This window comes from Syngnathus scovelli, chromosome 20 (assembly GCF_024217435.2).
Source record: "Syngnathus scovelli strain Florida chromosome 20, RoL_Ssco_1.2, whole genome shotgun sequence".
NCBI lineage: Eukaryota > Metazoa > Chordata > Actinopteri > Syngnathiformes > Syngnathidae > Syngnathus > Syngnathus scovelli.
In genome coordinates, this window is record NC_090866.1 from 4,282,293 (window position 1) to 4,354,381 (window position 72,089).

General features: G+C 37.0%; 2 protein-coding genes and 2 long non-coding RNA genes across 4 annotated transcripts; all 4 read right to left on the reverse strand.

The window, feature by feature from the left end:
- Positions 1-6,768: 6,768 nt before the first annotated feature.
- On the reverse strand, positions 6,769-38,327 carry LOC137839772 (uncharacterized). Its single transcript, XR_011085979.1, has 2 exons — positions 26,469-38,327; positions 6,769-14,989 (listed from the first exon to the last, which is right to left on the reverse strand). It is a non-coding gene; the product is annotated as an uncharacterized lncRNA (long non-coding RNA).
- A 13,569-nt stretch (positions 38,328-51,896) lies between these two features.
- Positions 51,897-61,053, reverse strand: LOC137839775 (uncharacterized). Its single transcript, XR_011085983.1, has 2 exons — positions 53,740-61,053; positions 51,897-53,453 (listed from the first exon to the last, which is right to left on the reverse strand). It is a non-coding gene; the product is annotated as an uncharacterized lncRNA (long non-coding RNA).
- Positions 61,054-65,425: 4,372 nt separating this feature from the next.
- On the reverse strand, positions 65,426-67,682 carry LOC125990662 (arachidonate 12-lipoxygenase, 12R-type-like). The gene is made up of 10 exons (XM_068649335.1): positions 67,532-67,682; positions 67,270-67,386; positions 67,036-67,117; positions 66,854-66,973; positions 66,681-66,784; positions 66,389-66,561; positions 66,178-66,321; positions 65,909-66,112; positions 65,662-65,748; positions 65,426-65,574 (listed from the first exon to the last, which is right to left on the reverse strand). Exons 1-9 carry the CDS (start codon positions 67,680-67,682, stop codon positions 65,725-65,727), a joined length of 1,119 nt encoding a protein of 372 aa, XP_068505436.1. The 3' UTR covers positions 65,426-65,574; positions 65,662-65,724.
- Positions 67,683-70,663: 2,981 nt separating this feature from the next.
- On the reverse strand, positions 70,664-71,512 carry LOC137839774 (polyunsaturated fatty acid lipoxygenase ALOX15B-like). Its single transcript, XM_068649225.1, has 3 exons — positions 71,139-71,512; positions 70,895-70,981; positions 70,664-70,819 (listed from the first exon to the last, which is right to left on the reverse strand). The coding sequence occupies exons 1-3, from the start codon at positions 71,244-71,246 to the stop codon at positions 70,772-70,774; spliced, it is 243 nt and encodes an 80-aa protein (XP_068505326.1). The 5' UTR covers positions 71,247-71,512; the 3' UTR covers positions 70,664-70,771.
- Between the last annotated feature and the right edge of the window lie 577 nt (positions 71,513-72,089).

The window sequence follows — 72,089 nt, forward strand, 5'->3', positions numbered from 1 at the left end:
GTTTTTCACCTCTAATTTCTACATTTTTCGACCGATTCAACCCGTTCCAACTTCCAACTGTTCATCTTTTGCCTACCTATTCCACAACTTCCCACTTACAAAAAAATTCCAAATTTTCAAATTTGAAATTCAACCAAATTCTTCGTAATTTCGTTTTTCTACTCTAATTTCTACATTTTTCAACCGATTCAACCCATTCCAACTTTCAACTGTTCATCTTTTGCCTGCCTATTCCACAACTTCTCACCTATCAAAAATTCCAAAATTTCAAATTTGAAATTCAACCAAATTCTCCAAAATTTCGTTTTTCTACTCTAACTTCTACGTTTTTCAACCGATTCAACCCATTCCAACTTTCAACTGTTCATCTTTTGCCTACCTATTCCACACCTTCCCACTTACCAAAATTTCCAAATTTTCAATTTTGAAATTCAACCAAATTCTACAAAATTTGGTTTTTCTACTCTAATTTCTACATTTTTCAACCGATTCAACCCATTCCAACTTTATTCACTTTGGTCACCTCATCCTTACCATATTCACCCCCTTCACCCCCACTTCCACTATGCTTACAAAATTCAACCCTTGACCCCCACTTCCAGTGTGGCGGCCATCTTGGATTGACCCTGAAGTGCTCCCAATGAACCTAGAATGAACCGGAAGTGGCCCAAATCAAACCGGAAGTGACCTCAGGTAAACAGGAAGTGACCTCAGGTAAACCGGAAGTGACCCCAAATCAAACCGGAAGTGACCTTTTTAAACCGGAAGTGACCTTTTTAAACCGGAAGTGACCCCAAATAAACCGGAAGTGACCTCAGCTGGACCGGAAGTGCCTCTAATCAGACCGGAAGTGACCCAAATAGACCGGAAGTGACCTAAATCAACCCGGAAGTGAACTTATTTCAACATTAACTGCCATAAATAGCTACATTAGGCGCTAACTTTTGCATTTTTTGTCCGATTGAACCCGTTTCAACATTTTAACCCCAAAAGTGAACCTCCTGAAGCTGTTTTTTTACGTTTTGTTCCAAATTTCAAAATATTTTGGTGCAATTGCTTTTTCTTTTAATTCCCATTCATTCTCTATGGGGATTCAACATTTGCTCTCACTTCTACATTTTTTAACCGATTCAACCCGTTCCAACATTCAACTGTTCATCCTTTGCCTGCCTATTCCACAACTTTCCACTTACCAAAAATTCCAAAAATCAAATTTGAAATTCAACCATATTCTCAAAAATTTAGTATTACACTTCTATTTTCCACATTTCTCAAGAAATTCAACTCATTTCAACATCATTCGCCATCATTCCCCAAGAAGTGATTCAAAGTCTTCGCCTTCACACGCAATTTCTCCAGAAATTGCATTTTCTAGTTGTGTGAAGGCGATGGCCTTCACACATATGTTATTCTACACCATTCTCTATTATTATTATTATTGTGTGAAGGCGATGGCCTTCACACATATGTTATTCTACACCATTCTCTATTATTATTGTGTGAAGGCGATGGCCTTCACACATATGTTATTCTACACCATTCTCTATTATTATTATTGTGTGAAGGCGATGGCCTTCACACATATGTTATTCTACACCATTCTCTATTATTATTATTATTGTGTGAAGGCGATGGCCTTCACACATATGTTATTCTACACCATTCTCTATTATTGTGTGAAGGCGATGGCCTTCACACATATGTTATTCTACACCATTCTCTATTATTATTATTATTATTATATTTTATTCTCCACACTTTTTTGTCCCGCTCATTCTTCCACATAGTTCATCCGATTCACTCCGTTCCACTTTTGACGTGTTCCAAATATTCACGAGATGAGCGCTTCCATTTTTCTCGTTCCGAAAATTTTCCGATTTCGCAAAATTCGCGAACTTACGACAAATTTTTCCCCATTCATTCTTAATGGCAGATTCGACATTTCACATTTACATCATTCCACTTTTTTCTACATTGTTCAACCGATTCAACTCATTCCAACTTTCAACTGTTCATCTTTTGCCTACCTATTCCACAACTTCCCACTTACCAAAAATTCCAAATTTGAAATTCAACCAAATTCTCCAAAATTTCGTTTTTCCACTCTAACTTTTACGTTTTTCAACCGATTCAACCCATTCCAACTTTCAACTGTTCATCTTTTTCTAACTATTCCACAACCTCCAACTTATGAAAAATTCCAAATTTTCAAATTTGGAATTCAACCAAATTCTCAAAAATTTTGTTTTTCTACTCTAATTTCTACATTTTTCAACCGATTCAACTCATTCCAACTTTCAACTGTTCATGTTTTGCCTACCTATTCCACAACTTCCCACTTACCAAAAATTCCATATTTGAAATTCAACCAAATTCTCCAACATTTTGTTTTTCTACTCTAATTTCTACATTTTTTAACCGATTCAACTCATTCCAACTTTCAACTGTTCATGTTTTGCCTACCTATTCCACAACTTCCCGTTTACCAAAAATTCCAAATTTGAAATTCAACCAAATTCTCCAAAATTTCGTTTTTCTAATCTAATTTCTACATTGTTCAACCGATTCAACCCATTCCAACTTTCAACTCTTCATCTTTTGCCTACCTATTCCACAACTTCCCACTTACCAAAAATTCCATATTTGAAATTCAACCAAATTCTCCAACATTTTGTTTTTCTACTCTAATTTCTACATTGTTCAACCGATTCAACCCATTCCAACTTTCAACTCTTCATCTTTTGCTTACCTATTCCACAACTTCCCCTTACAAAAAATTCCAAATTTTGAAATTTGAAATTCAATCAAATTCTCCAAAAATGTGTTTTTCTACTCTAATTTTCACATTGTTCAACCGATTCAACCCATTCCAACTTTCAACTCTTCATCTTTTTCCTACCTATTCCCCAAATTTCCACTTGCCATAAATTCCACATTTTAAGATTTTAAACTCAACCAAATTCCCCAAAATTCTGAAATTCCACCAAATTCTCCAAAATTCCGTTTTTCACCTCTATTTTCTACATTTCTCAAGTAATTCAACTCGTTTCAGCATAATTCGCCAGCATTCCCCAAGAAGTGATTCAAAGTCTTCGCCTTCACACGCAATTTCTCCAGAAATTGCATTTTCTAGTTGTGTGAAGGCGATGGCCTTCACACATATGTTATTCTACACCATTCTCTATTATTATTATTATTGTGTGAAGGCGATGGCCTTCACACATATGTTATTCTACACCATTCTCTATTATTATTATTATTATTGTGTGAAGGCGATGGCCTTCACACATATGTTATTCTACACCATTCTCTATTATTATTATTATTATTATTATTATTATTATTATTCTTCTATTTTATTCCCGCCACTTTTTTGTCCCGCTTCTTCTTCCACATAATTCATCCGATTCACTCCGTTCCACTTTTGACGTATTCCAAATATTCACGAGATGAGCGCTTCCATTTTTCTCGTTCCGAAAATTTTCCGATTTCGCAAAATTCGCGAATTTACGACAAATTTTTCCCCATTCATTCTCAATGGCAGATTCGACATTTCACATTTACGTCATTCCCCTTTTACATTCACCTCATTCAGCACATTCAAACCACATTCGGAATGATTCTCGACATTCCCAAAATTCCCAAATTCAAAAATTTCACGTTTTCTCGTTAAAAATTCCGACAAAATTTCACGAAATTTCGTTTTTCACCTCTAATTTCTACATTTTTCGACCGATTCAACCCGTTCAGACTTCCAACTGTTCATCTTTTGCCTACCTATTCCACAACTTCCCACTTACAAAAAAAATCCAAATTTTCAAATTTGAAATTCAACCAAATTCTTCGTAATTTCGTTTTTCTACTCTAACTTCTACATTTTTCAACCGATTCAACCCATTCCAACTTTCAACTGTTCATCTTTTGCCTGCCTATTCCACAACTTCTCACCTACCAAAAATTCCAAAATTTCAAATTTGAAATTCAACCAAATTCTCCAAAATTTCGTTTTTCTACTCTAACTTCTACGTTTTTCAACCGATTCAACCCATTCCAACTTTCAACTGTTCATCTTTTGCCTACCTATTCCACACCTTCCCACTTACCAAAATTTCCAAATTTTCAATTTTGAAATTCAACCAAATTCTACAAAATTTGGTTTTTCTACTCTAATTTCTACATTTTTCAACCGATTCAACCCATTCCAACTTTATTCACTTTGGTCACCTCATCCTTACCATATTCACCCCCTTCACCCCCACTTCCACTATGCTTACACAATTCAACCCTTGACCCCCACTTCCAGTGTGGCGGCCATCTTGGATTGACCCTGAAGTGCTCCCAATGACCCTAGAATGAACCGGAAGTGCCCCAAATCGAACCGGAAGTGACCTTAGGTAAACAGGAAGTGACCTTAGGTAAACCGGAAGTGACCCCAAATCAAACCGGAAGTGACCTTTTTAAACCGGAAGTGACCTTTTTAAACCGGAAGTGACCCCAAATAAACCGGAAGTGACCTCAGCTAGACCGGAAGTGCCTCTAATCAAACCGGAAGTGACCCAAATAGACCGGAAGTGACCCAAATCAACCCGGAAGTGAACTTATTTCAAAATTAACTGCCCTAAATAGCTACATTAGGCGCTAACTTTTGCATTTTTTGTCCGATTGAACCCGTTTCAACATTTTAACCCCAAAAGTGAACCTCCTGAAGCTTTTTTTTACGTTTTGTTCCAAATTTCAAAATATTTTGGCGCAATTGCTTTTTCTTTTGATTCCCATTCATTCTCTATGGGGATTCAACATTTGCTCTCACTTCTACATTTTTTAACTGATTCAACCCGTTCCAACATTCAACTGTTCATCCTTTGCCTGCCTATTCCACAACTTTCCACTTACCAAAATTCTCTACAATTTCGTTTTTCTACTCTTTTTTCCACATTTTTCAACCGATTCAACCCATTCCAACTTTATTCACTTTGTTTACCTTATGCTTACCATATTCACCTCCTTCACCCACACTTCCAGTGTGGCGGCCATCTTGGATTGACCCTGAAGTGCCCCCAATGAACCCCTAAATGTACCGGAAGTGCCCCATATCAAGCCGCAAGTGACCTTAGGTAAACAGGAAGTGACCTTAGGTAAACCGGAAGTGACCCCAAATCAAACCGGAAGTGACCTTTTTAAACCGGAAGTGACCTTTTAAAACCGGAAGTGACCCCAAATAAACCGGAAGTGACCTCAGCTGGACCGGAAGTGCCTCTAACCAAACCGGAAGTGACCCAAATCAAACCGGAAGTGACCTTATTTCAACATTAACTGCCCTAAATAGCTACATTAGTCGCTAACTTTTGCATTTTTTGTCCGATTGAACCCGTTTCAACATTTCAACCCCAAAGGTGAACCTCCTGAAGCTGTTTTTTTTCGTTTTGTTCCAAATTTTACAATATTTTGGCGCAATTATTTTTTCTTTTAATTCCCATTCATTCTCTATGGGGATTCAATATTTGCTCTAACTTCTACATTTTTTAACCAATTCAACCCGTTCCAACATTTGACTGTTCATCTTTTGCCTACCTATTCCACAACCTCCCACTTACCAAAAATTCCAAACTTCAAATTTGAAATTCAACCAAATTCTCCAAAATTTAGTATTACACTTCTATTTTCCACATTTCTCAAGAAATTCAACTCATTTCAACATCATTCGGCATCATTCCCAAAGAAGTGATTCAAAGTCTTCGCCTTCACACGCAATTTCTCCAGAAATTGCATTTTCTAGTTATTATTATTATTCTTCTATTTTATTCCCGCCACTTTTTTGTCCCGCTTCTTCTTCCACATAATTCATCCGATTCACTCCGTTCCACTTTTGACGTATTCCAAATATTCACGAGATGAGCGCTTCCATTTTTCTCGTTCCGAAAATTTTCCGATTTCGCAAAATTCGCGAATTTACGACAAATTTTTCCCCATTCATTCTCAATGGCAGATTCGACATTTCACATTTACGTCATTCCCCTTTTACATTCACCTCATTCAGCACATTCAAACCACATTCGGAATGATTCTCGACATTCCCAAAATTCCCAAATTCAAAAATTTCACGTTTTCTCGTTAAAAATTCCGACAAAATTTCACGAAATTTCGTTTTTCACCTCTAATTTCTACATTTTTCGACCGATTCAACCCGTTCCAACTTCCAACTGTTCATCTTTTGCCTACCTATTCCACAACTTCCCACTTACAAAAAAATTCCAAATTTTCAAATTTGAAATTCAACCAAATTCTTCGTAATTTCGTTTTTCTACTCTAACTTCTACATTTTTCAACCGATTCAACCCATTCCAACTTTCAACTGTTCATCTTTTGCCTGCCTATTCCACAACTTCTCACCTACCAAAAATTCCAAAATTTCAAATTTGAAATTCAACCAAATTCTCCAAAATTTCGTTTTTCTACTCTAACTTCTACGTTTTTCAACCGATTCAACCCATTCCAACTTTCAACTGTTCATCTTTTGCCTACCTATTCCACACCTTCCCACTTACCAAAATTTCCAAATTTTCAATTTTGAAATTCAACCAAATTCTACAAAATTTGGTTTTTCTACTCTAATTTCTACATTTTTCAACCGATTCAACCCATTCCAACTTTATTCACTTTGGTCACCTCATCCTTACCATATTCACCACCTTCACCCCCACTTCCACTATGCTTACAAAATTCAACCCTTGACCCCCACTTCCAGTGTGGCGGCCATCTTGGATTGACCCTGAAGTGCTCCCAATGACCCTAGAATGAACCGGAAGTGCCCCAAATCGAACCGGAAGTGACCTTAGGTAAACAGGAAGTGACCTTAGGTAAACCGGAAGTGACCCCAAATCAAACCGGAAGTGACCTTTTTAAACCGGAAGTGACCTTTTTAAACCGGAAGTGACCCCAAATAAACCGGAAGTGACCTCAGCTAGACCGGAAGTGCCTCTAATCAAACCGGAAGTGACCCAAATAGACCGGAAGTGACCCAAATCAACCCGGAAGTGAACTTATTTCAACATTAACTGCCCTAAATAGCTACATTAGTCACTAACTTTTGCATTTTTTGTCCGATTGAACCCGTTTCAACATTTTAACCCCAAAAGTGAACTTCCTGAAGCTGTTTTTTTTCGTTTTGTTCCAAATTTTAATTATTATTTTTTCTTTTCATTCCCATTCATTCTCTATGGGGATTCAACATTTTCTCTAACTTCTACATTTTTTAAACCAATTCAACCCGTTCCAATATTCAACTGTTCATCTTTTCCCTACCTATTCCACAACCTCCCACTTACCAAAAATTCCAAACTTCAAATTTGAAATTCAACCAAATTCTCCAAAATTTAGTATTACACTTCTATTTTCCACATTTCTCAAGAAATTCAACTCGTTTCAACATCATTCGGCATCATTCCCAAAGAAGTGATTCAAAGTCTTCGCCTTCACACGCAATTTCTCCAGAAATTGCATTTTCTAGTTATTATTATTATTCTTCTATTTTATTCTCCACACTTTTTTGTCCCGCTTCTTCTTCCACATAATTCATCCGATTCACTCCGTTCCACTTTTGACGTATTCCAAATATTCACGAGATGAGCGCTTCCATTTTTCTCGTTCCGAAAATTTTCCGATTTCGCAAAATTCGCGAATTTACGACAAATTTTTCCCCATTCATTCTCAATGGCAGATTCTACATTTCACATTTACGTCATTCCCCTTTTAAATTCACCTCATTCAGCACATTCAAACCACATTCGGAATGATTCTCGACATTCCCAAAATTCCCAAATTCAAAAATTTCACGTTTTCACGTTAAAAATTCCGACAAAATTTCACGAAATTTCGTTTTTCACCTCTAGTTTCTACATTTTTCAACCGATTCAACCCATTCCAATTTTCAACTGTTCATCTTTTGCCTGCCTATTCCACAACTTCTCACCTACCAAAAATTCCAAAATTTCAAATTTGAAATTCAACCAAATTCTCCAAAATTTCGTTTTTCTACTCTAACTTCTACGTTTTTCAACCGATTCAACCCATTCCAACTTTCAACTGTTCATCTTTTGCCTACCTATTCCACACCTTCCCACTTACCAAAATTTCCAAATTTTCAATTTTGAAATTCAACCAAATTCTACAAAATTTGGTTTTTCTACTCTAATTTCTACATTTTTCAACCGATTCAACCCATTCCAACTTTATTCACTTTGGTCACCTCATCCTTACCATATTCACCCCCTTCACCCCCACTTCCACTATGCTTACACAATTCAACCCTTGACCCCCACTTCCAGTGTGGCGGCCATCTTGGATTGACCCTGAAGTGCTCCCAATGACCCTAGAATGAACCGGAAGTGCCCCAAATCGAACCGGAAGTGACCTTAGGTAAACAGGAAGTGACCTTAGGTAAACCGGAAGTGACCTCAAATCAAACCGGAAGTGACCTTTTTAAACCGGAAGTGACCTTTTTAAACCGGAAGTGACCCCAAATAAACCGGAAGTGACCTCAGCTAGACCGGAAGTGCCTCTATTCAAACCGGAAGTGACTCAAATAGACCGGAAGTGACCCAAATCACCCCGGAAGTGACCTTATTTCAACATTAACTGCCCTAAATAGCTACATTAGTCGCTAACTTTTGCATTTTTTGTCCGATTGAACCCATTTCAACATTTTAACTCCAAAAGTGAACCTCCTGAAGCTATTTATTTTCGTTTTGTTCCAAATTTCAAAACATTTTGGCGCAATTGCTTTTTCTTTTAATTCCCATTCATTCTCTATGGAGATTCAACATTTGCTCTCACGTCTACATTTTTTAACCGATTCAACCCGTTCCAACATTCAACTGTTCATTTTGCCTACCTATTCCACAACCTCCCACTTACCACAAATTCCAAACTTCACATTTGAAATTCAACCAAATTCTCCAAAATTTAGTATTACACTTCTATTTTCCACATTTCTCAAGAAATTCAACTCATTTCAACATCATTCGGCATCATTCCCCAAGAAGTGATTCAAAGTCTTCGCCTTCACACGCAATTTCTCCAGAAATTGCATTTTCTAGTTATTATTATTCTTCTATTTTATTCCCGCCACTTTTTTGTCCCGCTTCTTCTTCCACATAATTCATCCGATTCACTCCGTTCCACTTTTGACGTATTCCAAATATTCACGAGATGAGCGCTTCCATTTTTCTCGTTCCGAAAATTTTCCGATTTCGCAAAATTCGCGAATTTACGACAAATTTTTCCCCATTCATTCTCAATGGCAGATTCGACATTTCACATTTAGGTCATTCCCCTTTTAAATTCACCTCATTCAGCACATTCAAACCACATTCGGAATGCTTCTCGACATTCCCAAAATTCCCAAATTCAAAAATTTCACGTTTTCACGTTAAAAATTCCGACAAAATTTCACGAAATTTCATTTTTCACCTCTAATTTCTACATTTTTCGACCGATTCAACCCATTCCAACTTCCAACTGTTCATCTTTTGCCTACCTATTCCACAACTTCCCACTTACAAAAAAATTCCAAATTTTCAAATTTGAAATTCAACCAAATTCTTCGTAATTTCATTGTTCTACTCTAATTTCTACATTTTTCAACCGATTCAACCCATTCCAACTTTCAACTGTTCATCTTTTGCCTGCCTATTCCACAACTTCTCACATACCAAATATTCAAAATTTTCAAATTTGAAATTCAACCAAATTCTACAAAATTTTGTTTTTTTACTCTAACTTCTACGTTTTTCAACCGATTCAACCCATTCCAACTTTCAACTGTTCATCTTTTGCCTGCCTATTCCACAACTTCTCACCTACCAAAAACTCCAAATTTTTAAATTTGAAATTCAACCAAATTCTCCAAAATTTCGTTCTTCTACTCTAACTTCTACATTTTTCAACCGATTCAACTCATTCCAACTTTCAACTGTTCATCTTTTGCCAACCTATTCCACAACTTCCCATTTGCCAAAAATTCCAAATTTGAAATTCAACCAAATTTTTCTAAATTTCGTTTTTCTACTCTAATTTCTACATTTTTCAACCGATTCTACCCATTCCAACTTTCAACTGTTCATCTTTTGCCTACCTATTGCACAACGTCCCACCTACCAAAAATTCCAAATTTGAAATTCAACCAAATTACCCAAAATTTCATTTTTCTACTCTAATTTCTACATTGTTCAACCGATTCAACCCATTCCAACTTTCAACTGTTCATCTTTTGCCTACCTATTCCACAACTTCCCGTTTACCAAAAATTCCAAATTTGAAATTCAACCAAATTTTTCAAAATTTCGTTTTTCTACTCTAATTTCTACATTTTTCAACCAATTCTACCCATTCCAACTTTCAACTGTTCATCTTTTGCCTACCTATTCCACAACTTCCCACTGATCAAAAATTCCAAATTTGAAATTCAAGCAAATTCTCCAAATTTTCGTTTTTCTACTCTAATTTCTACATTTTTCAACTTATTCAACTCATTCCAACTTTCAACTGTTCATCTTTTGCCAACCTATTCCACAACTTCCCATTTGCAAAAAATTCCAAATTTGAAATTTAACCAAATTTTTCTAAATTTCGTCTTTCTACTCTAATTTCTACATTTTTCAACCGATTCTACCCATTCCAACTTTCAACTGTTCATCATTTTTCTACCTATTCCACAACTTTCCACTTACCAAAAATTCCAAACTTTCAAATTTGAAATTCAACCAAATTCTCCAAAATTTAGTATTACACTTCTATTTTCTCAAGAAATTCAACTCATTTCAACATCATTCGGCATCATTCCCCAAGAAGTGATTCAAAGTCTTCGCCTTCACACGCAATTTCTCCAGAAATTGCATTTTCTAGTTATTGTGTGAAGGCGATGGCCTTCACACATATGTTATTCTACACCATTCTCTATTATTATTATTGTGTGAAGGCGATGGCCTTCACACATATGTTATTCTACACCATTCTCTATTATTGTGTGAAGGCGATGGCCTTCACACATATGTTATTCTACACCATTCTCTATTATTATTGTGTGAAGGCGATGGCCTTCACACATATGTTATTCTACACCATTCTCTATTATTGTGTGAAGGCGATGGCCTTCACACATATGTTATTCTACACCATTCTCTATTATTGTGTGAAGGCGATGGCCTTCACACATATGTTATTCTACACCATTCTCTATTATTATTATTATTGTGTGAAGGCGATGGCCTTCACACATATGTTATTCTACACCATTCTCTATTATTATTATTATTATTGTGTGAAGGCGATGGCCTTCACACATATGTTATTCTACACCATTCTCTATTATTATTATTATTATTATTATATTTTATTCTCCACACTTTTTTGTCCCGCTTCTTCTTCCACATAGTTCATCCGATTCACTCCGTTCCACTTTTGACGTGTTCCAAATATTCACGAGATGAGCGCTTCCATTTTTCTCGTTCCGAAAATTTTCCGATTTCGCAAAATTCGCGAACTTACGACAAATTTTTCCCCATTCATTCTTAATGGCAGATTCGACATTTCACATTTACATCATTCCACTTTTTTCTACATTCTTCAACCGATTCAACTCATTCCAACTTTCAACTGTTCATCTTTTGCCTACCTATTCCACAACTTCCCACTTACCAAAAATTCCAAATTTGAAATTCAACCAAATTCTCCAAAATTTCGTTTTTCCACTCTAACTTTTATGTTTTTCAACCGATTCAACCCATTCCAACTTTCAACTGTTCATCTTTTTCTAACTATTCCACAACTTCCAACTTATGAAAAATTCCAATTTTTCAAATTTGGAATTCAACCAAATTCTCAAAAATCTTGTTTTTCTACTCTAATTTCTACATTTTTCAACCGATTCAACTCATTCCAACTTTCAACTGTTCATGTTTTGCCTACCTATTCCACAACTTCCCACTTACCAAAAATTCCATATTTGAAATTCAACCAAATTCTCCAACATTTTGTTTTTCTACTCTAATTTCTACATTTTTTAACCGATTCAACTCATTCCAACTTTCAACTGTTCATGTTTTGCCTACCTATTCCACAACTTCCCGTTTACCAAAAATTCCAAATTTGAAATTCAACCAAATTCTCCAAAATTTCGTTTTTCTAATCTAATTTCTACATTGTTCAACCGATTCAACCCATTCCAACTTTCAACTCTTCATCTTTTGCCTACCTATTCCACAACTTCCGACTTACCAAAAATTCCAAATTTGGAATTCAACCAAATTCTCAAAAATTTTGTTTTTCTACTCTAATTTCTACATCTTTTAACCGATTCAACTCATTCCAACTTTCAACTGTTCATGTTTTGCCTACCTATTCCACAACTTCCCGTTTACCAAAAATTCCAAATTTGAAATTCAACCAAATTCTCAAAAATTTCGTTTTTCTAATCTAATTTCTACATTGTTCAACCGATTCAACCCATTCCAACTTTCAACTCTTCATCTTTTGCCTACCTATTCCACAACTTCCCACTTACCAAAAATTCCATATTTGAAATTCAACCAAATTCTCCAACATTTTGTTTTTCTACTCTAATTTCTACATTGTTCAACCGATTCAACCCATTCCAACTTTCAACTCTTCATCTTTGGCCTACCTATTCCACAACTTCCGACTTACCAAAAATTCCAAATTTGAAATTCAACCAAAATCTCCAAAATTTCGTTTTTCTACTGTAATTTCTACATTGTTCAACCGATTCAACCCATTCCAACTTTCAACTCTTCATCTTTTGCCTACCTATTCCACAATTTCCCACTTACCAAAAATTAAAAATTAAAAATTTGAAATTCAACCAAATTCTCAAACATTTTGTTTTTCTACTCTAATCTTTAAATTGTGCAACCGATTCAATCCATTCCAACTTTCAACTTTTCATCTTTTGCTTACCTATTTCACAACTTCCCACTTACCAAAAATTCCAAATTTGAAATTCAACCAAGTTCTGCAAAATTTCGTTTTTCGACTCTAATTTGTACATTTTTCAACCGATTCAATCCATTCCAACTTTCAACTCTTCATCTTTTGCCTACGTATTACACAACTTCCCACTTACCAAAAATCCCAAATTTGAAATTCAACCAAATTCTCCAAAATTTCGTGCTTCTACTCTCATTTCTACATTTCTCTACCGATCCAACCCATTCCAACTTTCAACTCTTCATCTTTTGCTTACCTATTCCACAACTTCCCCTTACAAAAAATTCAAAATTTTGCAATTTGAAATTCAACCAAATTCTCCAAAAATGTGTTTTTCTACTCTAATTTTCACATTGTTCAACCGATTCAACTCATTCCAACTTTCAACTCTTCATCTTTTTCCTACCTATTCCCCAAATTTCCACTTGCCATAAATTCCACATTTTAAGATTTTAAACTCAACCAAATTCTCCAAAATTCTGAAATTCCACCAAATTCTCCAAAATTCCGTTTTTCACCTCTATTTTCTACATTTCTCAAGTAATTCAACTCGTTTCAGCATAATTCGCCAGCATTCGCCAAGAAGTGATTCAAAGTCTTCGCCTTCACACGCAATTTCTCCAGAAATTGCATTTTCTAGTTATTATTATTATTCTTCTATTTTATTCCCGCCACTTTTTTGTCCCGCTTCTTCTTCCACATAATTCATCCGATTCACTCCGTTCCACTTTTGACGTATTCCAAATATTCACGAGATGGGCGCTTCCATTTTTCTCGTTCCGAAAATTTTCCGATTTCGCAAAATTCGCGAATTTACGACAAATTTTTCCCCATTCATTCTCAATGGCAGATTCGACATTTCACATTTACGTCATTCCCCTTTTAAATTCACCTCATTCAGCACATTCAAACCACATTCGGAATGATTCTCGACATTCCCAAAATTCCCAAATTCAAAAATTTCACGTTTTCTCGTTAAAAATTCCGACAAAATTTCACGAAATTTCGTTTTTCACCTCTAATTTCTACATTTTTCGACCGATTCAACCCGTTCCAACTTCCAACTGTTCATCTTTTGCCTACCTATTCCACAACTTCCCACTTACAAAAAAATTCCAAATTTTCAAATTTGAAATTCAACCAAATTCTTCGTAATTTCGTTTTTCTACTCTAACTTCTACATTTTTCAACCGATTCAACCCATTCCAACTTTCAACTGTTCATCTTTTGCCTGCCTATTCCACAACTTCTCACCTACCAAAAATTCCAAAATTTCAAATTTGAAATTCAACCAAATTCTCCACAATTTCGTTTTTCTACTCTAACTTCTACGTTTTTCAACCGATTCAACCCATTCCAACTTTCAACTGTTCATCTTTTGCCTACCTATTCCACACCTTCCCACTTACCAAAATTTCCAAATTTTCAATTTTGAAATTCAACCAAATTCTACAAAATTTGGTTTTTCTACTCTAATTTCTACATTTTTCAACCGATTCAACCCATTCCAACTTTATTCACTTTGCTCACCTCATCCTTACCATATTCACCACCTTCACCCCCACTTCCACTATGCTTACAAAATTCAACCCTTGACCCCCACTTCCAGTGTGGCGGCCATCTTGGATTGACCCTGAAGTGCTCCCAATGAACCTAGAATGAACCGGAAGTGCCCCAAATCGAACCGGAAGTGACCTTAGGTAAACAGGAAGTGACCTCAGGTAAACCGGAAGTGACCCCAAATCAAACCGGAAGTGACCTTTTTAAACCGGAAGTGACCTTTTTAAACCGGAAGTGACCCCAAATTAACCGGAAGTGACCTCAGCTAGACCGGAAGTGCCTCTAGTCAAACCGGAAGTGACCCAAATAGACCGGAAGTGACCCAAATCAAACCGGAAGTGACCCCAAATGAACCAGAAGTGACCTCAAGTAAACCGGAAGTGACCCCAAATCAAACCGGAAGTGACCTTTTTAAACCGGAAGTGACCTTTTTAAACCGGAAGTGACCCCAAATAAACCGGAAGTGACCTCGGCTAGACCGGAAGTGCCTCTACTCAAACCGGAAGTGACCCAAATAGACCGGAAGTGACCCAAATCACCCCGGAAGTGACCTTATTTCAACATTAACTGCCCTAAATAGCTACATTAGTCGCTAACTTTTGCATTTTTTGTCCGATTAAACCCGTTTCAACATTTTAAAGGGAAAAGGGAACCTCCTTAAGCCGTTTTTTGTCCTTTTGTTCCAAATTTCAAAATATTTTGGCGCAATTGCTTTTTCTTTTAATTCCCAGTCATTCTCTATGGGGATTCAAGATTTGCTCTAACTTCTACATTTTTTAACCGTTTCAACCCGTTCCAACTTTCAACTGTTCATCTTTTGCCTACCTATTCCACAACCTCCTACTTACCAAAAATTCCAAAATTCAAATTTGAAATTCAACCACATTCTCCAAAATTTAGTATTACACTTCTATTTTCCACATTTCTCAAGAAATTCAACTCATTTCAACATCATTCCCCAAGAAGTGATTCAAAGTCTTCGCCTTCACACGCAATTTCTCCAGAAATTGCATTTTCTAGTTGTGTGAAGGCGATGGCCTTCACACATATGTTATTCTACACCATTCTCTATTATTATTATTATTATTATTGTGTGAAGGCGATGGCCTTCACACATATGTTATTCTACACCATTCTCTATTATTATTATTATTATTATTATTATTATTATTATTCTTCTATTTTATTCCCGCCACTTTTTTGTCCCGCTTCTTCTTCCACATAATTCATCCGATTCACTCCGTTCCACTTTTGACGTATTCCAAATATTCACGAGATGAGCGCTTCCATTTTTCTCGTTCCGAAAATTTTCCGATTTCGCAAAATTCGCGAATTTACGACAAATTTTTCCCCATTCATTCTCAATGGCAGATTCGACATTTCACATTTACGTCATTCCCCTTTTACATTCACCTCATTCAGCACATTCAAACCACATTCGGAATGATTCTCGACATTCCCAAAATTCCCAAATTCAAAAATTTCACGTTTTCTCGTTAAAAATTCCGACAAAATTTCACGAAATTTCGTTTTTCACCTCTAATTTCTACATTTTTCGACCGATTCAACCCGTTCAGACTTCCAACTGTTCATCTTTTGCCTACCTATTCCACAACTTCCCACTTACAAAAAAAATCCAAATTTTCAAATTTGAAATTCAACCAAATTCTTCGTAATTTCGTTTTTCTACTCTAACTTCTACATTTTTCAACCGATTCAACCCATTCCAACTTTCAACTGTTCATCTTTTGCCTGCCTATTCCACAACTTCTCACCTACCAAAAATTCCAAAATTTCAAATTTGAAATTCAACCAAATTCTCCAAAATTTCGTTTTTCTACTCTAACTTCTACGTTTTTCAACCGATTCAACCCATTCCAACTTTCAACTGTTCATCTTTTGCCTACCTATTCCACACCTTCCCACTTACCAAAATTTCCAAATTTTCAATTTTGAAATTCAACCAAATTCTACAAAATTTGGTTTTTCTACTCTAATTTCTACATTTTTCAACCGATTCAACCCATTCCAACTTTATTCACTTTGGTCACCTCATCCTTACCATATTCACCCCCTTCACCCCCACTTCCACTATGCTTACACAATTCAACCCTTGACCCCCACTTCCAGTGTGGCGGCCATCTTGGATTGACCCTGAAGTGCTCCCAATGACCCTAGAATGAACCGGAAGTGCCCCAAATCGAACCGGAAGTGACCTTAGGTAAACAGGAAGTGACCTTAGGTAAACCGGAAGTGACCCCAAATCAAACCGGAAGTGACCTTTTTAAACCGGAAGTGACCTTTTTAAACCGGAAGTGACCCCAAATAAACCGGAAGTGACCTCAGCTAGACCGGAAGTGCCTCTAATCAAACCGGAAGTGACCCAAATAGACCGGAAGTGACCCAAATCAACCCGGAAGTGAACTTATTTCAAAATTAACTGCCCTAAATAGCTACATTAGGCGCTAACTTTTGCATTTTTTGTCCGATTGAACCCGTTTCAACATTTTAACCCCAAAAGTGAACCTCCTGAAGCTTTTTTTTACGTTTTGTTCCAAATTTCAAAATATTTTGGCGCAATTGCTTTTTCTTTTGATTCCCATTCATTCTCTATGGGGATTCAACATTTGCTCTCACTTCTACATTTTTTAACTGATTCAACCCGTTCCAACATTCAACTGTTCATCCTTTGCCTGCCTATTCCACAACTTTCCACTTACCAAAATTCTCTACAATTTCGTTTTTCTACTCTTTTTTCCACATTTTTCAACCGATTCAACCCATTCCAACTTTATTCACTTTGTTTACCTTATGCTTACCATATTCACCTCCTTCACCCACACTTCCAGTGTGGCGGCCATCTTGGATTGACCCTGAAGTGCCCCCAATGAACCCCTAAATGTACCGGAAGTGCCCCATATCAAGCCGCAAGTGACCTTAGGTAAACAGGAAGTGACCTTAGGTAAACCGGAAGTGACCCCAAATCAAACCGGAAGTGACCTTTTTAAACCGGAAGTGACCTTTTAAAACCGGAAGTGACCCCAAATAAACCGGAAGTGACCTCAGCTGGACCGGAAGTGCCTCTAACCAAACCGGAAGTGACCCAAATCAAACCGGAAGTGACCTTATTTCAACATTAACTGCCCTAAATAGCTACATTAGTCGCTAACTTTTGCATTTTTTGTCCGATTGAACCCGTTTCAACATTTCAACCCCAAAGGTGAACCTCCTGAAGCTGTTTTTTTTCGTTTTGTTCCAAATTTTACAATATTTTGGCGCAATTATTTTTTCTTTTAATTCCCATTCATTCTCTATGGGGATTCAATATTTGCTCTAACTTCTACATTTTTTAACCAATTCAACCCGTTCCAACATTTGACTGTTCATCTTTTGCCTACCTATTCCACAACCTCCCACTTACCAAAAATTCCAAACTTCAAATTTGAAATTCAACCAAATTCTCCAAAATTTAGTATTACACTTCTATTTTCCACATTTCTCAAGAAATTCAACTCATTTCAACATCATTCGGCATCATTCCCAAAGAAGTGATTCAAAGTCTTCGCCTTCACACGCAATTTCTCCAGAAATTGCATTTTCTAGTTATTATTATTCTTCTATTTTATTCTCCACACTTTTTTGTCCCGCTTCTTCTTCCACATAGTTCATCCGATTCACTCCGTTCCACTTTTGACGTGTTCCAAATATTCACGAGATGAGCGCTTCCATTTTTCTCGTTCCGAAAATTTTCCGATTTCGCAAAATTCGCGAACTTACGACAAATTTTTCCCCATTCATTCTTAATGGCAGATTCGACATTTCACATTTACATCATTCCACTTTTTTCTACATTGTTCAACCGATTCAACTCATTCCAACTTTCAACTGTTCATCTTTTGCCTACCTATTCCACAACTTCCCACTTACCAAAAATTCCAAATTTGAAATTCAACCAAATTCTCCAAAAATTCGTTTTTCCACTCTAACTTTTACGTTTTTCAACCGATTCAACCCATTCCAACTTTCAACTGTTCATCTTTTTCTAACTATTCCACAACTTCCAACTTATGAAAAATTCCAAATTTTCAAATTTGGAATTCAACCAAATTCTCAAAAATTTTGTTTTTCTACTCTAATTTCTACATTTTTCAACCGATTCAACTCATTCCAACTTTCAACTCTTCATATTTTGCCTACCTATTCCACAACTTCCCACTTACCAAAAATTCCATATTTGAAATTCAACCAAATTCTCCAACATTTTGTTTTTCTACTCTAATTTCTACATTGTTCAACCGATTCAACCCATTCCAACTTTCAACTCTTCATCTTTTGCCTACCTATTCCACAACTTCCGATTTACCAAAAATTCCAAATTTGGAATTCAACCAAATTCTCAAAAATTTTGTTTTTCTACTCTAATTTCTACATTTTTTAACCGATTCAACTCATTCCAACTTTCAACTGTTCATGTTTTGCCTACCTATTCCACAACTTCCCGTTTACCAAAAATTCCAAATTTGAAATTCAACCAAATTCTCCAAAATTTCATTTTTCTAATCTAATTTCTACATTGTTCAACCGATTCAACCCATTCCAACTTTCAACTCTTCATCTTTTGCCTACCTATTCCATAACTTCCCACTTACCAAAAATTCCATATTTGAAATTCAACCAAATTCTCCAACATTTTGTTTTTCTACTCTAATTTCTACATTGTTCAACCAATTCAACCCATTCCAACTTTCAACTCTTCATCTTTTGCCTACCTATTCCACAACTTCCCACTTACCAACAATTCCAAATTTGAAATTCAACCAAAATCTCCAAAATTTCGTTTTTCTACTGTAATTTCTACATTGTTCAACCGATTCAACCCATTCCAACTTTCAACTCTTCATCTTTTGCCTACCTATTCCACAACTTCCCACTTACCAAAAATTAAAAATTAAAAATTTGAAATTCAACCAAATTCTCAAACATTTTGTTTTTCTACTCTAATCTTTACATTGTGAAACCGATTCAATCCATTCCAACTTTCAACTTTTCATCTTTTGCTTACCTATTTCACAACTTCCCACTTACCAAAAATTCCAAATTTGAAATTCAACCAAATTCTGCAAAATGTCGTTTTTCGACTCTAATTTGTACATTTTTCAACCGATTCAACCCATTCCAACTTTCAACTCTTCATCTTTTGCCTACGTATTACACAACTTCCCACTTACCAAAAATCCCAAATTTGAAATTCAACCAAATTCTCCAAAATTTCGTTTTTCTACTCTCATTTCTACATTTCTCTACCGATTCAACCCATTCCAACTTTCAACTCTTCATCTTTTGCTTACCTATTCCACAACTTCCCCTTACAACAAATTCCAAATTTTGAAATTTGAAATTCAACCAAATTCTCCAAAAATGTGTTTTTCTACTCTAATTTTCACATTGTTCAACCGATTCAACTCATTCCAACTTTCAACTCTTCATCTTTTTCCTACCTATTCCCCAAATTTCCACTTGCCATAAATTCCACATTTTAAGATTTTAAACTCAACCAAATTCTCCAAAATTCTGAAATTCCACCAAATTCTCCAAAATTCCGTTTTTCACCTCTATTTTCTACATTTCTCAAGTAATTCAACTCGTTTCAGCATAATTCGCCAGCATTCGCCAAGAAGTGATTCAAAGTCTTCGCCTTCACACGCAATTTCTCCAGAAATTGCATTTTCTAGTTATTATTATTATTCTTCTATTTTATTCTCCACACTTTTTTGTCCCGCTTCTTCTTCCACATAGTTCATCCGATTCACTCCGTTCCACTTTTGATGTATTCCAAATATTCACGAGATGAGCGCTTCCATTTTTCTCGTTCCGAAAATTTTCCGATTTCGCAAAATTCGCGAATTTACGACAAATTTTTCCCCATTCATTCTCAATGGCAGATTCGACATTTCACATTTACGTCATTCCCCTTTTAAATTCACCTCATTCAGCACATTCAAACCACATTCGGAATGATTCTCGACATTCCCAAAATTCCCAAATTCAAAAATTTCACGTTTTCACGTTAAAAATTCCGACAAAATTTCACGAAATTTCGTTTTTCACCTCTAATTTCTACATTTTTCGACCGATTCAACCCGTTCCAACTTCCAACTGTTCATCTTTTGCCTACCTATTCCACAACTTCCCACTTACAAAAAAATTCCAAATTTTCAAATTTGAAATTCAACCAAATTCTTCGTAATTTCGTTTTTCTACTCTAATTTCTACATTTTTCAACCGATTCAACCCATTCCAACTTTCAACTGTTCATCTTTTGCCTGCCTATTCCACAACTTCTCACCTATCAAAAATTCCAAAATTTCAAATTTGAAATTCAACCGAATTCTCCAAAATTTCGTTTTTCTACTCTAACTTCTACGTTTTTCAACCGATTCAACCCATTCCAACTTTCAACTGTTCATCTTTTGCCTACCTATTCCACACCTTCCCACTTACCAAAATTTCCAAATTTTCAATTTTGAAATTCAACCAAATTCTACAAAATTTGGTTTTTCTACTCTAATTTCTACATTTTTCAACCGATTCAACCCATTCCAACTTTATTCACTTTGGTCACCTCATCCTTACCATATTCACCCCCTTCACCCCCACTTCCACTATGCTTACAAAATTCAACCCTTGACCCCCACTTCCAGTGTGGCGGCCATCTTGGATTGACCCTGAAGTGCTCCCAATGAACCTAGAATGAACCGGAAGTGGCCCAAATCAAACCGGAAGTGACCTTAGGTAAACAGGAAGTGACCTCAGGTAAACCGGAAGTGACCCCAAATCAAACCGGAAGTGACCTTTTTCAACCGGAAGTGACATTTTTAAACCGGAAGTGACCCCAAATAAACCGGAAGTGACCTCAGCTGGACCGGAAGTGCCTCTAATCAGACCGGAAGTGACCCAAATGGACCGGAAGTGACCCAAATCAACCCGGAAGTGAACTTATTTCAACATTAACTGCCATAAATAGCTACATTAGGCGCTAACTTTTGCATTTTTTGTCCGATTGAACCCGTTTCAACATTTTAACCCCAAAAGTGAACCTCCTGAAGCTGTTTTTTTACGTTTTGTTCCAAATTTCAAAATATTTTGGCGCAATTGCTTTTTCTTTTAATTCCCATTCATTCTCTATGGGGATTCAACATTTGCTCTCACTTCTACATTTTTTAACCGATTCAACCCGTTCCAACATTCAACTGTTCATCCTTTGCCTGCCTATTCCACAACTTTCCACTTACCAAAAATTCCAAAAATCAAATTTGAAATTCAACCATATTCTCAAATATTTAGTATTACACTTCTATTTTCCACATTTCTCAAGAAATTCAACTCATTTCAACATCATTCGGCATCATTCCCCAAGAAGTGATTCAAAGTCTTCGCCTTCACACGCAATTTCTCCAGAAATTGCATTTTCTAGTTATTATTATTATTCTTCTATTTTATTCCCGCCACTTTTTTGTCCCGCTTCTTCTTCCACATAATTCATCCGATTCACTCCGTTCCACTTTTGACGTATTCCAAATATTCACGAGATGAGCGCTTCCATTTTTCTCGTTCCGAAAATTTTCCGATTTCGCAAAATTCGCGAACTTACGACAAATTTTTCCCCATTCATTCTTAATGGCAGATTCGACATTTCACATTTACATCATTCCACTTTTTTCTACATTGTTCAACCGATTCAACTCATTCCAACTTTCAACTGTTCATCTTTTTCCTACCTATTCCACAACTTCCCACTTACCAAAAATTCCAAATTTGAAATTCAACCAAATTCTCCAAAATTTCGTTTTTCCACTCTAACTTTTACGTTTTTCAACCGATTCAACCCATTCCAACTTTCAACTGTTCAACTTTTTCTAACTACTCCACAACTTCCAACTTATGAAAAATTCAAAACTTTCAAATTTGGAATTCAACCAAATTCTCAAAAATTTTGTTTTTCTACTCTAATTTCTACATTTTTCAACCGATTCAACTCATTCCAACTTTCAACTGTTCATGTTTTGCCTACCTATTCCACAACTTCCCGTTTACCAAAAATTCCAAATTTGAAATTCAACCAAATCTTTCTAAATTTCGTTTTTCTACTCTAATTTCTAGATTGTTCAACCGATTCAACTCATTCCAACTTTCAACTGTTCATCTTTTGCCTATCTATTCCACAACTTCCCACTTACCAAAAATTCCATATTTGAAATTCAACCAAATTCTCCAACATTTTGTTTTTCTACTCTAATTTCTACATTGTTCAACCGATTCAACCCGTTCCAACTTTCAACTCTTCATCTTTTGCCTACCTATTCCACAACTTCCGACTTACCAAAAATTCAAAATTTGAAATTCAACCAAATTCTCAAACATTTTGTTTTTCTACTCTAATTTCTACATTGTTCAACCGATTCAACCCGTTCCAACTTTCAACTCTTCATCTTTTGCCTACCTATTCCACAACTTCCCACTTACCAAAAATTCAAAATTTGAAATTCAACCAAATTCTCAAACATTTTGTTTTTCTTCTCTAATCTTTACATTGTGAAACCGATTCAATCCATTCCAACTTTCAACTTTTCAACTTTTGCTTACCTATTTCACAACTTCCCACTTACCAAAAATTCAAAATTTGAAATTCAACCAAATTCTCAAACATTTTGTTTTTCTTCTCTAATCTTTACATTGTGAAACCGATTCAATCCATTCCAACTTTCAACTTTTCAACTTTTGCTTACCTATTTCACAACTTCCCACTTACCAACAATTCCAAATTTGGAATTCAACCAAATTCTCAAAAATTGTGTTTTTCTACTCTAATTTCTACATTTTTTAACCGATTCAACTCATTCCAACTTTCAACTGTTCATGTTTTGCCTACCTATTCCACAACTTCCCGTTTACCAAAAATTCCAAATTTGAAATTCAACCAAATTCTCCAAAATTTCGTTTTTCTAATCTAATTTCTACATTGTTCAACCGATTCAACCCATTCCAACTTTCAACTCTTCATCTTTTGCCTACCTATTCCACAACTTCCCACTTACCAAAAATTCCATACTTGAAATTCAACCAAATTCTCCAACATTTTGTTTTTCTACTCTAATTTCTACATTGTTTGACCGATTCAACCCATTCCAACTTTCAACTCTTCATCTTTTGCCTACCTATTCCACAACTTCCGACTTACCAAAAATTCCAAATTTGAAATTCAACCAAAATCTCCAAAATTTCGTTTTTCTAATCTAATTTCTACATTGTTCAACCGATTCAACCCATTCCAACTTTCAACTCTTCATCTTTTGCCTACCTATTCCACAACTTCCCACTTACCAAAAATTCCATATTTGAAATTCAACCAAATTCTCCAACATTTTGTTTTTCTACTGTAATTTCTACATTGTTCAACCAATTCAACCCATTCCAACTTTCAACTCTTCATCTTTTGCCTACCTATTCCACAACTTCCCACTTACCAAAAATTAAAAATTAAAAATTTGAAATTCAACCAAATTCTCAAACATTTTGTTTTTCTACTCTAATCTTTACATTGTGCAACCGATTCAATCCATTCCAACTTTCAACTTTTCATCTTTTGCTTACCTATTTCACAACTTCCCACTTACCAAAAATTCCAAATTTGAAATTCAACCAAATTCTGCAAAATTTCGTTTTTCGACTCTAATTTGTACATTTTTCAACCGATTCAACCCATTCCAACTTTCAACTCTTCATCTTTTGCCTACGTATTACACAACTTCCCACTTACCAAAAATCCCAAATTTGAAATTCAACCAAATTCTCCAAAATTTCGTTTTTCTACTCTCATTTCTACATTTCTCTACCGATCCAACCCATTCCAACTTTCAACTCTTCATCTTTTGCTTACCTATTCCACAACTTCCCCTTACAAAAAATTCCAAATTTTGAAATTTGAAATTCAACCAAATTCTCCAAAAATGTGTTTTTCTACTCTAATTTTCACATTGTTCAACCGATTCAACTCATTCCAACTTTCAACTCTTCATCTTTTTCCTACCTATTCCCCACATTTCCACTTGCCATAAATTCCACATTTTAAGATTTTAAACTCAACCAAATTCTCCAAAATTCTGAAATTCCACCAAATTCTCCCAAATTCCGTTTTTCACCTCTATTTTCTACATTTCTCAAGTAATTCAACTCGTTTCAGCATAATTCGCCAGCATTCGCCAAGAAGTGATTCAAAGTCTTCGCCTTCACACGCAATTTCTCCAGAAATTGCATTTTCTAGTTATTATTATTATTCTTCTATTTTATTCTCCACACTTTTTTGTCCCGCTTCTTCTTCCACATAGTTCATCCGATTCACTCCGTTCCACTTTTGACGTGTTCCAAATATTCACGAGATGAGCGCTTCCATTTTTCTCGTTCCGAAAATTTTCCGATTTCGCAAAATTCGCGAACTTACGACAAATTTTTCCCCATTCATTCTTAATGGCAGATTCGACATTTCACATTTACATCATTCCACTTTTTTCTACATTGTTCAACCGATTCAACTCATTCCAACTTTCAACTGTTCATCTTTTGCCTACCTATTCCACAACTTCCCACTTACCAAAAATTCCAAATTTGAAATTCAACCAAATTCTCCAAAATTTCGTTTTTCCACTCTAACTTTTACGTTTTTCAACCGATTCAACCCATTCCAACTTTCAACTGTTCATCTTTTTCTAACTATTCCACAACTTCCAACTTATGAAAAATTCCAAATTCCAATTTTCAATTTTGAAATTCAACCAAATTCTACAAAATTTGGTTTTTCTACTCTAATTTCTACATTTTTCAACCGATTCAACCCATTCCAACTTTATTCACTTTGGTCACCTCATCCTTACCATATTCACCACCTTCACCCCCACTTCCACTATGCTTACAAAATTCAACCCTTGACCCCCACTTCCAGTGTGGCGGCCATCTTGGATTGACCCTGAAGTGCTCCCAATGACCCTAGAATGAACCGGAAGTGCCCCAAATCGAACCGGAAGTGACCTTAGGTAAACAGGAAGTGACCTTAGGTAAACCGGAAGTGACCCCAAATCAAACCGGAAGTGACCTTTTTAAACCGGAAGTGACCTTTTTAAACCGGAAGTGACCCCAAATAAACCGGAAGTGACCTCAGCTAGACCGGAAGTGCCTCTAATCAAACCGGAAGTGACCCAAATAGACCGGAAGTGACCCAAATCAACCCGGAAGTGAACTTATTTCAAAATTAACTGCCCTAAATAGCTACATTAGGCGCTAACTTTTGCATTTTTTGTCCGATTGAACCCGTTTCAACATTTTAACCCCAAAAGTGAACCTCCTGAAGCTTTTTTTTTACGTTTTGTTCCAAATTTCAAAATATTTTGGCGCAATTGCTTTTTCTTTTGATTCCCATTCATTCTCTATGGGGATTCAACATTTGCTCTCACTTCTACATTTTTTAACCGATTCAACCCGTTCCAACATTCAACTGTTCATCCTTTGCCTGCCTATTCCACAACTTTCCACTTACCAAAATTCTCTACAATTTCGTTTTTCTACTCTTTTTTCCACATTTTTCAACCGATTCAACCCATTCCAACTTTATTCACTTTGTTTACCTTATGCTTACCATATTCACCTCCTTCACCCACACTTCCAGTGTGGCGGCCATCTTGGATTGACCCTGAAGTGCCCCCAATGAACCCAGAATGTACCGGAAGTGCCCCATATCAAGCCGCAAGTGACCTTAGGTAAACAGGAAGTGACCTTAGGTAAACCGGAAGTGACCCCAAATCAAACCGGAAGTGACCTTTTTAAACCGGAAGTGACCTTTTAAAACCGGAAGTGACCCCAAATAAACCGGAAGTGACCTCAGCTGGACCGGAAGTGCCTCTAATCAAACCGGAAGTGACCCAAATCAAACCGGAAGTGACCTTATTTCAACATTAACTGCCCTAAATAGCTACATTAGTCGCTAACTTTTGCATTTTTTGTCCGATTGAACCCGTTTCAACATTTTAACCCCAAAGGTGAACCTCCTGAAGCTGTTTTTTTTCGTTTTGTTCCAAATTTTACAATATTTTGGCGCAATTATTTTTTCTTTTAATTCCCATTCATTCTCTATGGGGATTCAATATTTGCTCTAACTTCTACATTTTTTAACCAATTCAACCCGTTCCAACATTTGACTGTTCATCTTTTGCCTACCTATTCCACAACCTCCCACTTACCAAAAATTCCAAACTTCAAATTTGAAATTCAACCAAATTCTCCAAAATTTAGTATTACACTTCTATTTTCCACATTTCTCAAGAAATTCAACTCATTTCAACATCATTCGGCATCATTCCCAAAGAAGTGATTCAAAGTCTTCGCCTTCACACGCAATTTCTCCAGAAATTGCATTTTCTAGTTGTGTGAAGGCGATGGCCTTCACACATATGTTATTCTACACCATTCTCTATTATTATTATTATTATTATTCTTCTATTTTATTCTCCACACTTTTTTGTCCCGCTTCTTCTTCCACATAGTTCATCCGATTCACTCCGTTCCACTTTTGATGTATTCCAAATATTCACGAGATGAGCGCTTCCATTTTTCTCGTTCCGAAAATTTTCCGATTTCGCAAAATTCGCGAATTTACGACAAATTTTTCCCCATTCATTCTCAATGGCAGATTCGACATTTCACATTTACGTCATTCCCCTTTTAAATTCACCTCATTCAGCACATTCAAACCACATTCGGAATGATTCTCGACATTCCCAAAATTCCCAAATTCAAAAATTTCACGTTTTCACGTTAAAAATTCCGACAAAATTTCACGAAATTTCGTTTTTCACCTCTAATTTCTACATTTTTCGACCGATTCAACCCGTTCCAACTTCCAACTGTTCATCTTTTGCCTACCTATTCCACAACTTCCCACTTACAAAAAAATTCCAAATTTTCAAATTTGAAATTCAACCAAATTCTTCGTAATTTCGTTTTTCTACTCTAATTTCTACATTTTTCAACCGATTCAACCCATTCCAACTTTCAACTGTTCATCTTTTGCCTGCCTATTCCACAACTTCTCACCTATCAAAAATTCCAAAATTTCAAATTTGAAATTCAACCGAATTCTCCAAAATTTCGTTTTTCTACTCTAACTTCTACGTTTTTCAACCGATTCAACCCATTCCAACTTTCAACTGTTCATCTTTTGCCTACCTATTCCACACCTTCCCACTTACCAAAATTTCCAAATTTTCAATTTTGAAATTCAACCAAATTCTACAAAATTTGGTTTTTCTACTCTAATTTCTACATTTTTCAACCGATTCAACCCATTCCAACTTTATTCACTTTGGTCACCTCATCCTTACCATATTCACCCCCTTCACCCCCACTTACAAAATTCAACCCTTGACCCCCACTTCCAGTGTGGCGGCCATCTTGGATTGACCCTGAAGTGCTCCCAATGAACCTAGAATGAACCGGAAGTGGCCCAAATCAAACCGGAAGTGACCTTAGGTAAACAGGAAGTGACCTCAGGTAAACCGGAAGTGACCCCAAATCAAACCGGAAGTGACCTTTTTAAACCGGAAGTGGCCTTTTTAAACCGGAAGTGACCCCAAATAAACCGGAAGTGACCTCAGCTGGACCGGAAGTGCCTCTAATCAGACCGGAAGTGACCCAAATGGACCGGAAGTGACCCAAATCAACCCGGAAGTGAACTTATTTCAACATTAACTGCCATAAATAGCTACATTAGGCGCTAACTTTTGCATTTTTTGTCCGATTGAACCCGTTTCAACATTTTAACCCCAAAAGTGAACCTCCTGAAGCTGTTTTTTTACGTTTTGTTCCAAATTTCAAAATATTTTGGCGCAATTGCTTTTTCTTTTAATTCCCATTCATTCTCTATGGGGATTCAACATTTGCTCTCACTTCTACATTTTTTAACCGATTCAACCCATTCCAACATTCAACTGTTCATCCTTTGCCTGCCTATTCCACAACTTTCCACTTACCAAAAATTCCAAAAATCAAATTTGAAATTCAACCATATTCTCAAAAATTTTGTATTACACTTCTATTTTCCACATTTCTCAAGAAATTCAACTCATTTCAACATCATTCGGCATCATTCCCCAAGAAGTGATTCAAAGTCTTCGCCTTCACACGCAATTTCTCCAGAAATTGCATTTTCTAGTTATTATTATTATTATATTTTATTCTCCACACTTTTTTGTCCCGCTTCTTCTTCCACATAATTCATCCGATTCACTCCGTTCCACTTTTGACGTGTTCCAAATATTCACGAGATGAGCGCTTCCATTTTTCTCGTTCCGAAAATTTTCCGATTTCGCAAAATTCGCGAACTTACGACAAATTTTTCCCCATTCATTCTTAATGGCAGATTCGACATTTCACATTTACATCATTCCACTTTTTACTACATTGTTCAACCGATTCAACTCATTCCAACTTTCAACTGTTCATCTTTTGCCTACCTATTCCACAACTTCCCACTTACCAAAAATTCCAAATTTGAAATTCAACCAAATTCTCCAAAATTTCGTTTTTCCACTCTAACTTTTACGTTTTTCAACCCATTCCAACTTTCAACTGTTCATCTTTTTCTAACTATTCCACAACTTCCAACTTATGAAAAATTCCAAATTTTCAAATTTGGAATTCAACCAAATTCTCAAAAATTTTGTTTTTCTACTCTAATTTCTACATTTTTCAACCGATTCAACTCATTCCAACTTTCAACTGTTCATGTTTTGCCTACCTATTCCACAACTTCCCGTTTACCAAAAATTCCAAATTTGAAATTCAACCAAATCTTTCTAAATTTCGTTTTTCTACTCTAATTTCTACATTGTTCAACCGATTCAACTCATTCCAACTTTCAACTGTTCATCTTTTGCCTATCTATTCCACAACTTCCCACTTACCAAAAATTCCATATTTGAAATTCAACCAAATTCTTCAACATTTTGTTTTTCTACTCTAATTTCTACATTGTTCAACCGATTCAACCCATTCCAACTTTCAACTCTTCATCTTTTGCCTACCTATTCCACAACTTCCGACTTACCAAAAATTCCAAATTTGAAATTCAACCAAAATCTACAAAATGTCGTTTTTCTACTCTAATTTCTACATTGTTCAACCGATTCAACCCGTTCCAACTTTCAACTCTTCATCTTTTGCCTACCTATTCCACAACTTCCCACTTACCAAAAATTCCAAATTTGAAATTCAACCAAATTCTCAAACATTTGGTTTTTCTTCTCTAATCTTTACATTGTGAAACCGATTCAATCCATTCCAACTTTCAACTTTTCATCTTTTGCTTACCTATTTCAGAACTTCCCACTTACCAAAAATTCCAAATTTGGAATTCAACCAAATTCTCAAAATTTTTGTTTTTCTACTCTAATTTCTACATTTTTTAACCGATTCAACTCATTCCAACTTTCAACTGTTCATGTTTTGCCTACCTATTCCACAACTTCCCGTTTACCAAAAATTCCAAATTTGAAATTCAACCAAATTCTCCAAAATTTCGTTTTTCTAATCTAATTTCTACATTGTTCAACCGATTCAACCCATTCCAACTTTCAACTCTTCATCTTTTGCCTACCTATTCCACAACTTCCCACTTAACAAAAATTCCATATTTGAAATTCAACCAAATTCTCCAACATTTTGTTTTTCTACTCTAATTTCTACATTGTTCAACCGATTCAACCCATTCCAACTTTCAACTCTTCATCTTTTGCCTACCTATTCCACAACTTCCAACTTACCAAAAATTCCAAATTTGAAATTCAACCAAAATCTCCAAAATTTCGTTTTTCTACTGTAATTTCTACATTGTTCAACCGATTCAACCCATTCCAACTTTCAACTCCTCATCTTTTGCCTACCTATTCCACAACTTCCCACTTACCAAATATTAAAAATTAAAAATTTGAAATTCAACCAAATTCTCAAACATTTTGTTTTTCTACTCTAATCTTTACATTGTGCAACCAATTCAATCCATTCCAACTTTCAACTTTTCATCTTTTGCTTACCTATTTCACAACTTCCCACTTACCAAAAATTCCAAATTTGAAATTCAACCAAATTCTGCAAAATTTCGTTTTTCGACTCTAATTTGTACGTTTTTCAACCGATTCAACCCATTCCAACTTTCGACTCTTCATCTTTTGCCTACGTATTACACAACTTCCCACTTACCAAAAATCCCAAATTTGAAATTCAACCAAATTCTCCAAAATTTCGTTTTTCTACTCTAATTTTCACATTGTTCAACCGATTCAACCCATTCCAACTTTCAACTCTTCATCTTTTTCCTACCTATTCCCCAAATTTCCACTTGCCATAAATTCCACATTTTAAGATTTTAAACTCAACCAAATTCTCCAAAATTCTGTAATTCCACCAAATTCTCCAAAATTCCGTTTTTCACCTCTATTTTCGGCATTTCTCAAGTAATTCAACTCGTTTCAGCATAATTCGCCAGCATTCCCCAAGAAGTGATTCAAAGTCTTCGCCTTCACACGCAATTTCTCCAGAAATTGCATTTTCTAGTTATTATTATTATTATATTTTATTCTCCACACTTTTTTGTCCCGCTTCTTCTTCCACATAATTCATCCGATTCACTCCGTTCCACTTTTGACGTATTCCAAATATTCACGAGATGAGCGCTTCCATTTTTCTCGTTCCGAAAATTTTCCGATTTCGCAAAATTCGCGAATTTACGACAAATTTTTCCCCATTCATTCTCAATGGCAGATTCGACATTTCACATTTACGTCATTCCCCTTTTAAATTCACCTCATTCAGCACATTCAAACCACATTCGGAATGATTCTCGACATTCCCAAAATTCCCAAATTCAAAAATTTCACGTTTTCACGTTAAAAATTTCGACAAAATTTCACAAAATTCCGTTTTTCACCTCTAATTTCTACAATTTTTGACCGATTCAACCCATTCCAACTTTCAACTGTTCATCTTTTTCCTACCTATTCCACACCTTCCCACTTACCAAAATTTCCAAATTTTCAATTTTGAAATTCAACCAAATGCTACAAAATTTCGTTTTTCCACTCTAATTTCTACATTTTTCAACCGATTCAACCCATTCCAACTTTATTCACTTTGGTCACCTCATCCTTACCATATTCACCCCTTCACCCCCACTTCCACTATGCTTACACAATTCAACCCTTGACCCCCACTTCCAGTATGGCGGCCATCTTGGATTGACCCTGAAGTGCTCCCAATGAACCTAGAATGAACCGGAAGTGCCCCAAATAAAACCGGAAGTGACCTTAGGTAAACAGGAAGTAACCTCAGGTAAACCGGAAGTGACCCCAAATCAAACCGGAAGTGACCTTTTTAAACCGGAAGTGACCTTTTTAAACCGGAAGTGACCCCAAATAAACCGGAAGTGACCTCAGCTAGACCGGAAGTGCCTCTAATCAGACCGGAAGTGACCCAAATAGACCGTAATGACCCAAATCAACCCGGAAGTGAACTTATTTCAACATTAACTGCCATAAATAGCTACATTAGGCGCTAACTTTTGCATTTTTTGTCCGATTGAACCCGTTTCAACATTTTAACCCCAAAAGCGAACCTCCTGAAGCTGTTTTTTTACGTTTTGTTCCAAATTTCAAAATATTTTGGCGCAATTGCTTTTTCTTTTAATTCCCATTCATTCTCTATGGGGATTCAACATTTGCTCTCACTTCTACATTTTTTAACCGATTCAACCCGTTCCAACATTCAACTGTTCATCCTTTGCCTGCCTATTCCACAACTTTCCACTTACCAAAAATTCTCTACAATTTCGTTTTTCTACTCTTTTTTCCACATTTTTCAACCGATTCAACCCATTCCAACTTTATTCACTTTGTTTACCTTATGCTTACCATATTCACCTCCTTCACCCACACTTCCAGTGTGGCGGCCATCTTGGATTGACCCGGAAGTGCCCCCAATGAACCCAGAATGTACCGGAAGTGCCCCATATCAAACCGCAAGTGACCTTAGGTAAACAGGAAGTGACCTTAGGTAAACCGGAAGTGACCCCAAATCAAACCGGAAGTGACCTTTTTAAACCGGAAGTGACTTTTTTAAACCGGAAGTGACCCCAAATAAACCGGAAGTGACCTCGGCTAGACCGGAAGTGCCTCTACTCAAACCGGAAGTGACCCAAATAGACCGGAAGTGACCCAAATCACCCCGGAAGTGACCTTATTTCAACATTAACTGCCCTAAATAGCTACATTAGTCGCTAACTTTTGCATTTTTTGTCCGATTGAACCCATTTCAACATTTTAACTCCAAAAGTGAACCTCCTGAAGCTATTTATTTTCGTTTTGTTCCAAATTTCAAAATATTTTGGCGCAATTGCTTTTTCTTTTGATTCCCATTCATTCTCTATGGAGATTCAACATTTGCTCTCACGTCTACATTTTTTAACCGATTCAACCCGTTCCAACATTCAACTGTTCATCTTTTGCCTACCTATTCCACAACCTCCCACTTACCACAAATTCCAAACTTCAAATTTGAAATTCAACCATATTCTCAAAAATTTAGTATTACACTTCTATTTTCCACATTTCTCAAGAAATTCAACTCATTTCAACATCATTCGGCATCATTCCCCAAGAAGTGATTCAAAGTCTTCGCCTTCACACGCAATTTCTCCAGAAATTGCATTTTCTAGTTATTATTATTATTATATTTTATTCTCCACACTTTTTTGTCCCGCTTCTTCTTCCACATAATTCATCCGATTCACTCCGTTCCACTTTTGACGTATTCCAAATATTCACGAGATGAGCGCTTCCATTTTTCTCGTTCCGAAAATTTTCCGATTTCGCAAAATTCGCGAATTTACGACAAATTTTTCCCCATTCATTCTCAATGGCAGATTCTACATTTCACATTTACGTCATTCCCCTTTTAAATTCACCTCATTCAGCACATTCAAACCACATTCGGAATGATTCTCGACATTCCCAAAATTCCCAAATTCAAAAATTTCACGTTTTCACGTTAAAAATTCCGACAAAATTTCACGAAATTTCGTTTTTCACCTCTAGTTTCTACATTTTTCAACCGATTCAACCCATTCCAATTTTCAACTGTTCATCTTTTGCCTGCCTATTCCACAACTTCTCACCTACCAAAAATTCCAAAATTTCAAATTTGAAATTCAACCAAATTCTCCAAAATTTCGTTTTTCTACTCTAACTTCTACGTTTTTCAACCGATTCACCCCATTCCAACTTTCAACTGTTCATCTTTTGCCTACCTATTCCACACCTTCCCACTTACCAAAATTTCCAAATTTTCAATTTTGAAATTCAACCAAATTCTACAAAATTTGGTTTTTCTACTCTAATTTCTACATTTTTCAACCGATTCAACCCATTACAACTTTATTCACTTTGGTCACCTCATCCTTACCATATTCACCCCCTTCACCCCCACTTCCACTATGCTTACACAATTCAACCCTTGACCCCCACTTCCAGTGTGGCGGCCATCTTGGATTGACCCTGAAGTGCTCCCAATGACCCTAGAATGAACCGGAAGTGCCCCAAATCGAACCGGAAGTGACCTTGGGTAAACAGGAAGTGACCTTAGGTAAACCGGAAGTGACCCCAAATCAAACCGGAAGTGACCTTTTTAAACCGGAAGTGACCTTTTTAAACTGGAAGTGACCCCAAATAAACCGGAAGTGACCTCAGCTAGACCGGAAGTGCCTCTAATCAAACCGGAAGTGACCCAAATAGACCGGAAGTGACCCAAATCAAACCGGAAGTGACCCCAAATGAACCGTAAGTGACCTCAAGTAAACCGGAAGTGACCCCAAATCCAACCGGAAGTGACCTGTTTAAACCGGAAGTGACCTTTTTAAACCGGAAGTGACCCCAAATAAACCGGAAGTGACCTCAGCTAGACCGGAAGTGCCTCTATTCAAACCGGAAGTGACTCAAATAGACCGGAAGTGACCCAAATCAAACCGGAAGTGACCCCAAATGAACCGGAAGTGACCCCAGGTAAACCGGAAGTGACCCCAAATCAAACCGGAAGTGACCTTTTTAAACCGGAAGTGACCTTTTTAAACTGGAAGTGACCCCAAATAAACCGGAAGTGACCTCAGCTAGACCGGAAGTGCCTCTAATCAAACCGGAAGTGACCCAAATAGACCGGAAGTGACCCAAATCAAACCGGAAGTGACCCCAAATGAACCGGAAGTGACCTCAAGTAAACCGGAAGTGACCCCAAATCAAACCGGAAGTGACCTTTTTAAACCGGAAGTGACCTTCTTAAACCGGAAGTGACCCCAAATAAACCGGAAGTGACCTCAGCTAGACCGGAAGTGCCTCTAATCAAACCGGAAGTGACCCAAATAGACCGGAAGTGACCCAAATCACCCCGGAAGTGACCTTATTTCAACATTAACTGCCCTAAATAGCTACATTAGTCGCTAACTTTTGCATTTTTTGTCCAATTGAACCCATTTCAACATTTTAACTCCAAAAGTGAACCTCCTGAAGCTATTTATTTTCGTTTTGTTCCAAATTTCAAAATATTTTGGCGCAATTGCTTTTTCTTTTAATTCCCATTCATTCTCTATGGAGATTCAACATTTGCTCTCACGTCTACATTTTTTAACCGATTCAACCCGTTCCAACATTCAACTGTTCATCTTTTGCCTACCTATTCCACAACCTCCCACTTACCACAAATTCCAAACTTCAAATTTGAAATTCAACCAAATTCTCCAAAATTTAGTATTACACTTCTATTTTCCACATTTCTCAAGAAATTCAACTCATTTCAACATCATTCGCCATCATTCCCCAAGAAGTGATTCAAAGTCTTCGCCTTCACACGCAATTTCTCCAGAAATTGCATTTTCTAGTTATTGTGTGAAGGCGATGGCCTTCACACATATGTTATTCTACACCATTCTCTATTATTATTATTATTATTATTATTATTATTATATTTTATTCTCCACACTTTTTTGTCCCGCTTCTTCTTCCACATAATTCATCCGATTCACTCCGTTCCACTTTTGACGTATTCCAAATATTCACGAGATGAGCGCTTCCATTTTTCTCGTTCCGAAAATTTTCCGATTTCGCAAAATTCGCGAATTTACGACAAATTTTTCCCCATTCATTCTCAATGGCAGATTCTACATTTCACATTTACGTCATTCCCCTTTTAAATTCACCTCATTCAGCACATTCAAACCACATTCGGAATGATTCTCGACATTCTCAAAATTCCCAAATTCAAAAATTTCACGTTTTCACGTTAAAAATTCCGACAAAATTTCACGAAATTTCGTTTTTCACCTCTAGTTTCTACATTTTTCAACCGATTCAACCCATTCCAATTTTCAACTGTTCATCTTTTGCCTGCCTATTCCACAACTTCTCACCTACCAAAAATTCCAAAATTTCAAATTTGAAATTCAACCAAATTCTCCAAAATTTCGTTTTTCTACTCTAACTTCTACGTTTTTCAACCGATTCAACCCATTCCAACTTTCAACTGTTAGTCTTTTGCCTACCTATTCCACACCTTCCCACTTACCAAAATTTCCAAATTTTCAATTTTGAAATTCAACCAAATTCTACAAAATTTGGTTTTTCTACTCTAATTTCTACATTTTTCAACCGATTCAACCCATTCCAACTTTATTCACTTTGGTCACCTCATCCTTACCATATTCACCCCCTTCACCCCCACTTCCACTATGCTTACACAATTCAACCCTTGACCCCCACTTCCAGTGTGGCGGCCATCTTGGATTGACCCTGAAGTGCTCCCAATGACCCTAGAATGAACCGGAAGTGCCCCGAATCGAACCGGAAGTGACCTTAGGTAAACAGGAAGTGACCTTAGGTAAACCGGAAGTGACCCCAAATCAAACCGGAAGTGACCTTTTTAAACCGGAAGTGACCTTTTTAAACCGGAAGTGACCCCAAATAAACCGGAAGTGACCTCAGCTGGACCGGAAGTGCCTCTAATCAGACCGGAAGTGACCCAAATAGACCGGAAGTGACCCAAATCAACCCGGAAGTGAACTTATTTCAACATTAACTGTCATAAATAGCTACATTAGGCGCTAACTTTTGCATTTTTTGTCCGATTGAACCCGTTTCAACATTTTAACCCCAAAAGTGAACCTCCTGAAGCTGTTTTTTTACGTTTTGTTCCAAATTTCAAAATATTTTGGCGCAATTGCTTTTTCTTTTAATTCCCATTCATTCTCTATGGGGATTCAACATTTGCTCTCACTTCTACATTTTTTAACCGATTCAACCCGTTCCAACATTCAACTGTTCATCCTTTGCCTGCCTATTCCACAACTTTCCACTTACCAAAAATTCCAAAAATCAAATTTGAAATTCAACCATATTCTCAAAAATTTAGTATTACACTTCTATTTTCCACATTTCTCAAGAAATTCAACTCATTTCAACATCATTCGGCATCATTCCCCAAGAAGTGATTCAAAGTCTTCGCCTTCACACGCAATTTCTCCAGAAATTGCATTTTCTAGTTATTATTATTCTTCTATTTTATTCCCGCCACTTTTTTGTCCCGCTTCTTCTTCCACATAATTCATCCGATTCACTCCGTTCCACTTTTGACGTATTCCAAATATTCACGAGATGAGCGCTTCCATTTTTCTCGTTCCGAAAATTTTCCGATTTCGCAAAATTCGCGAATTTACGACAAATTTTTCCCCATTCATTCTCAATGGCAGATTCGACATTTCACATTTACGTCATTCCCCTTTTACATTCACCTCATTCAGCACATTCAAACCACATTCGGAATGATTCTCGACATTCCCAAAATTCCCAAATTCAAAAATTTCACGTTTTCTCGTTAAAAATTCCGACAAAATTTCACGAAATTTCGTTTTTCACCTCTAGTTTCTACATTTTTCAACCGATTCAACCCATTCCAATTTTCAACTTTTCATCTTTTGCCTGCCTATTCCACAACTTCTCACCTACCAAAAATTCCAAAATTTCAAATTTGAAATTCAACCAAATTCTCCAAAATTTCGTTTTTCTACTCTAACTTCTACGTTTTTCAACCGATTCAACCCATTCCAACTTTCAACTGTTCATCTTTTGCCTACCTATTCCACACCTTCCCACTTACCAAAATTTCCAAATTTTCAATTTTGAAATTCAACCAAATTCTACAAAATTTGGTTTTTCTACTCTAATTTCTACATTTTTCAACCGATTCAACCCATTCCAACTTTATTCACTTTGGTCACCTCATCCTTACCATATTCACCCCCTTCACCCCCACTTCCACTATGCTTACACAATTCAACCCTTGACCCCCACTTCCAGTGTGGCGGCCATCTTGGATTGACCCTGAAGTGCTCCCAATGACCCTAGAATGAACCGGAAGTGCCCCAAATCGAACCGGAAGTGACCTTAGGTAAACAGGAAGTGACCTTAGGTAAACCGGAAGTGACCCCAAATCAAACCGGAAGTGACCTTTTTAAACCGGAAGTGACCTTTTTAAACCGGAAGTGACCCCAAATAAACCGGAAGTGACCTCAGCTAGACCGGAAGTGCCTCTAATCAAACCGGAAGTGACCCAAATAGACCGGAAGTGACCCAAATCAACCCGGAAGTGAACTTATTTCAAAATTACCTGCCCTAAATAGCTACATTAGGCGCTAACTTTTGCATTTTTTGTCCGATTGAACCCGTTTCAACATTTTAACCCCAAAAGTGAACCTCCTGAAGCTTTTTTTTACGTTTTGTTCCAAATTTCAAAATATTTTGGCGCAATTGCTTTTTCTTTTGATTCCCATTCATTCTCTATGGGGATTCAACATTTGCTCTCACTTCTACATTTTTTAACCGATTCAACCCGTTCCAACATTCAAATGTTCATCCTTTGCCTGCCTATTCCACAACTTTCCACTTACCAAAATTCTCTACAATTTCGTTTTTCTACTCTTTTTTCCACATTTTTCAACCGACTCAACCCATTCCAACTTTATTCACTTTGTTTACCTTATGCTTACCATATTCACCTCCTTCACCCACACTTCCAGTGTGGCGGCCATCTTGGATTGACCCTGAAGTGCCCCCAATGAACCCAGAATGTACCGGAAGTGCCCCATATCAAGCCGCAAGTGACCTTAGGTAAACAGGAAGTGACCTTAGGTAAACCGGAAGTGACCCCAAATCAAACCGGAAGTGACCTTTTTAAACCGGAAGTGACCTTTTAAAACCGGAAGTGACCCCAAATAAACCGGAAGTGACCTCAGCTGGACCGGAAGTGCCTCTAATCAAACCGGAAGTGACCCAAATCAAACCGGAAGTGACCTTATTTCAACATTAACTGCCCTAAATAGCTACATTAGTCGCTAACTTTTGCATTTTTTGTCCGATTGAACCCGTTTCAACATTTTAACCCCAAAGGTGAACCTCCTGAAGCTGTTTTTTTTCGTTTTCTTCCAAATTTTACAATATTTTGGCGCAATTATTTTTTCTTTTAATTCCCATTCATTCTCTATGGGGATTCAATATTTGCTCTAACTTCTACATTTTTTAACCAATTCAACCCGTTCCAACATTTGACTGTTCATCTTTTGCCTACCTATTCCACAACCTCCCACTTACCAAAAATTCCAAACTTCAAATTTGAAATTCAACCAAATTCTCCAAAATTTAGTATTACACTTCTATTTTCCACATTTCTCAAGAAATTCAACTCATTTCAACATCATTCGGCATCATTCCCAAAGAAGTGATTCAAAGTCTTCGCCTTCACACGCAATTTCTCCAGAAATTGCATTTTCTAGTTATTATTATTATATTTTATTCTCCACACTTTTTTGTCCCGCTTCTTCTTCCACATAATTCATCCGATTCACTCCGTTCCACTTTTGACGTATTCCAAATATTCACGAGATGAGCGCTTCCATTTTTCTCGTTCCGAAAATTTTCCGATTTCGCAAAATTCGCGAATTTACGACAAATTTTTCCCCATTCATTCTCAATGGCAGATTCTACATTTCACATTTACGTCATTCCCCTTTTAAATTCACCTCATTCAGCACATTCAAACCACATTCGGAATGATTCTCGACATTCCCAAAATTCCCAAATTCAAAAATTTCACGTTTTCACGTTAAAAATTCCGACAAAATTTCACGAAATTTCGTTTTTCACCTCTAGTTTCTACATTTTTCAACCGATTCAACCCATTCCAATTTTCAACTGTTCATCTTTTGCCTGCCTATTCCACAACTTCTCACCTACCAAAAATTCCAAAATTTCAAATTTGAAATTCAACCAAATTCTCCAAAATTTCGTTTTTCTACTCTAACTTCTACGTTTTTCAACCGATTCAACCCATTCCAACTTTCAACTGTTCATCTTTTGCCTACCTATTCCACACCTTCCCACTTACCAAAATTTATAAATTTTCAAATTTGAAATTCAACCAAATTCTACAAAATTTGGTTTTTCTACTCTAATTTCTACATTTTTCAACCGATTCAACCCATTCCAACTTTATTCACTTTGGTCACCTCATCCTTACCATATTCACCCCCTTCACCCCCACTTCCACTATGCTTACACAATTCAACCCTTGACCCCCACTTCCAGTGTGGCGGCCATCTTGGATTGACCCTGAAGTGCTCCCAATGAACCTAGAATGAACCGGAAGTGCCCCAAATCGAACCGGAAGTGACCTTAGGTAAACAGGAAGTGACCTCAGGTAAACCGGAAGTGACCCCAAATCAAACCGGAAGTGACCTTTTTAAACCGGAAGTGACCTTTTTAAACCGGAAGTAACCCCAAATAAACCGGAAGTGACCTCAGCTGGACCGGAAGTGCCTCTAATCAAACCGGAAGTGACCCAAATCAAACCGGAAGTGATCTTATTTCAACATTAAGTGCCCTAAATAGCTAAATTTTAGCTAACTTTTGCAATTTTTGTCCGATTAAACCCGTTTAAACATTTTAACCCCAAAATGGAACCTCCTGAAGCCGTTTTTTGTCCTTTTGTTCCAAATTTCAAAATATTTTGGCGCAATTGCTTTTTCTTTTAATTCCCAGTCATTCTCTATGGGGATTCAAGATTTGCTCTAACTTCTACATTTTTTAACCGTTTCAACCCGTTCCAACTTTCAACTGTTCATCTTTTGCCTACCTATTCCACAACCTCCCACTTACCAAAAATTCCAAAATTCAAATTTGAAATTCAACCACGTTCTCCAAAATTTAGTATTACACTTCTATTTTCCACATTTCTCAAGAAATTCAACTCATTTCAACATCATTCGGCATCATTCCCAAAGAAGTGATTCAAAGTCTTCGCCTTCACACGCAATTTCTCCAGAAATTGCATTTTCTAGTTATTATTATTATTATTATATTTTATTCTCCACACTTTTTTGTCCCGCTTCTTCTTCCACATAATTCATCCGATTCACTCCGTTCCACTTTTGATGTATTCCAAATATTCACGAGATGAGCGCTTCCATTTTTCTCGTTCCGAAAATTTTCCGATTTCGCAAAATTCGCGAATTTACGACAAATTTTTCCCCATTCATTCTCAATGGCAGATTCGACAATTCACATATACGTCATTCCCCTTTTAAATTCACCTCATTCAGCACATTCAAACCACATTCGGAATGATTCTCGACATTCCCAAAATTCCCAAATTCAAAAATTTCACGTTTTCACGTTAAAAATTTCGACAAAATTTCACAAAATTCCGTTTTTCACCTCTAATTTCTACATTTTTTGACCGATTCAACCCATTCCAACTTTCAACTGTTCATCTTTTCATTCAGCATCATTCCCCAAGAAGTGATTCAAAGTCTTCGCCTTCACACGCAATTTCTCCAGAAATTGCATTTTCTAGTTGTGTGAAGGCGATGGCCTTCACACATATGTTATTCTACACCATTCTCTATTATTATTAGTGTGAAGGTGAAGACCTTCACACTATTGTTATTGCTGTCCTTTATTATTATTAGTGTGAAGGTGAAGACCTTCACACTATTGTTATTGCTGTCCTTTATTATTATTATTATTATTATTCTACTTATTCCGCTCACTTTTTTGTCCGTTAACTACTTCCACATACTTTAACCGATTCACTCCATTCCACTTTTCACTGATTCCAAATATTCATGACATGGGTGCTTACATTTTTTTCGTTCAAAAAATTTTCCGTTTTCGCAAAATTCACAAAATTCCGGCAAATTCTTCCCCATTCATTCTTAATGGCAGATTCAACATTTCACATTTTTGTTGTTCCAGTTTGAAATTCACTTATTTCAACACATTCAAATCACATTGGGGACATTCCCAAACTTGCCAAATTCAAAAATTTCACGTTTTAACTTTTAAAATTTGCACAAATTTTTGCAAAATTTCACTAAATTTAGTTTTTCACTTCTAATTTCTACATTTTTCCACCGATTCAACCCGTTCCAACTTTCAACTGTTCATCTTTTGCCTACCTATTCCACACCTTCCCACTTAGCAAAATTTCCAAATTTTCAATTTTGAAATTGTCACCAAATTTTCCAAAAATTTAGTTTTTCCCTTCTAATTTCTATATTTTTCGACCGATTCAACCCATTCCAACTTTATTCACTTTGTTCACCTTATGCTTACCATATTCACCCCCTTCACCCCCACTTCCACAATTCAACCCTTGACCCCCACTTCCAGAGTGGCGGCCATCTTGGATTGACCCTGAAGTGCCCCAATGTACGCGGAATGAACTGGAAGTGCCCCAAATCAAACCGGGATTGACCCCAAATGAACCGGAAGTGACCTCAGGTAAACCGGAAGTGACCCCAAATCAAACCGGAAGTGACCCCAAATCAAACCGGAAGTGACCTTTTTTCAACCGGAAGTGACCTTTTTAAACCGGAAGTGACCCCAAATAAACCGGAAGTGACCTCAGCTAGACCGGAAGTGCCTCTAATCAAACCGGAAGTGACCCAAATCAAACCGGAAATGACCATATTTCAACATTAAGTGCCCTAAATACCTACATTTGCGCTAACTTTTGCAAATTTTGCCCGATTAAACCCATTTCAACATTTTAACCCCAAAAGTGAACCTCCTGAAGCCGTTTTTTTCCTTTTGTTCCAAATTTCTGAAACTTTTGGTGCATTTTTTTTTTCTTTTAATTCCCATTCATTCTCTATTAGGATTCAAGATTTGCTCTAACTTCTACATTTTTTAACCGATTCAACTCGTTCCAACTTTCAACTGTTCCTCTTTTGCCTTCCTATTCCACAACTTCCCACTTACCAAAAAATCTCTACAGTTTTGTTTTTCTACTCTAATTTCTACATTTTCAACTTATTCAACTCATTCTACCTTTCAACTGTTCATCATTTTCCTACCTATTCCACAACTTCCCACTTACCCAAAATTCCAAATTTTCAATTTTGAAATTCACACCCAATTTTCCCAAATTTCCTTTTTCCCTTGTAATTTCTACATTTTTCAACCGATTCAACTCTTTTCAACATCATTCTGCAACATTCCCCAAGTAGTTATTCAAACTCTTCACCTTCACACGCAATTTCTTCAGGAATTGCAAATTCTAGTTATTATTATTATTCTACTTATTCCGCTCACTTTTTTGTCCGTTAACTACTTCCACATACTTCAACCGATTCACTCCATTCCACTTTTCACTGATTCCAAATATTCATGACACGGGTGCTTACATTTTTTTCGTTCAAAAAATTTTCCGTTTTCGCAAAATTCACAAAATTCCGGCAAATTCTTCCCCATTCATTCTTAATGGCAGATTCAACATTTCACATTTTTGTTGTTCCAGTTTGAAATTCACTTATTTCAACACATTCAAATCACATTTGGGACATTCCCAAACTTGCCAAATTCACAAATTTCACGTTTTCACTTTTAAAATTTGCACAAAATTTTGCAAAATTTCACTAAATTTAGTTTTTCACTTCTAATTTCTACATTTTTCCACCGATTCAACTCGTTCCCACTTTCAACTGTTCATCTTTTGCCTACCTATTCCACACCTTCCCACTTAGCAAAATTTCCAAATTTTCAATTTTGAAATTCACACCAAATTTTCCAAAAATTTAGTTTTTCCCTTCTAATTTCTATATTTTTCGACCGATTCAACCCATTCCAACTTTATTCACTTTGTTCACCTTATGCTTACCATATTCACCCCCTTCACCCCCACTTCCACAATTCAACCCTTGACCCCCACTTCCAGAGTGGCGGCCATCTTGGATTGACCCTGAAGTGCCCCAATGTACGCGGAATGAACTGGAAGTGCCCCAAATCAAACCGGGATTGACCCCAAATGAACCGGAAGTGACCTCAGGTAAACCGGAAGTGACCCCAAATCAAACCGGAAGTGACCCCAAATCAAACCGGAAGTGACCTTTTTCAACCGGAAGTGACCTTTTTAAACCGGAAGTGACCCCAAATAAACCGGAAGTGACCTGAGCTAGACCGGAAGTGCCTCTAATCAAACCGGAAGTGACCCAAATCAAACCGGAAATGACCATATTTCAACATTAAGTGCCCTAATTACCTACATTTGCGCTAACTTTTGCAAATTTTGCCCGATTAAACCCATTTCAACATTTTAACCCCAAAAGTGAACCTCCTGAAGCCGTTTTTTTCCTTTTGTTCCAAATTTCAGAAACTTTTGGTGCATTTTTTTTTCTTTTAATTCCCATTCATTCTCTATTAGGATTCAAGATTTGCTCTAACTTCTACATTTTTTAACTGATTCAACTCGTTCCAACTTTCAACTGTTCCTCTTTTGCCTTCCTATTCCACAACTTCCCACTTACCAAAAATTCTCTACAATTTTGTTTTTCTACTCTAATTTCTACATTTTCAACTTATTCAACCCATTCCACCTTTCAACTGTTCATCATTTTCCTACCTGTTTCACAACTTCCCACTTACCCAAAATTCCAAATTTTCAATTTTGAAATTCACACCCAATTTTCCCAAATTTCCTTTTTCCCTTGTAATTTCTACATTTTTCAACCGATTCAACTCTTTTCAACATCATTCTGCAGCATTCCCCAAGTATTTATTCAACCTCTTCACCTTCACACGCAATTTCTTCAGGAATTGCAAATTCTAGTTATTATTATTATTCTACTTATTCCGCTCACTTTTTTGTCCGTTAACTACTTCCACATACTTCAACCGATTCACTCCATTCCACTTTTCACTGATTCCAAATATTCATGACACGGGTGCTTACATTTTTTTCGTTCAAAAAATTTTCCGTTTTCGCAAAATTCACAAAATTCCGGCAAATTCTTCCCCATTCATTCTTAATGGCAGATTCAACATTTCACATTTACGTTGCTCCAGTTTGAAATTCACTTAATTCAACACATTCAAATCACATTGGGGACATTCCCAAACTTGCCAAATTAGAAAATTTCACGTTTTCACTTTTAAAATTTGCACAAAATTTTGCAAAATTTCACAAAATTTTGTTTTTCACTTCTAATTTCTACATTTTTCCACCGATTCAACTCGTTCCAACTTTCAACTGTTCATCTTTTGCCTACCTATTCCACACCTTCCCACTTACCAAAATTTCCAAATTTTCAATTTTGAAATTCACACCAAATTTTCCAAAAATTTAGTTTTTCCCTTCTAATTTCTACATTTTTCAACCGATTCAACCCATTCCAACTTTATTCACTTTGTTCACCTTATGCTTACCATATTCACCCCCTTCACCCCCACTTCCACAATTCAACCCTTGACCCCCACTTCCAGAGTGGCGGCCATCTTGGATTGACCCTGAAGTGCCCCAATGAACTCGGAATGAACCGGAAGTGCCCCAAATCAAACCGGAATTGACCCAAAATGAACCGGAAGTGACCTCAGGTAAACCGGAAGTGACCCCAAATCAAACCGGAAGTGACCCCAAATCAAACCGGAAGTGACCTTTTTAAACCGGAAGTGACCCCAAATAAACCGGAAGTGACCTCAGATAGACCGGAAGTGCCTCTAATCAAACCGGAAGTGACCCAAATAGACCGGAAGTGACCCAAATCTAACCGGAAGTGACCATATTTCAACATTAGGTGCCTTAAATACCTACATTTGGGCTAACTTTTACAAAGTTTGGCCGATTAAACCTGTTTCAACATTTTAACCCCAAAAGTGAACCTCCTGAATTCTTTTTTTTCCTTTTGTCCCAAATTTCAAAAAATTTTGGTGCATTTATTTTTCTTTTAATTCCCATTCATTCTCTATTAGGATTCAAGATTTGCTCAAACTTCTACATTTTTTAACCAATTCAACTCGTTCCAACTTTCAACTGTTCATCTTTTGCCTTCCTATTCCACAACTTCCCACTTACCAAAAATTCTCTGCAATTTAGTTTTTCTACTCTAATTTCTACATTTTTCAACTTATTCAAGCCATTCCACCTTTCAACTGTTCATCATTTTCCTACCTATTCCACAACTTCACACTTACCCAAAATTCCAAATTTTCAATTTTGAAATTCACACACAATTTTCCCAAATTTCCTTTTTCCCTTGTAATTTCTACATTTTTCAACCGATTCAAGTCTTTTCAACATCATTCTGCAGCATTTCCCAAGTCTTTATTCAACCTCTTCACCTTCACACGCAATTTCTTCAGGAATTGCAAATTCTAGTTATTGTGTGAAGGCGATGGCCTTCACACATATGTTATTCTACACCATTCTCTATTATTATTATTATTATTATTATTATTGTGTGAAGGCGATGGCCTTCACACATATGTTATTCTACACCATTCTCTATTATTATTATTATTATTATTATTATTATTATATTTTATTCTCCACACTTTTTTGTCCCGCTTCTTCTTCCACATAATTCATCCGATTCACTCCGTTCCACTTTTGACGTGTTCCAAATATTCACGAGATGAGCGCTTCCATTTTTCTCGTTCCGAAAATTTTCCGATTTCGCAAAATTCGCGAACTTACGACAAATTTTTCCCCATTCATTCTTAATGGCAGATTCGACATTTCACATTTACATCATTCCACTTTTTTCTACATTGTTCAACCGATTCAACTCATTCCAACTTTCAACTGTTCATCTTTTGCCTACCTATTCCACAACTTCCCACTTACCAAAAATTCCAAATTTGAAATTCAACCAAATTCTCCAAAATTTCGTTTTTCTAATCTAATTTCTACGTTTTTCAACCGATTCAACCCATTCCAACTTTCAACTGTTCATCTTTTTCTAACTATTCCACAACTTCCAATTTATGAAAAATTCCAAATTTTCAAATTTGGAATTCAACCAAATTCTCAAAAATTTTGTTTTTCTACTCTAATTTCTACATTTTTCAACCGATTCAACTCATTCCAACTTTCAAATGTTCATGTTTTGCCTACCTATTCCACAACTTCCCACTTACCAAAAATTCCATATTTGAAATTCAACCAAATTCTCCAACATGTTGTTTTTCTACTCTAATTTCTACATTTTTTAACCGATTCAACTCATTCCAACTTTCAACTGTTCATGTTTTCCCTACCTATTCCACAACTTCCCGTTTACCAAAAATTCCAAATTTGAAATTCAACCAAATTCTCCAAAATTTCGTTTTTCTAATCTAATTTCTACATTGTTCAACCGATTCAACCCATTCCAACTTTCAACTCTTCATCTTTTGCCTACCTATTCCACAACTTCCCACTTACCAAAAATTCCATATTTGAAATTCAACCAAATTCTCCAACATTTTGTTTTTCTACTCTAATTTCTACATTGTTCAACCGATTCAACCCATTCCAACTTTCAACTCTTCATCTTTTGCCTACCTATTCCACAACTTCCGACTTACCAAAAATTCCAAATTTGGAATTCAACCAAATTCTCAAAAATTTTGTTTTTCTACTCTAATTTCTACATTTTTTAACCGATTCAACTCATTCCAACTTTCAACTGTTCATGTTTTGCCTACCTATTCCACAACTTCCCGTTTACCAAAAATTCCAAATTTGAAATTCAACCAAATTCTCCAAAATTTCGTTTTTCTAATCTAATTTCTACATTGTTCAACCGATTCAACCCATTCCAACTTTCAACTCTTCATCTTTTGCCTACCTATTCCACAACTTCCCACTTACCAAAAATTCCATATTTGAAATTCAACCAAATTCTCCAACATTTTGTTTTTCTACTCTAATTTCTACATTGTTCAACCGATTCAACCCATTCCAACTTTCAACTCTTCATCTTTTGCCTACCTATTCCACAACTTCCGACTTACCAAAAATTCCAAATTTAAAATCCAACCAAAATCTCCAAAATTTCGTTTTTCTACTGTAATTTCTACATTGTTCAACCGATTCAACCCATTCCAACTTTCAACTCTTCATCTTTTGCCTACCTATTCCACAACTTCCCACTTACCAAAAATTAAAAATTAAAAATTTGAAATTCAACCAAATTCTCAAACATTTTGTTTTTCTACTCTAATCTTTACATTGTGCAACCGATTCAATCCATTCCAACTTTCAACTTTTCATCTTTTGCTTACCTATTTCACAACTTCCCACTTACCAAAAATTCCAAATTTGAAATTCAACCAAATTCTGCAAAATTTCGTTTTTCGACTCTACTTTGTACATTTTTCAACCGATTCAACCCATTCCAACATTCAACTGTTCATCTTTTCCCTACCTATTCCACAACCTCCCACTTACCAAAAATTCCAAACTTCAAATTTGAAATTCAACCAAATTCTCTAAAATTTAGTATTACACTTCTATTTTCCACATTTCTCAAGAAATTCAACTCGTTTCAACATCATTCGGCATCATTCCCAAAGAAGTGATTCAAAGTCTTCGCCTTCACACGCAATTTCTCCAGAAATTGCATTTTCTAGTTGTGTGAAGGCGATGGCCTTCACACATATGTTATTCTACACCATTCTCTATTATTATTATTATTATTATTATTCTTCTATTTTATTCTCCACACTTTTTTGTCCCGCTTCTTCTTCCACATAGTTCATCCGATTCACTCCGTTCCACTTTTGATGTATTCCAAATATTCACGAGATGAGCGCTTCCATTTTTCTCGTTCCGAAAATTTTCCGATTTCGCAAAATTCGCGAATTTACGACAAATTTTTCCCCATTCATTCTCAATGGCAGATTCGACATTTCACATTTACGTCATTCCCCTTTTAAATTCACCTCATTCAGCACATTCAAACCACATTCGGAATGATTCTCGACATTCCCAAAATTCCCAAATTCAAAAATTTCACGTTTTCACGTTAAAAATTCCGACAAAATTTCACGAAATTTCGTTTTTCACCTCTAATTTCTACATTTTTCGACCGATTCAACCCGTTCCAACTTCCAACTGTTCATCTTTTGCCTACCTATTCCACAACTTCCCACTTACAAAAAAATTCCAAATTTTCAAATTTGAAATTCAACCAAATTTTTCGTAATTTCGTTTTTCTACTCTAATTTCTACATTTTTCAACCGATTCAACCCATTCCAACTTTCAACTGTTCATCTTTTGCCTGCCTATTCCACAACTTCTCACCTATCAAAAATTCCAAAATTTCAAATTTGAAATTCAACCAAATTCTCCAAAATTTCGTTTTTCTACTCTAACTTCTACGTTTTTCAACCGATTCAACCCATTCCAACTTTCAACTGTTCATCTTTTGCCTACCTATTCCACACCTTCCCACTTACCAAAATTTCCAAATTTTCAATTTTGAAATTCAACCAAATTCTACAAAATTTGGTTTTTCTACTCTAATTTCTACATTTTTCAACCGATTCAACCCATTCCAACTTTATTCACTTTGGTCACCTCATCCTTACCATATTCACCCCCTTCACCCCCACTTCCACTATGCTTACAAAATTCAACCCTTGACCCCCACTTCCAGTGTGGCGGCCATCTTGGATTGACCCTGAAGTGCTCCCAATGAACCTAGAATGAACCGGAAGTGGCCCAAATCAAACCGGAAGTGACCTTAGGTAAACAGGAAGTGACCTCAGGTAAACCGGAAGTGACCCCAAATCAAACCGGAAGTGACCTTTTTAAACCGGAAGTGACCTTTTTAAACCGGAAGTGACCCCAAATAAACCGGAAGTGACCTCAGCTGGACCGGAAGTGCCTCTAATCAGACCGGAAGTGACCCAAATGGACCGGAAGTGACCCAAATCAACCCGGAAGTGAACTTATTTCAACATTAACTGCCATAAATAGCTACATTAGGCGCTAACTTTTGCATTTTTTGTCCGATTGAACCCGTTTCAACATTTTAACCCCAAAAGTGAACCTCCTGAAGCTGTTTTTTTACGTTTTGTTCCAAATTTCAAAATATTTTGGCGCAATTGCTTTTTCTTTTAATTCCCATTCATTCTCAATGGGGATTCAACATTTGCTCTCACTTCTACATTTTTTAACCGATTCAACCCGTTCCAACATTCAACTGTTCATCCTTTGCCTGCCTATTCCACAACTTTCCACTTACCAAAAATTCCAAAAATCAAATTTGAAATTCAACCATATTCTCAAAAATTTAGTATTACACTTCTATTTTCCACATTTCTCAAGAAATTCAACTCATTTCAACATCATTCGGCATCATTCCCCAAGAAGTGATTCAAAGTCTTCGCCTTCACACGCAATTTCTCCAGAAATTGCATTTTCTAGTTATTATTATTCTTCTATTTTATTCCCGCCACTTTTTTGTCCCGCTTCTTCTTCCACATAATTCATCCGATTCACTCCGTTCCACTTTTGACGTATTCCAAATATTCACGAGATGAGCGCTTCCATTTTTCTCGTTCCGAAAATTTTCCGATTTCGCAAAATTCGCGAATTTACGACAAATTTTTCCCCATTCATTCTCAATGGCAGATTCGACATTTCACATTTACGTCATTCCCCTTTTACATTCACCTCATTCAGCACATTCAAACCACATTCGGAATGATTCTCGACATTCCCAAAATTCCCAAATTCAAAAATTTCACGTTTTCTCGTTAAAAATTCCGACAAAATTTCACGTAATTTCGTTTTTCACCTCTAATTTCTACATTTTTCGACCGATTCAACCCGTTCCAACTTCCAACTGTTCATCTTTTGCCTACCTATTCCACAACTTCCCACTTACAAAAAAATTCCAAATTTTCAAATTTGAAATTCAACCAAATTCTTCGTAATTTCGTTTTTCTACTCTAACTTCTACATTTTTCAACCGATTCAACCCATTCCAACTTTCAACTGTTCATCTTTTGCCTGCCTATTCCACAACTTCTCACCTACCAAAAATTCCAAAATTTCAAATTTGAAATTCAACCAAATTCTCCAAAATTTCGTTTTTCTACTCTAACTTCTACGTTTTTCAACCGATTCAACCCATTCCAACTTTCAACTGTTCATCTTTTGCCTACCTATTCCACACCTTCCCACTTACCAAAATTTCCAAATTTTCAATTTTGAAATTCAACCAAATTCTACAAAATTTGGTTTTTCTACTCTAATTTCTACATTTTTCAACCGATTCAACCCATTCCAACTTTATTCACTTTGGTCACCTCATCCTTACCATATTCACCACCTTCACCCCCACTTCCACTATGCTTACAAAATTCAACCCTTGACCCCCACTTCCAGTGTGGCGGCCATCTTGGATTGACCCTGAAGTGCTCCCAATGACCCTAGAATGAACCGGAAATGCCCCAAATCGAACCGGAAGTGACCTTAGGTAAACCGGAAGTGACCCCAAATCAAACCGGAAGTGACCTTTTTAAACCGGAAGTGACCTTTTTAAACCGGAAGTGACCCCAAATAAACCGGAAGTGACCTCAGCTAGACCGGAAGTGCCTCTAATCAAACCGGAAGTGACCCAAATAGACCGGAAGTGACCCAAATCAACCCGGAAGTGAACTTATTTCAACATTAACTGCCCTAAATAGCTACATTAGGCGCTAACTTTTGCATTTTTTGTCCGATTGAACCCGTTTCAACATTTTAACCCCAAAAGTGAACCTCCTGAAGCTTTTTTTTTACGTTTTGTTCCAAATTTCAAAATATTTTGGCGCAATTGCTTTTTCTTTTGATTCCCATTCATTCTCTCTGGGGATTCAACATTTGCTCTCACTTCTACATTTTTTAACCGATTCAACCCGTTCCAACATTCAACTGTTCATCCTTTGCCTGCCTATTCCACAACTTTCCACTTACCAAAATTCTCTACAATTTCGTTTTTCTACTCTTTTTTCCACATTTTTCAACCGATTCAACCCATTCCAACTTTATTCACTTTGTTTACCTTATGCTTACCATATTCACCTCCTTCACCCACACTTCCAGTGTGGCGGCCATCTTGGATTGACCCTGAAGTGCCCCCAATGAACCCAGAATGTACCGGAAGTGCCCCATATCAAGCCGCAAGTGACCTTAGGTAAACAGGAAGTGACCTTAGGTAAACCGGAAGTGACCCCAAATCAAACCGGAAGTGACCTTTTTAAACCGGAAGTGACCTTTTAAAACCGGAAGTGACCCCAAATAAACCGGAAGTGACCTCAGCTGGACCGGAAGTGCCTCTAATCAAACCGGAAGTGACCCAAATCAAACCGGAAGTGACCTTATTTCAACATTAACTGCCCTAAATAGCTACATTAGTCGCTAACTTTTGCATTTTTTGTCCGATTGAACCCGTTTCAACATTTTAACCCCAAAGGTGAACCTCCTGAAGCTGTTTTTTTTCGTTTTGTTCCAAATTTTACAATATTTTGGCGCAATTATTTTTTTTTTAATTCCCATTCATTCTCTATGGGGATTCAATATTTGCTCTAACTTCTACATTTTTTAACCAATTCAACCCGTTCCAACATTTGACTGTTCATCTTTTGCCTACCTATTCCACAACCTCCCACTTACCAAAAATTCCAAACTTCAAATTTGAAATTCAACCAAATTCTCCAAAATTTAGTATTACACTTCTATTTTCCACATTTCTCAAGAAATTCAACTCATTTCAACATCATTCGGCATCATTCCCAAAGAAGTGATTCAAAGTCTTCGCCTTCACACGCAATTTCTCCAGAAATTGCATTTTCTAGTTATTATTATTCTTCTATTTTATTCTCCACACTTTTTTGTCCCGCTTCTTCTTCCACATAGTTCATCCGATTCACTCCGTTCCACTTTTGACGTGTTCCAAATATTCACGAGATGAGCGCTTCCATTTTTCTCGTTCCGAAAATTTTCCGATTTCGCAAAATTCGCGAACTTACGACAAATTTTTCCCCATTCATTCTTAATGGCAGATTCGACATTTCACATTTACATCATTCCACTTTTTTCTACATTGTTCAACCGATTCAACTCATTCCAACTTTCAACTGTTCATCTTTTGCTACCTATTCCACAACTTCCCACTTACCAAAAATTCCAAATTTGAAATTCAACCAAATTCTCCAAAATTTCGTTTTTCCACTCTAACTTTTACGTTTTTCAACCGATTCAACCCATTCCAACTTTCAACTGTTCATCTTTTTCTAACTATTCCACAACTTCCAACTTATGAAAAATTCCAAATTTTCAAATTTGGAATTCAACCAAATTCTCAAAAAATTTGTTTTTCTACTCTAATTTCTACATTTTTTAACCGATTCAACTCATTCCAACTTTCAACTGTTCATGTTTTGCCTACCTATTCCACAACTTCCCACTTACCAAAAATTCCATATTTGAAATTCAACCAAATTCTCCAACATTTTGTTTTTCTTCTCTAATGTCTACATTTTTTAACCGATTCAACTCATTCCAACTTTCAACTGTTCATGTTTTGCCTACCTATTCCACAACTTCACGTTTACCAAAAATTCCAAATTTGAAATTCAACCAAGTTCTCCAAAATTTCGTTTTTCTAATCTAATTTCTACATTGTTCAACCGATTCAACCCATTCCAACTTTCAACTCTTCATCTTTTGCCTACCTATTCCACAACTTCCCGTTTACCAAAAATTCCAAATTTGAAATTCAACCAAATTCTCCAAAATTTCGTTTTTCTAATCTAATTTCTACATTGTTCAACCGATTCAACCCATTCCAACTTTCAACTCTTCATCTTTTGCCTACCTATTCCACAACTTCCCACTTACCAAAAATTCCATATTTGAAATTCAACCAAATTCTCCAACATTTTGTTTTTCTACTCTAATTTCTACATTGTTCAACCGATTCAACCCATTCCAACTTTCAACTCTTCATCTTTTGCCTACCTATTCCACGACTTCCGACTTACCAAAAATTCCAAATTTGGAATTCAACCAAATTCTCAAAAATTTTGTTTTTCTACTCTAATTTCTACATTTTTTAACCGATTCAACTCATTCCAACTTTCAACTGTTCATGTTTTGCCTACCTATTCCACAACTTCCCGTTTACCAAAAATTCCAAATTTGAAATTCAACCAAATTCTCCAAAATTTCGTTTTTCTAATCTAATTTCTACATTGTTCAACCGATTCAACCCATTCCAACTTTCAACTCTTCATCTTTTGCCTACCTATTCCACAACTTCCCACTTACCAAAAATTCCATATTTGAAATTCAACCAAATTCTCCAACATTTTGTTTTTCTACTCTAATTTCTACATTGTTCAACCGATTCAACCCATTCCAACTTTCAACTCTTCATCTTTGGCCTACCTATTCCACAACTTCCGACTTACCAAAAATTCCAAATTTGAAATTCAACCAAAATCTCCAAAATTTCGTTTTTCTACTGTAATTTCTACATTGTTCAACCGATTCAACCCATTCCAACTTTCAACTCTTCATCTTTTGCCTACCTATTCCACAATTTCCCACTTACCAAAAATTAAAAATTTGAAATTCAACCAAATTCTCAAACATTTTGTTTTTCTACTCTAATCTTTACATTGTGCAACCGATTCAATCCATTCCAACTTTCAACTTTTCATCTTTTGCTTACCTATTTCACAACTTCCCACTTACCAAAAATTCCAAATTTGAAATTCAACCAAATTCTGCAAAATTTCGTTTTTCGACTCTAATTTGTACATTTTTCAACCGATTCAACCCATTCCAACTTTCAACTCTTCATCTTTTGCCTACGTATTACACAACTTCCCACTTACCAAAAATCCCAAATTTGAAATTCAACCAAATTCTCCAAAATTTCGTTTTTCTACTCTCATTTCTACATTTCTCTACCGATTCAACCCATTCCAACTTTCAACTCTTCATCTTTTGCTTACCTATTCCACAACTTCCCCTTACAAAAAATTCCAAATTTTGAAATTTGAAATTCAACCAAATTCTCCAAAAATGTGTTTTTCTACTCTAATTTTCACATTGTTCAACCGATTCAACTCATTCCAACTTTCAACTCTTCATCTTTTTCCTACCTATTCCCCAAATTTCCACTTGCCATAAATTCCACATTTTAAGATTTTAAACTCAACCAAATTCTCCAAAATTCTGAAATTCCACCAAATTCTCCAAAATTCCGTTTTTCACTTCTATTTTCTACATTTCTCAAGTAATTCAACTCGTTTCAGCATAATTCGCCAGCATTCGCCAAGAAGTGATTCAAAGTCTTCGCCTTCACACGCAATTTCTCCAGAAATTGCATTTTCTAGTTGTGTGAAGGCGATGGCCTTCACACATATGTTATTCTACACCATTCTCTATTATTGTGTGAAGGCGATGGCCTTCACACATATGTTATTCTACACCATTCTCTATTATTGTGTGAAGGCGATGGCCTTCACACATATGTTATTCTACACCATTCTCTATTATTATTATTATTATTATTGTGTGAAGGCGATGGCCTTCACACATATGTTATTCTACACCATTCTCTATTATTATTATTATTATTGTGTGAAGGCGATGGCCTTCACACATATGTTATTCTACACCATTCTCTATTATTATTATTATTATTATATTTTATTCTCCACACTTTTTTGTCCCGCTTCTTCTTCCACGTAATTCATCCGATTCACTCCGTTCCACTTTTGACGTATTCCAAATATTCACGAGATGAGCGCTTCCATTTTTCTCGTTCCGAAAATTTTCCGATTTCGCAAAATTCGCGAATTTACGACAAATTTTTCCCCATTCATTCTCAATGGCAGATTCTACATTTCACATTTACGTCATTCCCCTTTTAAATTCACCTCATTCAGCACATTCAAACCACATTCGGAATGATTCTCGACATTCCCAAAATTCCCAAATTCAAAAATTTCACGTTTTCACGTTAAAAATTCCGACAAAATTTCACGAAATTTCGTTTTTCACCTCTAGTTTCTACATTTTTCAACCGATTCAACCCATTCCAATTTTCAACTGTTCATCTTTTGCCTGCCTATTCCACAACTTCTCACCTACCAAAAATTCCAAATTTCAAATTTGAAATTCAACCAAATTCTCCAAAATTTCGTTTTTCTACTCTAACGTCTACGTTTTTCAACCGATTCAACCCATTCCAACTTTCAACTGTTCATCTTTTGCCTACCTATTCCACACCTTCCCACTTACCAAAATTTCCAAATTTTCAATTTTGAAATTCAACCAAATTCTACAAAATTTGGTTTTTCTACTCTAATTTCTACATTTTTCAACCGATTCAACCCATTCCAACTTTATTCACTTTGGTCACCTCATCCTTACCATATTCACCCCCTTCACCCCCACTTCCACTATGCTTACACAATTCAACCCTTGACCCCCACTTCCAGTGTGGCGCCATCTTGGATTGACCCTGAAGTGCTCCCAATGACCCTAGAATGAACCGGAAGTGCCCCAAATCGAACCGGAAGTGACCTTAGGTAAACAGGAAGTGACCTTAGGTAAACCGGAAGTGACCCCAAATCAAACCGGAAGTGACCTTTTTAAACCGGAAGTGACCTTTTTAAACCGGAAGTGACCCCAAATAAACCGGAAGTGACCTCAGCTTGACCGGAAGTGCCTCTATTCAAACCGGAAGTGACCCAAATAAACCGGAAGTAACCTTATTTCAAGATTAAGTGCCCTAAATAGCTACATTTTAGCTAACTTTTGCAATTTTTGTCCGATTAAACCCGTTTCAACATTTTAACCGCAAAAGGGAACCTCCTGAAGCCGTTTTTTGTCCTTTTGTTCCAAATTTCAAAATATTTTGGCGCAATTGCTTTTTCTTTTAATTCCCATTCATTCTCTATGGGGATTCAATATTTGCTCTAACTTCTACATTTTTTAAACGTTTCAACCCATTCCAACTTTCAACTGTTCATCTTTTGCCTACCTATTCCACAACCTCCCACTTACCAAAAATTCCAAAATTCAAATTTGAAATTCAACCACATTCTCCACAATTTAGTATTACACTTCTATTTTCCACATTTCTCAAGAAATTCAACTCATTTCAACATCATTCGGCATCATTCCCCAAGAAGTGATTCAAAGTCTTCGCCTTCACACGCAATTTCTCCAGAAATTGCATTTTCTAGTTATTGTGTGAAGGCGATGGCCTTCACACATATGTTATTCTACACCATTCTCTATTATTATTATTATTATTATATTTTATTCTCCACACTTTTTTGTCCCGCTTCTTCTTCCACATAGTTCATCCGATTCACTCCGTTCCACTTTTGACGTGTTCCAAATATTCACGAGATGAGCGCTTCCATTTTTCTCGTTCCGAAAATTTTCCGATTTCGCAAAATTCGCGAACTTACGACAAATTTTTCCCCATTCATTCTTAATGGCAGATTCGACATTTCACATTTACATCATTCCACTTTTTTCTACATTGTTCAACCGATTCAACTCATTCCAACTTTCAACTGTTCATCTTTTGCCTACCTATTCCACAACTTCCCACTTACCAAAAATTCCAAATTTGAAATTCAACCAAATTCTCCAAAATTTCGTTTTTCCACTCTAACTTTTACGTTTTTCAACCGATTCAACCCATTCCAACTTTCAACTGTTCATCTTTTTCTAACTATTCCACAACCTCCAACTTATGAAAAATTCCAAATTTTCAAATTTGGAATTCAACCAAATTCTCAAAAATTTTGTTTTTCTACTCTAATTTCTACATTTTTCAACCGATTCAACTCATTCCAACTTTCAACTGTTCATGTTTTGCCTACCTATTCCACAACTTCCCACTTACCAAAAATTCCATATTTGAAATTCAACCAAATTCTCCAACATTTTGTTTTTCTACTCTAATTTCTACATTTTTTAACCGATTCAACTCATTCCAACTTTCAACTGTTCATGTTTTGCCTACCTATTCCACAACTTCCCGTTTACCAAAAATTCCAAATTTGAAATTCAACCAAATTCTCCAAAATTTCGTTTTTCTAATCTAATTTCTACATTGTTCAACCGATTCAACCCATTCCAACTTTCAACTCTTCATCTTTTGCCTACCTATTCCACAACTTCCCACTTACCAAAAATTCCATATTTGAAATTCAACCAAATTCTCCAACATTTTGTTTTTCTACTCTAATTTCTACATTGTTCAACCGATTCAACCCATTCCAACTTTCAACTCTTCATCTTTTGCCTACCTATTCCACAACTTCCGACTTACCAAAAATTCCAAATTTGGAATTCAACCAAATTCTCAAAAATTTTGTTTTTCTACTCTAATTTCTACATTTTTTAACCGATTCAACTCATTCCAACTTTCAACTGTTCATGTTTTGCCTACCTATTCCACAACTTCCCTTTTACCAAAAATTCCAAATTTGAAATTCAACCAAATTCTCCAAAATTTCGTTTTTCTAATCTAATTTCTACATTGTTCAACCGATTCAACCCATTCCAACTTTCAACTCTTCATCTTTTGCCGACCTATTCCACAACTTCCCACTTACCAAAAATTCCATATTTGAAATTCAACCAAATTCTCCAACATTTTGTTTTTCTACTCTAATTTCTACATTGTTCAACCGATTCAACCCATTCCAACTTTCAACTCTTCATCTTTGGCCTACCTATTCCACAACTTCCGACTTACCAAAAATTCCAAATTTGAAATTCAACCAAAATCTCCAAAATTTCGTTTTTCTACTGTAATTTCTACATTGTTCAACCGATTCAACCCATTCCAACTTTCAACTCTTCATCTTTTGCCTACCTATTCCACAATTTCCCACTTACCAAAAATTAAAAATTAAAAATTTGAAATTCAACCAAATTCTCAAACATTTTGTTTTTCTACTCTAATCTTTACATTGTGCAACCGATTCAATCCATTCCAACTTTCAACTTTTCATCTTTTGCTTACCTATTTCACAACTTCCCACTTACCAAAAATTCCAAATTTGAAATTCAACCAAATTCTGCAAAATTTCGTTTTTCGACTCTAATTTGTACATTTTTCAACCGATTCAACCCATTCAAACTTTCAACTCTTCATCTTTTGCCTACGTATTACACAACTTCCCACTTACCAAAAATCCCAAATTTGAAATTCAACCAAATTCTCCAAAATTTCGTTTTTCTACTCTCATTTCTACATTTCTCTACCGATTCAACCCATTCCAACTTTCAACTCTTCATCTTTTGCTTACCTATTCCACAACTTCCCCTTACAAAAAATTCCAAATTTTGAAATTTGAAATTCAACCAAATTCTCCAAAAATGTGTTTTTCTACTCTAATTTTCACGTTGTTCAACCGATTCAACTCATTCCAACTTTCAACTCTTCATCTTTTTCCTACCTATTCCCCAAATTTCCACTTGCCATAAATTCCACATTTTAAGATTTTAAACTCAACCAAATTCTCCAAAATTCTGAAATTCCACCAAATTCTCCAAAATTCCGTTTTTCACCTCTATTTTCTACATTTCTCAAGTAATTCAACTCGTTTCAGCATAATACGCCAGCATTCGCCAAGAAGTGATTCAAAGTCTTCGCCTTCACACGCAATTTCTCCAGAAATTGCATTTTCTAGTTATTATTATTATTCTTCTATTTTATTCCCGCCACTTTTTTGTCCCGCTTCTTCTTCCACATAATTCATCCGATTCACTCCGTTCCACTTTTGACGTATTCCAAATATTCACGAGATGAGCGCTTCCATTTTTCTCGTTCCGAAAATTTTCCGATTTCGCAAAATTCGCGAATTTACGACAAATTTTTCCCCATTCATTCTCAATGGCAGATTCGACATTTCACATTTACGTCATTCCCCTTTTACATTCACCTCATTCAGCACATTCAAACCACATTCGGAATGATTCTCGACATTCCCAAAATTCCCAAATTCAAAAATTTCACGTTTTCTCGTTAAAAATTCCGACAAAATTTCACGAAATTTCGTTTTTCACCTCTAATTTCTACATTTTTCGACCGATTCAACCCGTTCCAACTTCCAACTGTTCATCTTTTGCCTACCTATTCCACAACTTCCCACTTACAAAAAAATTCCAAATTTTCAAATTTGAAATTCAACCAAATTCTTCGTAATTTCGTTTTTCTACTCTAACTTCTACATTTTTCAACCGATTCAACCCATTCCAACTTTCAACTGTTCATCTTTTGCCTGCCTATTCCACAACTTCTCACCTACCAAAAATTCCAAAATTTCAAATTTGAAATTCAACCAAATTCTCCAAAATTTCGTTTTTCTACTCTAACTTCTACGTTTTTCAACCGATTCAACCCATTCCAACTTTCAACTGTTCATCTTTTGCCTACCTATTCCACACCTTCCCACTTACCAAAATTTCCAAATTTTCAATTTTGAAATTCAACCAAATTCTACAAAATTTGGTTTTTCTACTCTAATTTCTACATTTTTCAACCGATTCAACCCATTCCAACTTTATTCACTTTGGTCACCTCATCCTTACCATATTCACCCCCTTCACCCCCACTTCCACTATGCTTACACAATTCAACCCTTGACCCCCACTTCCAGTGTGGCGGCCATCTTGGATTGACCCTGAAGTGCTCCCAATGACCCTAGAATGAACCGGAAGTGCCCCAAATCGAACCGGAAGTGACCTTAGGTAAACAGGAAGTGACCTTAGGTAAACCGGAAGTGACCCCAAATCAAACCGGAAGTGACCTTTTTAAACCGGAAGTGACCTTTTTAAACCGGAAGTGGCCCCAAATAAACCGGAAGTGACCTCAGCTGGACCGGAAGTGCCTCTAATCAGACCGGAAGTGACCCAAATAGACCGGAAGTGACCCAAATCAACCCGGAAGTGAACTTATTTCAACATTAACTGTCATAAATAGCTACATTAGGCGCTAACTTTTGCATTTTTTGTCCGATTGAACCCGTTTCAACATTTTAACCCCAAAAGTGAACCTCCTGAAGCTGTTTTTTTACGTTTTGTTCCAAATTTCAAAATATTTTGGCGCAATTGCTTTTTCTTTTAATTCCCATTCATTCTCTATGGGGATTCAACATTTGCTCTCACTTCTACATTTTTTAACCGATTCAACCAGTTCCAACATTCAACTGTTCATCCTTTGCCTGCCTATTCCACAACTTTCCACTTACCAAAAATTCCAAAAATCAAATTTGAAATTCAACCATATTCTCAAAAATTTAGTATTACACTTCTATTTTCCACATTTCTCAAGAAATTCAACTCATTTCAACATCATTCGGCATCATTCCCCAAGAAGTGATTCAAAGTCTTCGCCTTCACACGCAATTTCTCCAGAAATTGCATTTTCTAGTTATTATTATTCTTCTATTTTATTCTCCACACTTTTTTGTCCCGCTTCTTCTTCCACATAGTTCATCCGATTCACTCCGTTCCACTTTTGACGTGTTCCAAATATTCACGAGATGAGCGCTTCCATTTTTCTCGTTCCGAAAATTTTCCGATTTCGCAAAATTCGCGAACTTACGACAAATTTTTCCCCATTCATTCTTAATGGCAGATTCGACATTTCACATTTACATCATTCCACTTTGTTCTACATTGTTCAACCGATTCAACTCATTCCAACTTTCAACTGTTCATCTTTTGCCTACCTATTCCACAACTTCCCACTTACCAAAAATTCCAAATTTGAAATTCAACCAAATTCTCCAAAATTTCGTTTTTCCACTCTAACTTTTACGTTTTTCAACCGATTCAACCCATTCCAACTTTCAACTGTTCATCTTTTTCTAACTATTCCAAAACTTCCAACTTATGAAAAATCCCAAATTTTCAAATTTGGAATTCAACCAAATTCTCAAAAATTTTGTTTTTCTACTCTAATTTCTACATTTTTCAACCGATTCAACTCATTCCAACTTCCAACTGTTCATGTTTTGCCTACCTATTCCACAACTTCCCACTTACCAAAAATTCCATATTTGAAATTCAACCAAATTCTCCAACATTTTGTTTTTCTACTCTAATTTCTACATTTTTTAACCGATTCAACTCATTCCAACTTTCAACTGTTCATGTTTTGCCTACCTATTCCACAACTTCCCGTTTACCAAAAATTCCAAATTTGAAATTCAACCAAATTCTCCAAAATTTCGTTTTTCTAATCTAATTTCTACATTGTTCAACCGATTCAACCCATTCCAACTTTCAACTCTTCATCTTTTGCCTACCTATTCCACAACTTCCCACTTACCAAAAATTCCATATTTGAAATTCAACCAAATTCTCCAACATTTTGTTTTTCTACTCTAATTTCTACATTGTTCAACTGATTCAACCCATTCCAACTTTCAACTCTTCATCTTTTGCCTACCTATTCCACAACTTCCGACTTACCAAAAATTCCAAATTTGGAATTCAACCAAATTCTCAAAAATTTTGTTTTTCTACTCTAATTTCTACATTTTTTAACCGATTCAACTCATTCCAACTTTCAACTGTTCATGTTTTGCCTACCTATTCCACAACTTCCCGTTTACCAAAAATTCCAAATTTGAAATTCAACCAAATTCTCCAAAATTTCGTTTTTCTAATCTAATTTCTACATTGTTCAACCGATTCAACCCATTCCAACGTTCAACTCTTCATCTTTTGCCTACCTATTCCACAACTTCCCACTTACCAAAAATTCCATATTTGAAATTCAACCAAATTCTCCAACATTTTGTTTTTCTACTCTAATTTCTACATTGTTCAACCGATTCAACCCATTCCAACTTTCAACTCTTCATCTTTTGCCTACCTATTCCAAACCTTCCGATTTACCAAAAATTCCAAATTTGAAATTCAACCAAAATCTCCAAAATTTCGTTTTTCTACTGTAATTTCTACATTGTTCAACCGATTCAACCCATTCCACCTTTCAACTCTTCATCTTTTGCCTACCTATTCCACAACTTCCCACTTACCAAAAATTAAAAATTTGAAATTCAACCAAATTCTCAAACATTTTGTTTTTCTACTCTAATCTTTACATTGTGCAACCGATTCAATCCATTCCAACTAACTTTTAATCTTTTGCTTACCTATTTCACAACTTCCCACTTACCAAAAATTCCAAATTTGAAATTCAACCAAATTCTGCAAAATTTCGTTTTTCGACTCTAATTTGTACATTTTTCAACCGATTCAACCCATTCAAACTTGTAACTCTTCATCTTTTGCCTACGTATTACACAACTTCCCACTTACCAAAAATCCCAAATTTGAAATTCAACCAAATTCTCCAAAATTTCGTTTTTCTACTCTCATTTCTACATTTCTCTACCGATTCAACCCATTCCAACTTTCAACTCTTCATCTTTTGCTTACCTATTCCACAACTTCCCCTTACAACAAATTCCAAATTTTGAAATTTGAAATTCAACCAAATTCTCCAAAAATGTGTTTTTCTACTCTAATTTTCACATTGTTCAACCGATTCAACTCATTCCAACTTTCAACTCTTCATCTTTTTCCTACCTATTCCCCAAATTTCCACTTGCCATAAATTCCACATTTTAAGATTTTAAACTCAACCAAATTCTCCAAAATTCTGAAATTCCACCAAATTCTCCAAAATTCCGTTTTTCACCTCTATTTTCTACATTTCTCAAGTAATTCAACTCGTTTCAGCATAATTCGCCAGCATTCCCCAAGAAGTGATTCAAAGTCTTCGCCTTCACACGCAATTTCTCCAGAAATTGCATTTTCTAGTTATTATATTTTATTCTCCACACTTTTTTGTCCCGCTTCTTCTTCCACATAATTCATCCGATTCACTCCGTTCCACTTTTAACGTATTCCAAATATTCACGAGATGAGCGCTTCCATTTTTCTCGTTCCGAAAATTTTCCGATTTCGCAAAATTCGCGAATTTACGACAATTTTTTCCCCATTCATTCTTAATGGCAGATTCGACATTTCACATTTACGTCATTCCCCTTTTAAATTCACCTCATTCAGCACATTCAAACCACATTCGGAATGATTCTCGACATTCCCAAAATTCCCAAATTCAAAAATTTCACGTTTTCACGTTAAACATTTCGACAAAATTTCACAAAATTCCGTTTTTCACCTCTAATTTCTACATTTTTTGACCGATTCAACCCATTCCAACTTTCAACTGTTCATCTTTTTCCTACCTATATTCCACACCTTCCCACTTACCAAAATTTCCAAATTTTCAATTTTGAAATTCACACCAAATTCTACAAAATTTCGTTTTTCCACTCTAATTTCTACATTTTTCAACCGATTCAACCCATTCCAACTCTATTCACTTTGGTCACCTCATCCTTACCATATTCACCCCTTCACCCCCACTTCCACTATGCTTACACAATTCAACCCTTGACCCCCACTTCCAGTGTGGCGGCCATCTTGGATTGACCCTGAAGTGCTACCAATGAACGGGAAGTGCCCCAAATCAAACCGGAAGTGACCTTAGGTAAACAGGAAGTGACCTCAGGTAAACCTGAATTGACCTTTTTAAACCGGAAGTGACCCCAAATAAACCGGAAGTGACCTCAGCTGGACTGGAAGTGCCTTTAATCAAACCGGAAGTGACCCTAATAGACGGGAAGTGACCCAAATCACCCCGGAAGTGACCTTATTTCAACATTAACTGCCCTAAATAGCTACATTAGGCGCTAACTTTTGCATTTTTTGTCCGATTGAACCCGTTTCAACATTTTAACCCCAAAAGTGAACCTCCTGAAGCCGTTTTTTTTTCGTTTTGTTCCAAATTTCAAAATATTTTGGCGCAATTGCTTTTTCTTTTAATTCCCATTCATTCTCTATGGGGATTCAACATTTGCTCTAACTTCTACATTTTTTAATGGGAATCGTTGCTTCACCTGTCCGTTATTGACAGCAGCATGCTGAGCCGAAACCGTGAAGATCACCAAGGTGATGAACTTGACCACCTCCTCAACATTTTGGAAGGCCTCGGGACACCCTGTGACAAAACGTGCGAAAAAAATTTGCTATGCACAGACATTATCTTCAGAAATTCAAATGGGTTTATTACCTGAAGACTTCTTTCCTAAAAAGTAGCGAGTGAAGATCTCCTGGATCCACGCTTGCAGCTCCGAGTCTTGGACCACCTCGTTGTTTGAACGATAGTAGTGTCCGACTACAGCCTGAACAAATCTGACAAACAAAAAAAAATCACAATCTGACTCTTGGATAGTTCTGGCAATTATGATGATGAAAATTAAAAATAACTACTTGTGGATAATGTTCCAGATTTTAAGGCCGTCATCTCTGTAGTAGAAGTCGGGGATGGACTCGAGTCCTCGAGCGCCAATGTCATCCGGTAAGCAGAGCGAGGTGTACGTTAGCTCGTCTTGCGCCCGGGCCATTAGCTCGAGAGTGCCATCGACTCCAATTGCACTCTAGTCACGCAAAATATAAATCACACGAGCCTGGAATCATGCGTTAAAAATGAGAGCGAACAACAGGGGCGCAAAAATGGGCCGTACCGTTGCAAACGTCCCGGAAGGTCCCAACAGAAACTCACGGCCCTGAGTGTTGAGATGTAGAGTCTAGCGGAAATGAGGAATCAGCAACTACACACAAAGGGAAGTTTGGTTGAAAATCAAAACGGAACTTTTTTTTTTTAGAAGATGGAGTCTAAAGGGCAAGACCAATTCCTAGTTGATTAATCAGAGGACAAAAAGCTCATTTTGCTGTGATTGTTTTGTCAGGGCAGTTACTGATCTACTGTACCTTGTGTATGGGGTGAATGGCAGAGATGTTGCGGAAGAGGCTCATGGCCCAGACCTCAGACAAAAAGTGAGTATTCTTCAGGTGGGAGATGGCCTGGTGAGTTACCATATTTGCATTTTTGACAAAAATCTTGGCAAGGAGCCAATCTGTCTCCGAGTCACTTGGCAGGAAGATTGGGTTCTCTTCTGAGGGTTCTTGATGCACCTGCCGCAAGAGCGAACCACGTCGGAACACTGACTGAGCGGCGGTACCGTTGCTCTGCGAAATACCTGGATCGCGATGGGCACCAGTTTTTTCTCAGGGTTCACGTATAAGAGACAGAGAGGGGCGGGAACTTGGAGTTCCTCCCCGTGATAGAGTTTCCCAGGTATTCCACTCAGAATCTTCTGGTCGTAGAGGAATATGTTCCCCATCTGTGTGACATTCCAGTGAAGGTTTTAAAATCAAAATGTCTGCCGGGCGACGGAAGTTAAACAATACCTTAATTTCATTGGCCAACGTGCTTCCGTCCTCTAGGAATGGCTTCACCGATTCCTCGCTGACAGGAAAATTTGATGGAAGTTCTGAACAGCGTTTGATGGAACAGGGGTTGACGCCGTTCAGGAACTGGGCTCCATAAAAGTCGTCTTCCTTCCAGTGCTCGGAAACGTAATCTGGTGGGGACGATTCAAGCTAGCTAACGAGGCTAATAACAGAAAAGCTAAGCTAGGACCAACCCGACAAATAAATGGAACAAAAAATATTTATGAGATGGGCAAAGTGAGCGACTCACCTGATATTTGCGTCTTTCTGGTCCAGAAAATTCTTTTTATGTCTTCAAGACTCTGCCAATTTTCCTCAGATGTTAGCATCCCCTTTAGCATGACTTCCAAGATCCTGACGTGCAAGAGTATTCAAATTGTGACTCTTCACAATTCAAGTTTAAAGTCGGATCTGTGAGCTTACCCGACATACAAAGCCTTCTTTGACTCAAGAAATCGTGATATGGACATGCGGGCATCAGCCGGGACATTTGATACCGTGAAGTCGCTGTGGTGAGGAAGTTTTTCATTGATGGAGGTCCATCTGAAAAGAATTGGCATCGTAATTGAAACCACATTCATATATCTTCTCATTTGCATTCTTACCGGAAGAAGCACTTTTTGGATGCCAGTTCGTTTTTGCTATGCTCGATCAGCAACGGGTGCTCGTCTTCGAAAGCCTTCATAGCTAAAAAAAAAAAGAAACCTTAATGTGCAGTAGAAGATGACCGAAAGGGAAACATGAAGCCAAACCTTTTCCCCCTCTCAGCTCCACGACCTCGTTATTAGAAAGCCATTGGTGACACGGGAAAAGCAGACTCTCCCCCTCGGGGTACTCACGGTTATCTTCGAGCAGAACCACTGGCTTTCGAGGAAGGGAAAACGTTGGCTTTTCTCCACCTTCACCAAGAGAACATTCCCCAGAGACGAACTGGTTTGAATGGTGTACGTCCCAGTCTAAAATTTAAAGATAATAATAAAATTAAAAAAAGTATATACGTACATAAATAAATAATAAATAAATAATAAATAAAAATAATTAAACGCTAAAAAACAATTGTTTAGAATGCGTTAGCATTAGTTGTCAAGCAAGCTGGGCAACTCGCCGTCTCGGTCATGAAGTTGACACCCCAGTTGTTCAAGTCTGTGGTCTCGCTCTGCCCTTGACTTCCGAGCAAGGTGATGAGAATTCGGTCGAACGTGGCCGCAAAGGCGCGCTCACCTGTCACTACTTCCAGTTTGTACTCTGCCATACTCGCTGAGTATTTGTAGTCCTTAAAAAGCCAACTTGATGGTCAATCGGGTGTCTGCTCAACTGGCACGGCGATGTTCTCTTTTTAATCTTTTCCTCTCTCCCCCTGCAAATGAGTGATCAAGTACAGTATGTAAAATACAAACAGATTAAAATGTCAAATAGAGGCGAGACAGACAAAGAAAACGTTGAGTTCAACAGGCAAAACACATGCAGATGTAAAAAAAAAACAAAGTCGAGTCGCGGAGGACTTGCAGGCCAAGCCGAACAAAACAAAGAGCAGAAGCGCAATTATTTTATTGTTTGTTTATCAAACAGCAAATATGAAACAAGAAAGTAACAACTCTGTTTTGTTTTTTATTTTCATTTCCAGGTATCAACGATCAGCCAAAAGTCTTGGATGGACGCATGGATGGATTCTTAGGTACTTGTTTGCATCTTATACAAAACTGACAAGTTTTCACTTTTTGTCTCCGAAGAAACTAACAGTGGCAGATGACAAATAGTTTAGAGCTGTCAAGACTGTGAAACGTTCATGACATTACTGACATCTAGTGGATGAGACCTTAATTTTTTTTTTTTTTTGTATCACTATTTCACTGGCGTAAACAAATCTCTTACTACTTTACTGCCCCCTAGTGGAGGAACCTTTAATTGTTTTTATTCACTACATCACTGGCGTAGATAAACAATGATACAAAGATTTATTTTTGCATTTGCAACTAATATAACACCGGTTATTGTCTGTGCCCACATTTGAGTGACTATGATTACCACCACCAATTTAGAAAGTGTATTTATTTATATACTTTTTTACAATTGTTTTTTAGCTTTTAATTATTTTTATTTATTATTTATTTATTATTTATTTATGTACGTATATACTTTTTTTACTTTTTTATTATTATTTTTAAATTTTAGACTGGGACGAACACCATTCAAACCAGTTCGTCTCTGGGGAAAGTTCTCTTGGTGAAGGTGGAGAAAAGCCAACGTTTTCCCTTCCTCGAAAGCCAGTGGTTCTGCTCGAAGATAACCGTGAGCACCCCGAGGGGGAGAGTCTGCTTTCCCCGTGTCACCAATGGCATTCTAATAACGAGGTCGTGGAGCTAAGAGGGGGGAAAAGGTTTGGCTTCATGTTTCCCTTTCTGTCATCTTCTACTGTACATTAAGATTTCTTTTTTTTTTTTTTTAGCTATGAAGGCTTTCGAAGACGAGCACCCGAGCATCGCAAAAACGAACTGGCATCCAAAAAGTGCTTCTTCCGGTAAGAATGCAAATGAGAAGATATATGAATGTGGTTTCAACTACGATGCCAATTCTTTCAAGATGGACCTCCAATCTTAAAAGTTAAAAAAATTACGCAAGACAGGTGTTTACTTGTCACCCATCAAGAAGCGCTCATTTACTTAATAATGCTGCTGTCCAATTGACTCGGGTCCAAATATGTGTACGGCACTTCAAGCTTTGCGTTTCTGGCCTTGATAACATTGCTAAGGTTGGAAAAAGTCCGCTTGAAACTCCATCATCATCAGCTTGACTTCGGGCTCATGGAATCGTTCCTCAGGATAGGAACCCAGCGGAACCTGCCAGCATCGTAACACAGAGAGAATTTGTGTTTGAGTATCCCCCCTGATTTGTCTTTAACAACACTCAACTTACAGAATCCGAGTAGTCCTGTGAGATCACGTATAGCAGCTGTCACGTGCTGGCGCCACCTGCGACACGACCACGCCCGTCCTGTCAGCGGAATCACCTCCACCTACCGCGGGCTCATTGACAGCGCTATATCAGCGCCACCAGCGCAGACCCGCGTGTCAGCTGGTCCCGTGATGCTGCTTCGCTCATCCGTCCCTGTAAGCCTGACTCGCTCAACCATTTTGGTATTCCCGCAGAATTGCCTGTCCACCCCAGCCAGATCGCCGCTCCAGCGCCAGCTATTCCCATCTTTCCCCCACAATAAATTCTCTGTCGCTACGCACTTGGCTGTACTGTCTGCTCCCTTTACAGCAGCAGGACTGCTTTGACTGACTCGCCGATGTTTGGGAGCGTCTCCAAAATGGTCGCCATGCTGGTTTGTCCTTTGGTGGTTGGAGACGGCGTGCGCAACAGTAAGGAGCCGTTGGGCATGAACGTCTGGTAGTCAAACTAAGACAAGACAAAATGGAAGAAACCACTTACGTTATATGCTCACACTTTTGTTTTACTTGCCCCGTCTCAAGAAAAACTGATTCTGGAGCCACCTTGACGCTAACGCACATTACCATTTGTGGTAAGCTATCATTCACCTGTCCATTATTGATGGCAGCATGTCAAGCTGAAACCGTGAAGATCACCATGGTGATGAACTTGACCACCCCCTCAACATTTTGGAAGGCCTCGGGACACCCTGTGACAAAACGTGCGAAAAACGTTTGCTATGCACAGACATTATCTTCAGAAATTCAAATGGGTTTATTACCTGAAGACTTCGTTCCTAAAAAGTAGCGAGTGAAGATCTCCTGGATCCACGCTTGCAGCTCCGAGTCTTGGACCACCTCGTTGTTTGAACGATAGTAGTGTCCGACTACAGCCTGAACAAATCTGACAGACAAAAAAAAATCACAATCTGACTCTTGGATAGTTCTGGCAATTATGATGATGACAATTAAAAATAACTACTTGTGGATGATGTTAGAGATTTGCTCACTCCAACTTATTTTGCAAGAACCACACGGGAGACAAGCAAGTTCTTTTAGACACCTGCAGGTGGAGAGTTCACTCGCTCAGGAATGAAGTCTGAAAACCCTCCTAACTGCAAGGACATATTTATTAAGAGAAAGAGTGGGTAGACTGAATAGGAAGCCCTTGTGCTCTAGTCAAAACATATCAGGGGATGTTTTACGACCTTGTGTAGGATGAGACAAGGTAGGTTATTTATTACCGGTTGCATTCCAACATAATCATACGATAACGATAATTTGAAAAACCCTAACAGATGATGTCCCAGATTTTAAGGCCGTCATCTTTGTAGTAGAAGTCGCGGATGGACTCGAGTCCTCGAGAGCGAATGTCGTCCGGTAAGCAGAGCGAGGTGTACGTTAGCTTGTGTTACTCCCGCGCCATTAGCTCGAGAGTTCCGTCGATCCCAACTGAACTCTAGTCACGCAAAATATAAATCACATGAGCCTGGAAATGCGTGAAAAATGAGACTGGGATCAGGACGGGCTGTACCTTTGAAAAAGTCCCGGAAGGTCCCAACAGAACCTCGCGGGCCTCAGCGTAGACGTGTAGAATCCAGCGGAAATGAGGGATCAGCAACTACACACAAAGGGAAGTTTGGTTGAAAAGCAAAACAAAACTAGAAGATGGAATCTAAAGGGCAAGACTGATTCCTAGTCGATTAATCGGAGGACAAAAAGTTCATTTTGCTAAAAAATACATTTGTTTTGTCAGGACTGCTATTGATCTACTTTACCTTGTGTATGGGATGAATGGCAGAGATGTTGCGGAAGAGGCTCATGGCCCAGACCTCAGACAAAAAGTGAGTGTTCTTCAGGTGGGAGATAGCCTGGTGAGTCACCATATTTGCATTTTTGACAAAAATCTTGGCAAGGAGCCAATCCGTCTCCGAGTCAAGTCAAGTCAAGTCAAGTCAAGTTTATTTGTATAGCCCTAAATCACAAACATTCTCAAAGGGCTTCACATAGACAAAAATTGACAATTATTATCAAAGCATCCCCTGATCTTAAGCTCCTAAAAGGGCAAGGAAAAACTCAAAAAAAACCTACCAGGGGAAAATGAGAAACCTTGAGAAGGGACCACAGATGGAAGGACGCCCCTTTCAGGATCACCAGGTTGTAATGGATGCAGAGAGGGCACAAGTAATACATAGTATGAAAATCAATGAAAAAATGGATGTCGGAGGTGCCCTCGATTGTCCTGGCAGTGTGAGCTGCACTTTCCTCATCTTGAATTGGTCCCCGAGAATCCAGCTAGCTGTTATCAGCTTTTGCGCCTCCTAACCCCCTCCCCAACCAGGGAGGGGGTGGGCAGAGAGAACAAAACAAACTCCGGCTGAATCGGCCACTACAAGTTAGTTAAAGGTCATCTCATAGAAATGTGTCTTTAAACGTGTCTTAAATGTTTCTACTGAGGTAGCAGTTTTAATATCCATTGGTAGGGCATTCCAAAGCTCTGGAGCCCGAATAGAGAATGCTCTCGAACCTGCAGACATTTTCTTGGCCCTCGGTGTAACTAAACACCTTCTCAGTGGCCTAGTGGTAGAGTGTCCGCCCTGAGACTGGAAGGTTGTGGGTTCAAACCCCGGCTGGGTCATACCAAAGACTATAAAAATGGGACCCATTGCCTCCTTGCTTGGCACTCAGCATTAAGGGTTGGAATTGGGGGGTTAGATCACCAAATGATT

Bases quoted from the DNA above. Each gene is read 5' to 3' on its own strand.
- LOC125990662 (XM_068649335.1), bottom strand. From the start codon at position 67,682: ATGGCAGAGTACAAACTGGAAGTAGTGACAGGTGAGCGCGCCTTTGCG. The intron at 66,974-67,035 runs GTAAGAATGCAA...AATTCTTTTCAG, and splicing joins TCCAAAAAGTGCTTCTTCCG to ATGGACCTCCATCAATGAAA. The intron at 65,749-65,908 runs GTACAGTAGATC...CTTTGTGTGTAG, and splicing joins CCATTCACCCCATACACAAG to TTGCTGATTCCTCATTTCCG.
- LOC137839774 (XM_068649225.1), bottom strand. From the start codon at position 71,246: ATGGTGACTCACCAGGCTATCTCCCACCTGAAGAACACTCACTTTTTG. The intron at 70,982-71,138 runs GTAAAGTAGATC...CTTTGTGTGTAG, and splicing joins CCATTCATCCCATACACAAG to TTGCTGATCCCTCATTTCCG. The intron at 70,820-70,894 runs GTACAGCCCGTC...TTGCGTGACTAG, and splicing joins CTTCCGGGACTTTTTCAAAG to AGTTCAGTTGGGATCGACGG.